This window comes from Ambystoma mexicanum, chromosome 11 (assembly GCF_040938575.1).
Source record: "Ambystoma mexicanum isolate Mex_15411 chromosome 11, UKY_AmexF1_1, whole genome shotgun sequence".
Classification (NCBI taxonomy): Eukaryota; Metazoa; Chordata; class Amphibia; order Caudata; family Ambystomatidae; genus Ambystoma; species Ambystoma mexicanum.
In genome coordinates, this window is record NC_090934.1 from 657,586,809 (window position 1) to 657,658,897 (window position 72,089).

Consider the following 72,089-nt stretch of genomic DNA (forward strand, 5'->3'; position numbering starts at 1 on the left):
GTGAAGGACTACACTAAAGGACTATGATGAAGAACCAATAAAAATGCAAATGACTATTAATAAAGATTATATTGAATGAGAAGGACTAAGAGGAGTCAGTACAGGGAAAGACAAGAACTGAGATGAAGAACTATGGTGACATAAAAGGACTATGATAAAGGACAAGGACTATGATAGAGGAGAATGAGGATGAAGGATTATGATGCAGGTCTATAATGAAAGAAAATAGCTATGATAGAGGAATCTGATTAAAGAGAAGGACCATGATAAAGGATTATGATGAAGGAGAAGTACCAGGAAGAAACACTATGAAGGAGAAGGAGTGTGATTGAGGTCTATGATGAAAGAGAAGCACTAGGATGAAGTACTATTTTGAAGCACAAATACTCAGGCAAAGGGACGATAAAGAAGTACTAAAGAGGGGGAGCGGGATTTTGATCAAGCAAAAGGATGGAAGAAGGAGGAGGACTACAATGAAGGAACTTGACAAAGGGGAGAAGGAGTTGGATCAAGGAGAATACCTACAACAAAGAACTATGATAAACTATGATAAAAGAGAAGGACCAGAGCAAATCACTATGCTGAATGAGAAGTACTTAGATAAAGGACTATGATGAAAGAATAATTCAAACATGAAGAACTATTACTAAACACTGTGACGAAGGGGAAAGACTATGATGGATAATGGCAAATGGAAAGGACCAGGCATAAGCATTATGATGAAGAAGGACTATGACGAAGGTCTATGATGAAAGCGAAGGACTAGAACAAAGGACCTGGATGAAAGAGAAGGATTATGACAAATGTCTATGATAAAAGAGAATATGACAAAGTACTATGATAAAAGACTATGAGAAAGGGGGTGTGCTAGGACAAAGGACTAGTATGAATGAGGAAGACTAAAAGTATGATTGAGAAGGAGTGCAATGAAGGAGAAGCACTATGGTATTGATCATGAGAATATAAGCGACTATGACAAAGCAGAAAGAATGGGATGAATTGCTACGATGAAGGAAAAAAAATATGAGGTAGGACTATGATGAAAGAGAAGGACTATGATGGACTATATACGTTTTTAATAATAATTCATTTTTTATATAGTGCTTCAATCTAAAGAGCTTTACATTGGACATTTATACATTACTATTATTACCCAATAGAAACTAGTACTCATTTATCGACCTCAGAAGGATGAAAGGCTGAGTTGGCTTTGCCGGGATTTGAACTTGCAACCTGCAGATCAAACACAGATCAGAACAACAAGCGTTTAACCTGCTGAGCCATCTCACGGGCTAAGGAATAGCCATTTTACTGGCAAATGAATAGCTATAACAAACAGAACGGATTATGCTGGACTAAGATAAAGGAGGAGGACTATGATGAAGGGCTATGCTGAAGGACATGACTAAGATGAATGGCTAAGAAATGAAAATGACTAGGGCGAAGAACTATGTTGAAGGAGAAGGGCTATGATGAAGTACTATAAATAAGGAGATGGACCAGGATAAAGGAGGACTATGAAAATTTACTAGTATAAGGGACTATGACAAAGGACATGGGTGGAGGACTATGATGAAGGAGAAGGACTATGACAAAGGATTATGATGAAAGAGAAAGATAAAGGAAAAGAACTAAAGCGAAGGACAAGGAATATGATGAAGGACTAGGATGGCAGAGAACTACTATGTAGAAGGGCTAGGATGAGAACTAGGATAACAGTGAAAAGAGAAAAACAAAGCATAAAGACAAATGTCTAGGATGAAGGAAAAGGATCAAGCCAAAGAGAAGGACTACAATGAAAGACTACATTGAAGGACTATGATGAATGACTTTAATGAAGAAGAAGGACTATGGCAAAGGACTATAATGAAAATGACTTTGACAAAGGAGAATGACCAGGACAAAGTCGAAGGTCTATAATGAAGGACTATCATTGTAAAGGGGGAGTATCACAAAGGACAATGATGAAGGAGAAGGGCTATGAGGAAGGGCAAAGGAGAAGGACAATGGAGAAGGACTGGGGTGAAGGTCTAGAAGAATGATTCTTGAGTGGAAGGACACAAAACTAATTTCTCATGAAGCCAAAACATACCAATAGCATTCACAATTGCCATGCCAACCAAGTATTATTGCTTTCAATACTGTTTCTCTTCTCTCTCCTCTCTGTAGTAATGTTTTAGGTAAATGATTGTGCCAAATAGCCGACATATCTGCTGAAAACAATACATGGAGCAGCTCATGAAACCCCCCCCCCCCCCCCGTGTCTAAGGACCATTGTGTTATTATTACCCAAATGCGTGTTGTACAAACTATTAAACTCAGGAAGGATGAAGGGTTAAGTCAGCTCTGCAGGGATTTTAATGTGTAACTGTAGGGTGAACACAGATCTTTGAACCAAATGCTTAACTTACTCAGTTGACATGGTGGCTGGTGACAGTGCCAATGCCTTTAATTATAAAATACATAATGTCATCATTGATGCATGTCTGTGGTCATGAAGATGCAATGAGTTAGAAGTAAGGTTCTGTAACCTAGTGTCTGACTAATGATGAAATGGGTTTCATTATAATGGGCCTCTAAGCAAAGTGTTCCAATGAATGTATTCAAGTTGCTACTATGTGCAAGCAGAGGTTTGAGGTTAAAAATAAAAAAACACATATTTTCATACCTTTCATACGATTGTGCCTGGTAAAAGAAACCTGCAGTGTTTAAGAAAAATGTATTACTGTGAGTCAGTCAATAAAACTGTATTCATAACACTTTATCCATAACACTGTGTGCACAGTCGTCATAGAACACATTACACAGTTTATGATGTTCTTCTATATATTGTATTGTTAAGTTTGTGAAGTCTTCCATTAAGCATTCATTATTCTGAAGAATCAAAAGCTTAAGATACCGATTTTAAAATGAATGGTCCTTGGAGGCAAGCAAAATGTTGCCATCACTTTTTTAACTTTGATTCATACTAATCAGCAGTTCAAGTGCATGATGCAATACAAACCTAAGTCATCATTATAAAATACTTTAGGTGTTGTCATAGGTAAAAATGAGATATCATCAACTAGTTCAATAATTGTTAGAAGAGTGCACTTCAGAGAGCAGTATTTTGGGTGGATATAGCTCTAACTGCAAGAGATTGCACCAATGGTAAAGAACCAGTATAAATGACCACACGATTACAAACCATATAAATACATGCAATACACACTTTCCATATTTATTTATTTATTTATTTTATTTATTTAGTCATTTATAAAGCGCACTAAACCGGAGGTCATCAAGGCGCTGGCTAATATGCATGGCGTGTTAATACTCCCACTATAAATTCAGCCATCTCTCCACAATGCTGAGCTTTTCTGCACTCGAATGTTGTGGTGGGAGATTAATCATCTTTTACAGAAAGCAGCGCGAGCTGAATACACATATCACAGTGTGAGGGAACATTCTAAACTGCAACGTGCAATCTGGAATCATTATATATAATTAAAGTCTTATACAGTTTACCAAATGATTACTGAATCATTGAACTGAGCAATCCACATGCCCAAATTCCAATGAGCCACCTCATCAACGTAATGACACCCACAGGCTAAAAAAGATCGTGCAGATCAAGAAAACGGAATTTATATATATATATATAGCTCACTAAACGAACACAAAAAACAGGAATGAATAGTACAAATGCTTTCATACAACCTCCCACCCCCTACAGATAAGGGATGTATTGGCCACTTCTAGTCCCTAAAGATAGGTACATTCTCCCAAAAAATAAAAATAGGGAGTAAACATACTGTCCCCAAAACATAGGAAACAGACACGTAGAGCACTGTGCCCCTGTTTTCACCCACACAGCTAAATTATTATATTTGTACCAGTGGTGCGCATAGTACCACAGGAAGAAAGTATATTATTATTGCCTGATCAGAAGAAGTAAACATGTATCTATTTCATGTGCATCAATAACAAGGTGCAAATAAAACTATATCAAAAACATTTCTGTTTTCCAGTTAAAACACATATATAGTTTACTCGCTTTTAATATACTCCCATTTGGAATTGGACATACATTTTTACTCCCTACAAAATCATTTTACTTCGTACTTTAGAAAATAGTGAGTAATATACTGCCACTTCCAAAACCTATCTGGAGCACTGCATACACAAGTAAAACACATGTAAGTACCAATGTACATGTCAATTACATTAACAGCTCTTCTACGTATTATTTACATCTCTATGAAAATTCACAGATTCTTGATGAATCGAACCACGGTCTTATAGCCGGGAGCGATAATTGGTCCAACATTGATCACTGTTGTGCCTTTTGAATGGGCTGTACAAAAAAGGTTCTATCAAATTGTCGACTCCAGGTACTGCAAAATAAAATTGCAAGGATTGTGTTTAATGCCCCACCTTTTACTCAGACAACACCCACCCTTTGACCCTTTAAAAACGTCACAGGCTTTCAATCCAAAAGTGCATCATATTCAAGGTTGCTAGTCTAACCCACAAACATCACTACCAAATGTAAATCTGCATCTTTCTAATCCAGCTACTCAAAGCCAATATACCCGATGTCGGAGATTGTCATACATTGCTCATGCGATCTTGATTAAGGAACTGGGGCTAGAAATTCATCTGATAGAAGGAACAGGGGTGGGTGATGCTGGGGCTGAAGACACACACCCTCCTACAGTGATGGAGAGAATAACAGGAGATTTGTGAAGAAAAGGAGTGAAAAGTTGTTCTCCGAACAGATTATATGATTGCACCATAGACTTGGAACCAGCCATGCAGTTGCGTATGTTTTCTTATCAGAGACAGATAATCGTTTTTGGTGGAAACACATTGACCAGATGCTTTATGCACCGTTTAAAGTCGCCTGTTGCCTCTGCTCTCTATTGTGTTATGTTAGGTTATTTTGCATGTATATAGCGCTCTATATATCATTGGTATGACCTCAAAGCACTGGTAGGTTGAATGCCCTCAGGGACCATAGTCTGGGTTAGTAGAAGGAGTAAGGTGTCAATGGGTGCTTGGGTGCACCAGTTAAGTGTGCAGCTGATGTAGTTGCTAGATGGTAGCTGCATTCTTGCATTAGGTGTGGTAGTAGTGGTATTGGTTCTATGTATGCAGTCTGGCGGGTGGACACCAAAACTGAGACTGGGTTCTGGCTGCGTTAGGCCTCTGGGACGCTTGTGTGTGCAGCTAGGCCGTTTTTTTCGTGGGATATAGCTGCATTTTAATAGAGTGAAGAGGTGTTTGTGGGATAGTATTCGTATGTAAGCAGCTAGGCCAAAATGATCAAGGGGGGTAGCTGTACTCTAATGTGTGATGGTGTAGAGTAGAGAGTAAGTATGGTGATATGATATGCGATGGTTCATCCACACAGCGCCCACACACGAAGCGCTTCAAAGTGCTCAACGACAGTGAAGGCACAAGGGAGTATGCAAAGACACTCTTACAGGCCACGAACAGCCAAAATGAGAAGTAGAGACACTGCACTTGACACCCAGACAGTGCATGTGCTAACACATAGGTAGCGGAGAACGGTATACCAGGACCAGAGGGGTGGGGCACATAGTGACATTGCGGGGACCCGGGGGGTTAGGGCATAAACCAAAGCAACAAGGGGCTATGAAGGTGCTGGTGGCACAGAGAGTCATCAAGGGACCAGGGGGCAGGGTACACAGCAACATCAAATTGATATGGGGGCAGGCCGCACACAACGACAGATGGGATATGAGAGGGAAAGGGGAACAGTGATGAGACGGGAACTAGAGGGTCTGGGTACAGGTGAAACATGGGTACCTGAGGGGCTGTGGGTACTCAGCGACAGTAAGGGGTAAACGAGGTGCTGGCAGCAAAGCGACATTACGAGGGACCAGCAGGGCCGGGTATGCAGCGACCACGTGGGGAACTGGACGGGTAGGGTCATCCAGGGCTAGGCATATAGTGACAGTACAGGGGACTAGAGGGCAGGGGTATACAGAAACATCACAGGGGACCAGAAGGGCCTACAGCAACAGCACAGGAAACCGGCGGGGTACACAGAGATGACACAGGGAGCCAGAGGGTAGGTGGGTACAGAGCGACAACATGGGGGACTGGCTAGAAGTGGAAGGGGGTATGCAGGTTACGCAGTGAAAACAAGGGAACTGGTGGGACTGGGCATGCAGTGACAGCACAGGGGACCAGAGGGGACACAGTGGCATCATGGGGGGGGGTCGGAGGGGAGCTAGTAGACAGTGACAATACGGGGGGCCAAAGGGCTGATGGACACAGCAGCATCATGGGACCCAGCGAGGGCATGGATGCACATATTGATAACACAGGGACAGACTGACATCACAGGGACTAGGGGGGCTGGGCATAAAGTGACAGTACAGGAATTGGATGGCAGGGGTATAGAGCGAGAATACAGGGTACCAAGAGGGTCCACAGTGACATCATGTGTAAGAGTCAGCACTGGGTCTACAGCGACAGCACGGGGGATCAGAGGGGTACACAGCGACAGAACAGATGACCGAGAGGGCATGAGTGCACACATTGGTAACACAGGGACAGACTGAGGGGGATAGGGACCCAAAACAGGTGACAGAGAGGGCATGGGTGCACACATTGGTAATGCAGGGACAGACTGAGAGGGCTAGGGACCAGGGACCATTGTGCTCCAAAATAAGAGAGTGCATTAAGGGAAGGCCTTGTGTACTACAAAATGAGCAAAGTAATTATCAAAAACGGGTTTCCTTTACCCCCAATATCAGTATTGCTTTACCAAGTAAGATCAGCAGTAATTCATAACAAATTAGATCTTCAAGTTGCAAAAAACCTGCTTAGTTTAAAAGAAATGGCATGAGTGGTAAACAGAATCCCACACAATGATTGGTCTCTGGGAATATCAGGCCCTAACTTTCCGGTCCTATTAATGGTGCTGCAGCTTTCCAACACTTTATCAAGTGGGTCAAGTGTGGCTATATTGACAGCTTCATAATCGCATGAATTGATGCATCTTGATTTATTTGAATTCTGGTGAAACACGTTCTGTATCAACAATCTACACAGTGGTTGATGTCATCAAACTACCATCTCCTTAATTCTACTTCAATTTACAAACTGATGGAGCCCGAACTTTTGCTACTTAAACCCGTTTATCTGAAAGGTATTCCTTTCACCATAATATCACATATAAGTATGGCTCTCTTTAAAAATAAAAAATTAAGGGGGGCATGGTTTGCATTCTAGCAAGATGGACGCGTGATCTTTAGGCTCTGCCGACGGAACTAAATTTACTGCCTTAAATTTGTTCATGATGTTATAAATCTGTTTTGGTCACCTCTGTTTATTTCCATTGTAAAGCGGACATCCTATGGTATATGTACATCTTACAGCTGTTAACTTTCTGAGGTGCTCTCTGTTCATTACTTCCCAGCGTTGGTGCAGTGGTTGTGGGGGCAGGGGTACAATGCAGAGGCAAGTATGGAGACAGCAGCCTCCATATCCTGGGTTGAATACTGCTAAGATCTCTGTTTTCTGAAGGATGGTGTGCTGATCCACTGGTGAGCCACTTTTGATATACTCAGCTCCTTCTCTAAACAACCCGCATTGTCACAGATTTCCCCCTTTCTCACCTGTTTTCGTTGCCTGATAATAATAATAAAATAATAATTTGGCACTTATATAGCGCTTTGAACCCTCAGGTATCTGAGCCCTTCTTATTATTACCCACGGTGTGTGGTGCTCATTTGTCGATCTCGGAAGGATGAAAGGCTGAGTTTGGCCCCACCGGGATTCGAACCTGCGTTAGCAGGCTCTGCACGGATGTCAAAGCGAGCGTTCTACTCGCTGTGCCACTTGACCGGCTGATGACTTCTTTAGGAGGAGTCTTCTTTCGTATGGTTCGGGTCTTATACAAGCCCGCTCGGCCGTCCTCGGCTTCCAGTGTTCGTTCAGCTTCGATGTCCGGGATCAAGGGGAAACTCCAGGAAACTCAGAGAAAGGGATAAGAAGCACGCGGAGGCGGTGCAAGGATTCCGGGAAGGCTGGACAAGAAGGAGGAAAGGTAGATTGGAAGAAGGGTTTCCTGGAACCAGGAAACAACAGAATAGTACAAGGAAGAGTACGGAGCACACGTCCGGTCACAGCTAGCAGCAGCGTTGAGACGCGTGGGGTGGCGGGGGTGTGGCCTCTTTATAGAGCACGCTGTGTAGAACACGAAGACTGGTGAGTGGCATTCTGGGCTTGCAGCCATGTTGGTAGTATTATGGAGTGTAGTCCCCGACGTGTCAGGGACCAGGAGTTCGATGGTTCATGACATACATAATCTGCTGCCCACTTCAACATTAGTCGTATTGCTGTGTCAAATGCAGTAATTCACGGTGCGACGTACAATGCAAAAGCGTGGTTGTTTCTTTGCAATGTGGCCTGCTCGGGCAGACATCCTTTGTCCTTTCTGGTACTCCCTATACAATTATACTTTATTTCAAGCTTTTCTCATACACTTAGACCCATTTAAAGAGTTATATCTGTGTGAGCTTTTCATCTTTGATTATGGCTAATCAATGCTCACTTAACTCATCCGGTGAACTCTCTTCTATCAATGAAGGCATGGACATTGTTTTAATTCAGCTCTCCACCATTCAGTCTTCAATATCAATACTTGATTCAAGAACTTTATTGCTTCAGGATGATTTTAACACATTTAAAAATTAAATTAAAACAATTAACTCAAGGCCTGATGAGGTGGGTGAATTGATTTTATTTTCTGAAGACAGATTAGAAGGACTAGAACAAATGCAGCATAAACTTCTCCATTTATAAACAGATATCTCCAACCTAGAGGACAGAAACAGGAGAGACAACATCAGAATATATGAGGTTCCCAAAAACTGATGCCATCAAATTCTTAACAGATTGGCTTCCCAAGTTCTAAATATTTCCTTCTCTTCTCCTCTGGAGTTTCAAAGGGCACATAGAATTAGACCCTGCTTTTCCACCAACAATACATCACCAAGACCTCTAATTGCCTGTGCAGTGTGTCATCAACAAGCACAGCAAATATTATTGGCTGCAAAGCAACAAATCATCTTTAAACTTTCAAGGCAATAAAATATCTCTATCTCTGAGGCCACACGGGACAAAAGGACAATATTGTTGGACATGTGGCCTGCCTTGAAGAGTTTGGATATTAAATATGGCTTATTAGAACCAGTTTATGGCAACATCAAAGAATACTTGGATCCTGATGAGTAGTATGCTCTCATTAAATCTCTTCACTCCTCGGAGATGGATACTTCACCCAACGCTGCATCCCCATCGTCATCATGTCCTATTGTGCAACAGCCACTTCATGTGTATAATTCATTCAGTCGCATTAAATTCAAATCTCTCAAACCACATCATTCTGGTAAATCACAATCTCCCTTCAAACTCCTCCGAAGGTCCTGACAAGCATTGAGACAAATCCAGATCCCCTATAAAATAAATGTTTCCAGATGAGGGGAACCCAAATTAACATATATGTTTTGTTTCATCACTGATGGTTTGCAAAGTTCATTATTTTTCCTTTATGGACTAGTTGTTTAACTTTGTATCCTTGCTTCCCTTTGAGCTCATTGATCTATTGTGGTTTGACATGTTTTCACCTATGACAGTTCCTAATAGTCATTTGTCTTTTACTGTGTTCATATTATGCTATACATATTCATATTTTAAATCTCTGTGTATTAATGACTTTTATTGTTATTATCTTTCTCATTATGTTCCCTTTCCTTTTGTGTGTTCCATTCCCTCAATATATTTAGTCGTACTCTGAATCTGCTCACTGATTATTATTTATCCAATCAAACAGTATTCACTTTACAATTTTACATACCACTAAACAGATTACTTGTCTTTATTCATGGTCTTATATGCTTCTTTGATTATTATTCCTCCAAACTTATATTCTAATGAGCATTAAAGTTATGTTGTGAAATGTTAGAGGTTTGAATAACCCTATAAAGAGACAAAGGGCATCATTACAGGGACGGCAGTAAAAACTGCCGGTAGGCAGCAGGCTACCACTGATCCCGTAACACTGTTTCCATCGCTTGAAATCCTGGGATATCATAGGCGGCAGCTGAATATTTTTTTCCAAATCCTATGGAGTCCAAAAGGATTCCATGGGAATGGGAAACATGAAGCACCAGCACTATTATTAACGGTGCTGGTGCTTCAGTCAAAAGCCTGATGGTAGGGGCATGAACTCCTGGTAGGTTAGGCCTGCCGGGAATTCTGTGCCCCTACCAGCAGACTCTTAGTTTGTTGGTCCAGAAAAGGGGCTGGTACGTTGTTACTGGCACCCTTATTTCCAGACTGGCAAACTTGTAATGAAGCCCAAAGAGTTGCAAGTCATATTGGGAAAAGTAAGGTTGATATTGCCTACAAACAAGAGACTTATTTTGAATCTATTGAAGAAAATAATAAGATGATTAGATTATGGGCTAAACATGCATTTTTGCACCAACAGGTGGCAAAAAAGGTGGAGTTTGTATTCTCATCCATAAAAGAACTTCTTTCCAATTAATTAATGGACAACATGACCCTTCTGGTTGCTGGTCAATTATCAAAGCTAATATTAAAAAAGTATCGGTCACAATTCTTAATATTCATGATCCCAATGCCCCTGAACCTTAATTTTTGATTCATTTGCAACAAATCCTTTTTTTAAAAAAAGTATTTTTATTGATTTTACAACAAAGAACTTGTAAACTTCCCCCTTTCTCGATGCCCCTCCCCACTCCCCCACCGGGTTAATCGCGTAACTGCTCTGTGTTCCGAAGTGTCTCTACTTCTGTTTAACTGAACATGTCCAGTATCTTTATTTTGTGTGGACACCACTGTTCCATATAGTCACTTTGTAAATATTCCAAAGTCACGGCCCAATCGTCTCTGAATTTTTGATGGTTCCCTTGAAGATTGTAGGTTATGTGCTCCATCATTATATGGGACCATAGCCTTCTTAACCAGTACAATGCCATCGGCGGGTGTTTCTGCTTCCATTCTTGGGCTATTTCTAACCACACTCCGATCAGCAGGCCCATAAAGTTTCTTTTCTGGGTTTTAGTGAGGGTTCTGCCTCTCCGGTCCCATATCCCACATAGCCAAACTTCTTCCCCCAGGTCACCCATGTCTGGGAACATTGACTTCATGTGCCCCTTAACCTCCCTCCAGTATTGTTGTAGGTTTGGGCAGTCCCACCATATGTGTCGCCAATTTCCTTCCCCCCCACATACCCTCCAGCATTCATTGGGTACTCCCCGGAACATTGTATGTAGTCTTTCTGGTGTGTAATGCCATTGCAGGAGAATTTTCATCCACATTTCATTTGAGTGTATCGCTTTCATGAGTTTGGGTATTAACTCCCAGGTATGTTCCCACCGTTCTCTGGGGATCGTTTTTTTAAGGTCTTTTCCCATCTCTTCATGTATAGCCATATTACTTCCTCCTCAAGTGTATTTATGAATTTGTATGTGTTTGAAACAAACTTTTTTGTTCCGTCGTTTGTCATAAAGTATTTTTCGAATGGGGTTAGTTCTCCCGAGGCCACTTCCCTTATTCTGGGCGAGTCTAGCCAATGGTATAGTTGGTTGTATTTGTATTAATCGTTGGCATTGAGTTTCATTAGAGAGGTACACTCTTTGAATGTTCTTATGTGTCCTCCCTGGTACATGTCCCCCACCATTTTGCAACCTGCATCCTCCCACTTTTGGAATGCCTTTTTCTCGAGTCCTGGTGGGAATTCAGGGTTTTTGAATAGGGGCATAAAAGGTGCTGGATTTTTTGTTAATGTGCCCTTCTGTGTAGCTCTGTCCCATATTTCCAGTACCGTCTGCATAATTTTGCTTATTTGTGAATTGGGATATCTGTGTTTTTTCCCCACCCATAGCATGTGTCTCGTGGGTGTGGTTGCTACTGCTCCGTCTTGAGCTGCCCACAGCTTCTGGGAGTTTTCCGGTATCCATTCTTTCAGGATCCACAATTGGGCCGCCTCGTAGTATTTTTTAAAGTGCGGTAGTGCACAGCCCCCGTCTTTTCTGGAGGCAGTGAGGACTGTGTTAGATACTCTCAGGGTTTTTACTTGCCATATGTATTCTGTGACCGCTTTCGTTAGGGATTTTAAAAATTGCGGAGGGGGTCTTATTGGCATAGCTTGGAATAGGTACATGAGTCTAGGAAGGATGGTCATCTTGATCACCGTTATTCGCCCCCACCAAGTTATTGCTAATGGGTTCCACTTCTCCAGGTCCCTTTTTATTTGCCTTAGTAGCTGAGGGTAGTTTTGAGAGTATAGTTCTTGTATATTATGTGTCAGGGTGATTCCCAGGTATTTGACTCCCTGGTGTGCCACTTTTAGTTGGAGGTCTTCTGCGACTGATTGTATTTGGTCGGTGTCTCCCACCAGTATCATTATTTCGGATTTCTGTCTGTTAATCTTAAACCCTGATAGGGAACCCATGTTTCTATTTCTTGAATGAGGAATGGGAGAGAATTTTCTGGGTCCCCCAGCAGCACTAGCAGATCGTCTGCATATGCTGCTATTTTATGATTGGTGCCACCCATATCTATGCCCTTTATTTCCTTCGTTCTTCTTATCTGCGAGAGTAGGGGCTCCAGGAAAATTGCATATAATAAGGGGGACAAGGGGCATCCCTGTTTCGTTCCTCTCCCGATTTGGATCTTCTCGGATAGGGCCCCATTCACTGCTACTCTGATGTTGGGTGAGATGTAGTTGGCTTTTATAATTTTCATGAAGGGCTCCCCCACCCCCATTCTCCTCAGCGTGAGGAACAGGAGCGACCATTCAAATCGGTCAAACACCTTTTCCGCATCCAGGGCACATATTATCGCTGGGGTTTGCTTTATTCCTATTTTTTACACGATGTGGAGGACCCTCCTGATGTTATTGTGCATTTGTCTACTGGGAACAAAACACGACTGGTCCTGGTGGACTAAGTTCGGGAGTATTTGTGTGAGTCTAGTAGCTAGGATTTTGGTGTACAGCTTAGCGTCCAGGTTTATCAGCGCTATTGGGCAATATGATGCAGGGAACTCTGGGACTTTTCCCTGTTTCTGTATTACTAGCATTTCTGCCTCATTCATAGATGGGGTGATATTGGCTTTGTCCTTGAATGTGTTAAATAAATACGTGAGGGTCAGTGCTAATATATCGCTGTACGTTTTATAAAATTGGACAGTGTAGCCGTCCGGCGTTGTAGCCTTAATACTGGGTAAATCTTTAATCACTTTAATGACCTCTTGTTGGGTTATGTCCTTATCTAGCGTGTGCCTCTCTACATCCGTTATTACCGGTAGTGTTACCGCCTCTATATATGTCTTTTGGAGCTCTCATCTGGGTGGTCTGACGAGTATAATCGCCGATAAAATTGCTCAAATATGGCCCCAATTTCTGTCGTTTGAGTCTTTCTGTTAACTTTCTCATCCTGCAGCGCCATTACTGTCCTATCTTGATCTCTCCCCTTCAGCTGTCTTGCCAGTAGCTTTTCCGCTCTATTAGCCTTTATGTAGTACCAATGGTTCAGCCTAAGTAAGTGCCTTTCTGCCTTTTTCGTGCAGATGGATTCTAATTGGCCATGTTCATGTCTCAGGGCTCTTTGTAGCTTCCTTGTTGGTTACTGAATTATTTCTGCGTGGATTTTGCTGATATTTGCCTCCAGCTCCCTCTCCCATTGGAGGTTAAGTTCCTCCCTCTGGGCTTTTACTCCGATTATGTGACTCCTCGTGACCACCTTTAGGGCTTCCCATTGAGTTTCGATTGATATGTCTGGGAGGTTATTATTTGTACGGTATTCGATGATTTGTTCTCAAATAGTGTTCCCCAGCACCGGATCTCGGACTATCTCTTCTGGGAATCGCCATTGATGTCGATTCTGCCTTCCGAGTTTTCCCCGGGATGCCTGGCGTGGCCCAGAAGTAGTCTATCCTTGACATTGTTTGGTGGACATGTGAATAGTAAGGGAAGCCTTGTCGGTTAAAGTTAATGTGTCTCCAAATATCCACCAGTGCCAGGTTGGTAATTTTCTGTTTCAGGGCATTTGATGGGGTGCACTGCCCCTGTTGTCTGGGGGCAGATCTGTCGAGCTTGGGGTCCCACTCTATGCTCAGTTCTCCTCCCATTACTATCTCTCCTGTAGCGAATCTTTCTAGTTTTCCCAGTGTGTCTTTAATAAATCCCTCTTGCCCGTATTCAGTGCGTATAGTACCGCAAGTATTAGGGGGCACCCTTTCATTTTCGTGTTTAATAATAAATATCTCCCCTGTTTGTCTGCCTCTGTTTGAAGAATCTGAACTTTTAGGGAGTCCTTGAATGCAATTAAGACCCCAGCCTTTTTGTCTTGCGTGTTTGCTTGTATTATCTGATTGTACCCTTTCAAGCGGACTTTTGCCCTGTCCTGTGTTCTTATATGTGTTTCTTGAAGCATGATAATGTCATATCTTCCTTGTTTTAGAAAATTGCCACTTTTTTCTGTTGAGCCCTCGGACGTTGTATATTCATATTTTAGTCCCCATCATGTTTCTGGACAGTGAGTTCCTGAATGTGTGCCCTGGAGCTTCCTTGAGTATTATAGTGGTTCCCGGTGTTCACCCCCCACCCCTGTAAGGCAACCCTCAACTTGCCCCATCCCTCCCTCCCCCCGAAACTGCCCTGAGATGGGCTCTGGTTCCTATGATCTCTCAGGCATTGCGCCGTACGCGCCATGCCCGACATTCTCAGGGATAACTTGTAGGATATTCTAAAGCCCTTAGATTCCAAGAGGTGTTCTGAATGCCCTCCTCCCCCTCTCCGCACCTTTGTAACTGGGATATTCTCCTCCACTGTATTTAGCCATTTCGGATTGATGTGGTTGGTCGTTCCGGAGTACTTTTGGAAATTTCTGCTGGGGCCTCGCCAGTATTTGTCTCCCTTCCTCACAGGTCGTTACCCTCCTTTGCTTTTCCTCCCATGTGAACAGCAGCCCGAAGGGGAATGTCCATTTGTATCTTACCTGCTTTGTCATTAGGAAGCTTACTACCGGGCCCATGTCCCTGCGCTTCTGTAGCGTGATCTGCGCCAGGTCCTGACACAGCTGCACCTCCACCCTGTTCATTCTGATGTGGTCCATTGTCCGGGCTTTCCTCAGGATCAGCTCTTTTTGGGGATATGATGAGAGGGCCACTAGAACGTCTCTTGGTCTTACGCCCGGTTCTCCTGCTCGCTTTGGGCCCACTCGGTGAACCCTGTCTATGGAAACTTCTTTCTCTTCCTTTGCGTCTAGGATCTCCTTGAATACCTGTTGGACTGCCTCTTTCAGGTCCCGGTCCTCTACTGATTCTGCCATGTTTTTTATCCTTATGTTCGATCTTCATGATCGATTTTCGAGATCCTCGCATTGTATTTTAAGGTTATGGGTCCGTCTCAGCAATTGTTCCTGGACCTCGGAGTATTGTTGAGTCTCTTCGTCTAAATTTTGGGTGATTTTCTCCAAGGTGTCCGTCCTCTCCTACAGACGTGTGATATCCGCTCTTAATTCTTGTACCGCCTTCCTCATGTCATTTTTCATGGACTCGAATTGGGTCTTCATTGTAGCCATTAACTGTGTTTGGAATTCCCCAAACCACTTTTTCATGTACTCCTTAGTCGCCATTTCGGGGTCGGGAGTTTCCGTGGACATTTTCAGGTGTTGACCTTCCTGGGTTCTTTTCCTTGTAGAGGTTGAGGGCATAGATTGTTCTGAACCCCAAATTTGTGGCAGGCTCTGGTCCTGATTCTTCTGGGAGTTTTGATGAATAGATTGTGCTGTCCTACCCCTGGATTTTGACAGAGGTGCTGTTGAGTGTCTTTGTTTTCTTGGCACCACGTTCACTCCCTGCCCCCTTGGGGGCTTCTCCTACCGTGGTGGACCCTCTTAATTCTGGGGAGGGTGTACCTCCTCTGGTTTCCCCCTTCCTGTGTCCTGGTTCCCTGGTTCCTGTGTCCCTGTGGGGGGTCACCCCACCGTTTTTAACTGTATTCAGGTTTTTCCCGTGTTGTTCTTTCATTCACTGAGTGGGGGGGCCATATGCGGCCAAGAGGTCACGTATCTTTAGTGGGCTTGCCCCGTGTTAGTGGGAGGGGGGGATTGCCCTCACTTGCAGTGCCCCCTGTTGTGGGGGGGGTTGTCTGGATCTTGGCTGAAGTTTGTTGTTTTCCCCTCTGGGGGGGTTGGCGCTGGGAGAGCCCCGTTGGTCCGGAGGCTCCCCTTTCCCTGTAGTCTTAACTTTTCCCCTTTTACTGATAGGGGTATGGGTGCCTCCTTCCCCCGTGCCTCTGTGCGAACTCTGTGACTATCTTCAACAGTGCCGGGGGGGGCCCTCCATGTGGTTCAGGCCTTCAGGGCTTGCTGCGGAAGATGACAGCTTGTGAGGCCTTAGACTCCGCTCCCCCCCGGGCCACGTACCTGAAGATCTGTGTTGGGTAGTCCCGCTCCGATCCGCTGTCCCGCTGCCCTTCTCTGGGCCTGGGATCTCGTGTGTCCGCCCCCGCCTTGGCAAACGCGGACCACAGCGTCCTCACTCCATCTTCTCTTCCCCGGTCCGATTCTCTTCAGCTGCAGGGCGGGGCTACTCTGATGCTCTGGGCGTCCCGAGGGGGCCGCTCCCGCTTCTGATTCTGGCTTCACTGTGTGGGGGAGCCGGGCTCCTCCTCCGCTCCAGCAGCTCCGGATCCCGCCTGGTCCCCATTCTCACTGGTGGCCGCTGCCTCCTCCCGGGGGGATCCCGCTCCGGCCTCCTAGAACCCCAGGGCTCTCCCTGTGTCTAGGGAGCTTGTCTACCTGGTGCGCGACCCGGAACCTGGAACTGCTCGTCATGGGCGGATTTCTCTTCTTCACTCCAGCTCCCGTTCCCCTCCAATTCCGAGTGCTCCGGTGAGAGTTTCTTGCTTTTTAAGGTGCTTAAATTGTGCGGCCTGGATGGGGGGACGGAGCAACGTTCAGGCACGTCCTCTCCCCATTGCCGCCATCTTGGAATCCTCAACAAATCCTTTTTAATAAACACTATGATCATCCTATTGTGTGCGTTGACTGTAACCAAATTTGTGACTTCACTATTGACCGGAAATCTGACACTAAATACTTTGGGCCTCATTAAGACCCTGGCGGTACGGAGTGAACAGTGCCGTAAAAGGTGCCAGCGCCGTTCACTCCGTACCGGCGCATTACGAGTTCCCCTTGCGGGACACGGTAAGCACGCCTAGGAAAACCAGGCGTGCTTACCGGGTCCTGCGAGGGGAAGAGGGAGCAAACAATGGGCCATCTCCTAATGGCCCGTTGTTTGCTCCCTCTCCCATTCCCATTCAGTCCTATTGGGGGCTGAAATGGGAATGGGGAAGGACCGTGTCTGGGTCCTTGGAGGGAGGAATTACCGGGCCTTCCGAACTCGGAATGGCCCGGTAAGTCCTCATTCCGAGGACTCGGAGCCCGACGCGATTTCGGCAGCAGCCATGCCGCCAATAGCAGCATGGTTACCACCAAACTCGTAATGAGGGCCATTGACTCCAAATTGCAGAAGCAGTTTATTAATGTTATAGAAGACCTTGCCCTTGTCAATACTTGGTGTTTTTGCCATTCCGATGTTAAGGAATTTACTTTGCTCTGTTTCCCCATATAAATCCTTTTGCAGACTTGATCATGTCTTTATCAACCCATCACTTGCTTCTAAAATTACTCACTGGGAAATAGGCCCCTATAATTATAACTGATCATTCCCCAATCTTTACAGTCCTTGAATGGGAATTACAACTTAATCCCACTTACCAATGGAGATTCAACTCCTTTTTATTGAATTACCCTACTCTGTACCAAATTCTTCCATCCATAATAATTGGAATCATTTTAAGGCGACCTTACTGGTTTCATTATACAACATTTAAAAAGAAACCAAATAAAAAATGATCGCACAATTTACTTCAGTCAATTAAGAAACTTGAATCGTCATATTACAGCCACCTTTAGGATGCTAGTTTTAAATCCCTTTTTTCTAAATACATTGCATTCAATAAATATAATATGAATAAAGCTTGCCAGTCTGGGTTAAGATCTAAAGCCAAATTTTATGGTGGATCTAATTAAATCAAGTAAGCTGTAAAATAGGTAAGTTCTGCTTCCTCTAATACTAAACTTATTTTTAATGTTCCCTCCCATGCACAAAACGCATTAAATCTGGATTTAGAACTACATTCACACATTTAATTACACTCTTCGTCCTCTACTAGACCTTTTATTAATAACTATTTTTATAAATCCTTCTCTATCTCACAGGGAAGTAGGCAAGGCTGTCCTCTTTGTCCTCTACTTTTCATTCTGGAGCTGGAACCCCATCTTCAAAGTATTTTGAAAATGATATCATCAAAAGCATTGTCATAAATTACATCTCCATCAAGTTTTTTGGTTATGCTGATGATGTCTTGCTTTATCTTCCAGATACCTCCACATCTATTCCCGCTTAAAGGTCCACTACAATTTTCTCCGGTTACAAATTAAATTTGAACACATCAGAAATTCTCCCTAATTCACGCATAATGTCTAATATTCCCTTGTTCGGCATCAAATGGTGCTCGTCTTCTATTACATATTTGGGTGTACATATGTCTAAAGGTGTCCCCTCTAGTTTAACTCTAAACAAAAATACAATTAATGACAAAATACATTTCTCTATTAATCAATGGTACCTGCCTGCTGTTTCTGTCATGGTGGGGCTGCTTGGAATCTATCAAAATGACGCTTGGACCTATTATTCTTTATTATCTTTCTATGATCCCAGTTTTACTACCTACTGCCTACTTTAAGAAAATTGACAAACTTTTATATACATTTTTATGGAATAATATAACTCCCAAAATTGTGTTTAACAAGCTTAAGACTAACAAAATCTATGGTGGAGTTAACGTCCCAATTTTTTTTAATTTCAGAAATCATTTATATTATGACAAATCATTCTATTCCAAGTTAATGAATCCAAATTAGTTAATGATTCCTCTTGGATCTAATTGGAATCAAAGCTTATACCCCCCTTCTCTTTACTTCATTTCCTCCAAACATCTTCTGAGCCTGATATTAAAAAGCACCCACTTCTACATTCTTGGAAAAATGCATGGAGAAGATTAAATTTGTGCTCGCCAGCCATCCAAGATTCTGCTGACACCATAATATAGTTTACTAAATTCTTCCTGTTCAAACCCAAACATGAAGTGTTGCTAAAATGGTATTCTGCTGGTATCTTTAGAGTTAAACATTTATTTCATTACACTTCACCTATACCTTTCCCCGAACTATGTGCTCGATGCAATCTCAACAATGTGGAATTTAAAACCTATACAAGCCTTACTAACCTTGAGCTACCTCCTTTTACCACCAAACTGTTTCCTCAAAATATGTTTAATTAAAATAAGTTCCCTTTACACTAAAGCATCTAAACTATATTCCATCCTTAACCAATTCTAAGAAATTAGTGATCTCATCTCCAAAATGACTATGCAATGGGAACTGACCTGGAATCTGCAAATGTCCTCATACATTTGGGTTAAAATTTGGGATCAGTGTTATTTCACTTCAGTGGCTGTCAACGTAACACAATCACACTATTATATATTACAGAGAGCATACCTAACACCTCTCAGGATTGCAAACATTCCCAATTCTACTCTAAGTGCTTGCTTCTTTTGCCAATCCCCATCTGCTGATTTTACTCATTCTATATTTAAGTGTAAGTATGTCTTTTCTTTTTTGGGACAAATTTGAAAAAGCTTACACAATAATTTTTTGTTTCAAGAACTTTCACTGAGTAACTTAATGATTGGCAATTTAGTGAATCCCTTTATCTCATCAATCGCTTCACCTGATTTGTTTAACTTCTTCATGTATGTTGCCTTTCATCTATTGTGACTAATTGGTAAAATGTGCAGAAATGATCATACAATCTTTGGTGGAATTCCATTTGTTCCTTCCTAGAAACAAAAACAATTCTAGCACTGTCATATAGGAATTTTACCTAAGTGTTATAACAAATGGAATATCTTTATCACTTAAATGTAAATTATCTGTTACTCCTCGGAGTCTGATTCTCCCACCCCAGCTCTCTCCTTATTTGTTTCTCAGATCTTCTCATCGTTCTCCCCCTGTATGCTCACCCCATGTAAAAGGTATTTTCCAATTCTTGACACTGTTTCATAGAGAATAATTTATTTTCAAGTTGCAACTTGTGTTCTGATATGTTATCCCTACTAATGTAACAATATGACATGTCATTTCTCTTGACATTCAACTTATGGACTCTCTAATGTATTGTATTGTTAACAATAATGTATTGTATTGTTAACAATAATGCCAATAAAATAATTTAACAGAAAAAGACAAAAATGAAAACAAATTGAAAATAGCAGTTTGCAGTTCCTTTATTTAATTAATCGGTGGGCTCACCTACATAACCAACGGTTGAATGCCTGTTAGAAAAGTGCACTTTTCATACATATACACAACATTTTTGTAGTTATTGAATGCAGTGTTTGATTGCCCCACACCAAAGTCTACAAAATATGTGAAATCATTTTTTTGGGCATTGCAAAGGTCTATCGCAGGTTTATTCAGACTTTCTTATAAAAGGTTACCCCTAAAATCTGACTTCAATGACATGGAACACATTTTGCTTTGAATCGGGAGGTCGTAAATGTCTTTCACACCCTACAAAATTAACATCAGAACTGATTCTCCAGCATCCAATCATAAATAGACTGTTTCAGATGCAGACTAATGCTTCCAATAATGTGTTGGGGAAATACTATTGTAAAGTCATACGAAAGGTGTGTTGCATACATAGCCTTCCACTACTGTTAATGAGGGGTTGGCAACCTGTCTCTCTCCAGATGTTTTGGACTATGGCTTCCATGATCTCTCAGCATTGCCTATGCTGCGTAAGACAGATGGTAGTTGTAAAACAGCTTCAGAGGAAAAGGTTGCAGACCACTCACGCGATTAATCAGAATATTAAATTGAAAATAAGCAACTATAACTATCAAGGCAGCATTTAACGGGTGACACTGCTTGATGGTTTCTAAACTCAGCATGATGGTAATCACAAGTCATAACAATCTACAGTATTTAAGGATTACAAAGAGTTTCAGTGACAGGCATAATCAATATTCCCAGTATTTTGCAGAGTACGATTTTGTGATCACTTTGCATTCTAGATGGAAAAGCATTGAAGCAGACACTTTAGCCAGTGCCACTCAAATACTTCCAATGAATGATAGTTTAACCCCAATACACCAGTACTGTAGTTCCATTGCGATAGGTTATTTATGCCGCGCTTAATACCCAGAGGTTTCTAAGCGCGGACCATGGGATCGAACCTGTGTTGCTCTGTGTCGTCTTGCTTCTAAGGCGAACACGTTGCCCCTAAGCTATCCTCCTGAGACTTTTATACCGCAGCACCTGTAACTGGGTTGTAGAAAGTGCACATTATTTTGTAACTCCGAGTTAAAGTATATTTCATGAACAATCATACTGAGAATTACAGCAGTATTCAGCAAGTTACCCTATGTCCATTTTCAGTATATGTTATTCATGTTTATCATTACATATTGGTTCACTAGTGTTTTCTGTGGCAGTCTCTGTAGCTTCTTTATCTGAGGCAAGTTACTGTCAGAAATGATACCACGTATCCTAAAAGAAAACAATGCTTGTGTGCACTGACACATAGGTGATGGGGACCAATAGACCGGCCAGCCAAGAATTCAGATGCTCAAAATAATTATTTATTAGAGATGTGGTACAGTGTTGACAAAAACAATAAAATAGGTATGGGTTTAATTACACTTAAGTTGTCAAAATGAATGTCCTTCAGGGTGTGAGCCGTGCTTTGGGACAACTTAAAAGAAGGCAGTTATAGTGTCCGCCAGGGAAATACACAAAGTGTACAAACAAAGGTTCTCTAATTATAGCCTTGCTTATATTCTCCACCAGTATTATCAGTTGCTGCATTCAGAGGGTTTTGTTTCCTTCTTCCTTTTTGTCTCGGTGTGACTTTAGGGTTGTCCACACCCTTCTTCAGTCTTTGACTGACGGGAGCATCCTCTCAGTTCTTGAGTTTTTGGGTGGGCTCAGTAGTTGTGGTCATGATGGAACTTCAAACAAGCAATGGAACCACAGGAAGAAAGAAAGCTGCCCTATAGTCTGAATATACTTCTCACTAGGCTTCTCACCACCTCCTTGTACACAAGGGTCCTGCTTCTCCAGCCACCTACTCCAGTTTCTCTTGCCTGTGGTGTCTTGTCTCAAGTCGTACCTGGGAGGGTCCTTCCCATGCGCTACTTTCCCTTCTCTCCTAGGGTCCATCATGTCATCACTCCTAATCTCCCAGCTCCCCTCCAGCATCTTCCATCTCTAAAACCACAAACACCTCTTTCCTGTGTTGTATATTCAGGGCTTTAACTAAACCTCCTCCTTCCGCTAGGCACTTCCTACCTTGTGTCGCAACCCGAATCCCAAACAAGTGAGAATAACAGATCTCCTACTTTAGGGAGACTTACCTCCTGAGAGCACAGCCTATTTTTTATTTATTTTTTTACATTTATAAAGTGTGCAAAGCAGCCCTGGGGCATGGTGGCGCTGTAACAGCAGTGCTTACTTGGTTACAAGGAAAAAGACATGACCACCTGTCTGTGGTTCTTGGTTACATTGAACCTGATGCCGGACAAGTGAAAGTTGCATTAACAAAGAAATAGCAAAAGTGTGCAAAGATACAAGCAAAATGGTTCCGGTAACAACAGAAAGACAAATAAGGCAGGGGACCTTCTCAAGGATGAAAGGGGTGTGTGGACGGAAAGTATTAGGTGAACTAATTGAAAAGCGCAGTTTTGAGAGATTTGCGGAATGCTAGGTGAGATGTCTTGTTTCGAAGGTTTGTTGGGAGGGCGTTCCAGTGTATGGGCACAAGGAAAGTGAAGCTGGCCCCTCCTGCTTTGGCCCTTTTGAAGGTAGGGATTTTAAGCTGGTTGGAGTGATCCGACCTCTTGGATCTGGAGGATGCAGCTCTGGTAATTTTTTTTTCAAGATAGGGGGAGCTGTAAGTGAGAGGCATTTGTGGGTTATAGCTAGTGTCTTGAAGAGTATCTGTTCTTTGACCGGAAGCCAATGAGCATTTTTTCTAGGCTGGCGATGTGCTCCCTTTTGGGAATGCTGAGGGCAGCCCCAAGCGCATTGTACTGAATAACTTGGAGTCTGTTCAATTTTTGGATGAGGTGCCGGAATATAAGACATTACAGTAGTCTAATTTTGCTCCAATGGTGGCTCTAGCTATGGAGAGGCAATTTGGCGGAGATAGGTACGGTATGACCGAATTGATTAGTTTGGTCGTGAAGGCAGCTGCGGACACAACGGCGCTAACTTGGGGTGTCATTGAGAGAGTGGAGTCAATGTACACCGCAAGGGTTTTGACTGCTCCTGAGACTGGGATTTGAGAGTTGTCTATAAGGAAAGAGTTGTACTGTTTGTCAAGCTTGTTCAGTGTTTCCTTGGGGCCTACTATGAGGAGCTCAGTGTTATCATTGTTGAGGCATAAACCATTAGCTTCCATCCAGGCTTGGATGGTGGCATAGGTTTTGCATAGTGTTTCTGCGTCTCTTTCATATGAGCCAGTGAGAGGAAGGAGGACTTGGGTATCGTCAGCATATTTTGTGTATGCTATGCCGAGGTTGTCCAGTTTGTTGAAGAGCGGTAGGGTAAAGAGATTATACAAAGTGGGGGTTGTGCATGAGCCCTGTGGGACTCTGCAGTGAATGGTGGTGTGAGCTGCGCAGGACTGCTCTGGGAATACCTTCATTACTCTCCCTTTAAGGAAGGAGGTGACCTAGACAGTAGCTTCTGCAGATAATTGGGCTAAGTTGATGAGTTGTCTGCAGAGTGTGGTGTGGTCTACAATATCAAATGCTGCAGACAAGTCGAGAAGGAGGAGAAGCGCTGGCTTGCCTTCATCCATTATTTCACCTAGTTGGTTCTTTAGGTCCAGTAGGGCAGTTTCGGTCCCGTGACCAGGGCAGAAACCTGATTGACTCTTCTCAAGGATGCTGTTGGTTTCTAGGAAATATTGGATTTGATTGTAGGCAGCTTTGTCTAGCATATTTAGCAAGAAGGGCACGGTGGGCATAGGTCTGTAGTTGTTTGGCGAAGCAGGGTCTAAGGATGGGTTCTTAATGAGTGGGTAAACCCATGCCTCCTTCAGGCATGGTGGGACAATGCTAGAGGCGAAAGAGGCATTTATGAATGCTGTCAGGAAGGGTGTCTTTAATGAGGTTGGCCGGGCAGACATCACCCTTACAGTTGGAGGGTTTTATGTTTTTCAAAATGGCTAGTACCTCAGATTCAGACACCTCTCTGAAGGTGAAAAACATCTTTTCTTCCGAGGAGTGGGGGTTTACAATTAGTGAGGTGGGCAGATCGAATTTGGGCAGGGCAGCGAAGTGGGATTGATTTTGCTCTGTAGGAGTTCAACTTTATTGAGCAACTCAGACTGGATGCTCGAGTACCAGGGTTCATCTTTTACGAGATCTTGGGTGCTTGTGGCTGGGGTGGCTAGTTCCTTAAATATGGCAAACAATTCTTTCAATTCAGATTTGGCATTTTCAATTCTAGTGTTGTAGGAGGCGGATTTAGCTGCTGTGATGTCTTTTTTGTACTGGGCAGCAAGTTTCTTGTAGGCAAGTAGGGTGCTGTCCTGTGGGTTAGATTGCCAATTGGTGAGTGCTATGCGCTTAAGGGAGCGTAATTCATTGAGTTCCGCCGTGAACCAGGAATTGGTGTGTATTTTTCTTTTAGCTTTCTTTTTTTTGAGAAAGGCAATAGCATGAATTGCCTCTTTGTCAAATTGTAGAGTTCTACCAGGGCCATGGGGTCCCTGGAGAACAGAGGCTTGAGGGCAGAGATGTCTAGGAAAGGTATGATAATGTTTTTTGTTAGTTTACGCCCGCTTCTAGCTAAGGCAGGTGGTGATGGAGTGTTAGGTGTAGAGGTTTTAAAGGTGGCTGGGATGGAGAAATGAATGAGGTATTGGTCCGTTCAGGGACAGGGAGTGTTGGAGCTGATGTCAGCGTTGCAGTTATGGTCCGCTACCAAGTCTAGAGTGTGTCCTTTGGAGTGAGTGGGCTTGGAGATTCGTTGAATGAATCCCAAGTCCTAAAGCGGTCTGACAAGACATTTAAGCTTGTTTGTCTTTTGGGTCATTGAGGCCAAGGTTTAGTTCAGCCAGAAGTAGGGATTTAGTAGTGTTTTTCAGGTTGTTGCCTAGTAGATATAGAAGGTTGTCCTGAAAGTCAAGTAGAGGGCCGGTAGATGATGCGGATGTCAATTGTATAGTTTGGCGAGAGGGAGAGTTTCACGGTCAGGGCATCCGTGTTGTTCCCTAATGCAGAGTTGATTTGTCTGATCGACAGACAAGCCTACAGCTTTTTAGATATACCACTGGGCTAGGGGCTCAGGTGAAAAGGCAGGAGGTTGCACGATCAAACTGCAAAAGAAAACACAAACTTCATAAGTAGGTGTGCTTGTAAAACAAACAGCATCAGCAACCCACCCTTTCCCAAATATCCCCAGCCTACCTGGATTAAGTGCGTGGTGAGGAATAAACCTATATTTGTAGATACCTTCTATCTCTGTACAATTCCATGTATCAGGCTACAAAAATTCACAATACACAAGTCCATAAATCTGGACGCACAAAGTCCCAGCTACGGCATTAGGATGCACTTTGGTGCCTTTGTCCGAACGGAAGGATGACGCAACTAAAATGTTCACCACTGTCCATTGGGAATCCGGGAAAGCAGTTGAAGTTCCAAGGCTGTTCTTGAAGCATAGTGATTAGGATACAGTTCCAAAGTCTAAAGGGAAAACCATATAAGCAATCCTTATCCAATAACCAGGTGATTAGTCCAACAGTGCAACCAAACCAGTATAAGGAGAAACAAAGGCCAAGTCATAAAGGAAACAACACAGGTCTGGTAACCAGGCAGACATCGGGCAGGTGCCCGTCAGTGGTGTGTTGGTGGGTGGGTGGGGAACATGAGTCAGGGCCTGCTGGCAGGTGCCCGTCAATGATGGATGGGTGGGGGACATGAGTAGGGGCCTGCTGGCGGGTGCCCGTCAATGGTATGGGGGACATGAGTCGGGGTTCACAAGTGCATGGTGCCATGTGGGCTGCCTACAGGACATGGTCAGGGGTGTAGGGTAGTCCCCTGTGGTGTGGGCTGCCTACAGGGCATGGTCACGGGTGAAGGGTAGTCCCCTGCAGTGTGGGCTGCCTACATGGCATGGTCAGGGGTGTAGGGTAGTCCCCTGTGGTGTGGGCTGCCTGCAGGGCATGGGGAGGGGGGGAAAGGGCACACCCAGGAGGGCCCACAATGGCAAATTGCGTGTAAAACTCCCTGCACTCCCGAAATACACGTACCCCGCTCACGCCAGGCCTATCGCGTGTTGATCTCCACGCGCACCCCCGCAATACACGTACACCGCTCGCGCCAGGCCGATCGCGTGTTAAACTACATGTGCACCCCTGAAATACACGTACCCCACTCGCGCCAGGCCTATCACTTGTTCAACTCCATGCACACCCCCGAAATACATGTACCCGCTCGCGCCAGGCTGATCGCGTGTTAAACTCCACGCGCACCCCTGAAATACATGTACCCCGCTCGCGCCAGGCCTATAGCGTGTTGATCTCCACACGCACCCCCAAATTACACGTACCCCGCTCGCGCCTACCGATCGCGTGTTAAACTCCACGCGCACACCCGAAATACATGTACCCCGCTCGTGCCAGGCCGATCGTGTGTTAAACTACCCGTGCACCCCGGTATACGCACAGGCAGCCCATTCACCCTCCCCAGGCCCTGCAGGTAGCCCATCCACCCTGGGCATGCCCCACAGTCAGCCCACACCACAGGGGGGACTTTTTCCACGCAATTTACCTGGAGCGAGCAGTGTACGTGTATTCTGAGGGGTGTGCAGGGAGTTTTACATGCGATTTGGCTGGCGCGAGAGGGGTACGTGTATTCTGGGGGTGCACAGGGACTTTTTCACGTGTTTTCGTGTTTGGGGGCTGTATGCTGGTCCACTGGCCTTTGCGCCATGTACTGGATTTGTGCAATGTTTTTGGCGCACAGGGCGGGGTTGGGGGTGTAACTGGCGTTGCTACAGGGTCGCTACGCCACTCTGCGCCACGGCTGCTTATGGATGTATAAAGCCATGAATACGCTGTGCGCCTAAATGGGTTTTGACACACGCGGCTGGCACAGACTGCTGCACGCGCACTCTGTGCGCCAGCCGCGTGCGCCACTTTCAAGCTTGTGTATTCCCCTATGTATATGTTTCATATGATATGACTGGACACTAAGGGAATTACTCTAAGAACATACTTGAAGGATAAGTCTACAAATATAGTACGTTTACAATTTTTTGTTCCTAACTGTTACTGGCCTAGATATGTCAGTAAAGGAAAAAAGAGGGAGACAGACATGTGATGTCATCAGTGATGTCATCAATGGCATTTGTGATGTCATCTTTGATGTCCTGGGTGTTAGTCTTAGCAGTGCACGGTGGTGGCGCGAGTTATGGTTGCTTAGCTTACCATAACTGTGAATTTCAAGGGTTTTTCGGTTTTACTTGGAACCACAACGTCGCTTTAACAAAGTTTTTTTACTGAATTTCAGAGGTTTTTAGTAGCGCAACTTAACCATAACCTCCCTTTAACAATGTTTTTTTACTGAATTTCATAGGTTTTTAGTAGCACAACTTAACCATAACGTCCCTTTAGCAAAGTTTTTTTACTGAATTTCATAGGTTTTTAGTAGCACAACTTAACAATAATATCTCTGACTTTATGTACAAGTAACATAGAACATACTGAACCCCCTCTACTGAATTTGATGTCCGCGAACTCTTCTAATGTCCGCGGACATATGCGGACAACAGCACCATTACCCGAAAAGTCTGGGGGGTATGTTTAATTGTTATATCATAACATATGAACATTTTACAAATTCACAAACCAGCACACATACACATTATATGTAGTGATAAATAAGAAGTGTAACCCATATATTTAACACATTAACCATTCATTTAAATACAATATGTTCTAAAATGGAATATACCAAAAGAAGAAAGATAGTCTTCCAACATGATAACCTCACTGAAACTCCACAACTAAGAGCAACAGCAGATCTACAGACCAGTAACAACACACCTTACCAAAAGCTAGTAAGTGTACTGCATGTTACTCATATTTATAAACTTTCTGTATTAGATACAAAAAAAGTGATATTATGTTTTTTTCTCACAGAAATGTCTAGTACTCGAGGAGCATTTCTCACGTGAGGAAATGTCTGAAGATAGTGAACCCAATGGTAGACACTTTACTATATAAACCAATTAATAAATATTATTTTATATACATTTAACATATACATTTTTTTTGGTACCGACCATACAAAAATTGAAAAGACTAAAGAAAAAGAAGTATTGGATAAGACTCTTCAGCACATAGAAGAATAAATGGACCTACTCATGGCAAATTTTAACAATTTAAAAAACTTTGTGGAGGATCACTTGAAACAAATAACTACATACAATTGTCCCACATATACCAGTACCCCCTCACCATATCCCAGTCAATTATCCCCAAACCCTCTCCATGAACCAAAACATTTTGATGAGACTTCCATCCCTTCTTCACCTCATATAAATCCTATTCGAACCCCCAATTCTCCTGTTTTTGTTTCAGTTTACTCCTCACCTTCTCTGTCATAAATTTAACATCCATATAAAATAAAGTAAAATTATTATATTGTGTCCTAATTCATTTCTTGTCTTTTTTTAAAAATCAGTTCAGGTGTCCGCGGACAGCGCGGGTGTCCGGAATGTCCGTAAAGAAATGAAAATGGGAGCATCCTAAGGACACTATATCTGTCCGTAATGTTCGCATGCAAGTTGAAACTGTTCTAAGAACAGAGCTGATGTTCGGAATGTCCGCAAACAAACTACCACATGCGGTGTCCTGAAATGTTCGTCAATAAACTAAATGGGTGTGTCCTGAAGACGCTATGCCTGTCCGTATTGTTCAGAGGCAAACTGAAACTGTCCTAAGAACAAACGCTGTGTCCTGAAATGTTCATAAATAAACAAAATGGGGGTGTCCTGAGGATGTTAGAGCTGTCTGTATTCTTCGCAGGCGAGTTGAAACTGTTCTAAGAACACAGGCAGCATCCTAAGGATGCTATACCTGTCCGTATTGTTTAGAGGCAAGCTGAAACTGTCCTAAGAATACACACGGTGTCATAATATATTCGTAAATAAACAAAATCGGGGTGTCCTGAGGACGCTAGACCTGTTTGTGCTGTTCGTAAGCAGGTTCAAACTGTTCTAAGAACACATCAAGTATCCCGGGATGTTCGCAAATAAATAAAATGGGGTGTCCTGAGGATTCTATGCCTGTCCGCATTGTTCGCAATCGAGTTAAAACTGTTCTAAGAACAAACGCCTGTCCGTAATTGTTCGTTTCACTTGTGACGCACTTTTAATTAGTTTCAGGACCCAACCAGTGTCCGTAGAACACCAACACGCATGTGCAAAACGGTTCCAATGCATTTGATGTCCTGCGGACACCCCCTCCCTTCGCGGACATGTTCGCGAAGCTATCATATGAACGCACCCACGCTGAGCGTGTATTCTGACTGCGAACACTGTTCGTGTCCCCGAACAATTTAAAACTACCTTTTCAAGCAATCCATAATATTTTTCAATAATAACTCACCATAGCACAAGTCAGACATAGTAATCCTGAGTTTCTACATACTTTTTGGGACTTTTTAAACCTTTTTTTGGTGTTCGATCTGTCCGCAGACAGCACGCATGCCCGCAAACAAGCACCCCTATAAAAGGCCACACCCTAGAGCTCATTCTCATTGGGTTTTTGGCTATCTTACAGAACAGAGTGCATTTTCCAGCCAACTTTCCAGATTTTAATCTGAAACCTGATGGCATCCATGGCTGCAGTACTGGCACCTGGTGCTACATCTGCCTCAGCACCACCCCCACCTCCTCCACCACCACCACCTCCCCAAGGGCCTGAAGAGGGGAACAGGAGTGAGGATGCAGAGGAGGATGAAGAGGATGACGAGAATGAGGTAGAGGAACTCCCTACTACCAGCACTCACCGTGAGTCTTGGGTGTGGTGGTTATTTACCATTCATGGTAATGTTCCTAAGGCGCGTGCAAACCGAGTCACCTGCAATGAGTGAAAAATGGTACTCAGTCGCGGGAGGCCCGGTTCACACAGCTTTGGGACAACTACCATGAAGCGACACCTAAAGTCATTCCACACTGGGGCCATTCGCAAGGTTGTACCTTGCGAGGAGCGTAGTAGGTTGACTTCCTCTACTTCATCCTCCATTTCTGATCCTGTCACCACAAGGAACACTCCTGTGGGACAGCGTATTCCTCAAACTGTCTCACAGGCCATACGCAATACTCATGACGCTTACCTTTCGAGGGTCACAGTTGTGTGTATGTACTGCGATGCAGTACTCTGCAGGGGGGAGAGACTTCGAAGTGCTTTTGAGGCTCTGGGTTCAGAGCACGAAAAGATCTGCTCACTACCCAGGTAAAACCCACTCTAGATCTTCCTCTCTCCACCCGCCCTTTCTTATCCCCGTGGTTGGTGTCCCCCCTTACCCTCCTTTTCCCTCCTCTCCTAGAGTGTCGTGTATAAAAAAAAAAAATATATATAAAACAACAAAAATAAAAAAGGCTCTTTTCAGAGCCGCCTTTCACAGTTTAAAAATAGAAGTGAAAATAAATGAAGCAGGGCCCTGTGTATTATTTAGAAGTCCGCGGACAGTCCACGAACATCTAAAAGCTGCCCTATCATAACTATTGCAGTTTTGTCTGAGAGAAAGTGGTGGCTCTGAAAAGAGCCTTTTGGTGGTGTTTGTTTGTGTTTGAAAAATTTGAAATGCTCAACACCTACTACAAAATGAATGCTGTAATTCCAAAAAGGTTGCAATGCATTTTGTACATTTCTCAGAAAAATCTGATTGCCAGCATAAGTAAGATGGACTCCATCTCTGCGAAAAATGTATGTGTTACCAAACATAATATTTTCATTGTGAAAAGAGGACATGCCAAAATCTCTTAGAAAGGCACAAACAGCCTTATTGACATTGCGCCTTGCTTTCTCCATTTGTGGACCAAATAAAGAAGAACAAAGCCACATTTGTCTCTGCGCAATCCGTGAAAAAATTACTTGAGAATTTGGAAACATGTCCATGACCTTCCCAAGTCCTTCTTATATTGCAAATTGCAAAGAGATTCCAGACACATGTCCTAAACTGTTCTCTCCACAATGAATTACAATTATTTATGTCTGGATGCTGCTCTGTCTCCAAAGTAGGACACAGAGGTAGCAAGTCCAACCACTTCATTCCACGTACTCCATGCCAGTGCACTTCCACATGTGGGAATCCAAGATCTACAGCTACTCCACAGCTTTCTGCATGCACCTTCAACCAATGTATCCATGAGGCTCCCAAAATCCAAACAATCTGTTTTCTGAAACACACAGCCATAGCTAACTGTTCTTCTCTCAGCAAAAAGAGTATCTGAGAAACTCTCTCCTGGCACAAAACACCCACTAAACTTTACTGACCAATCCCTTGGTCTGCTCATTCTCATTTGCATGCCTCCCCACCCCAAAATCCCTGGATGTAACACGCGATGTCCGCGGACTAACGCCATGTCCGCGGACATATCGTAACATGGACAGTCCTACCATTTTCATTTCACTTTCTGGGCTATTCCCTCATTGGATATAGCTAAGAAGTCACACGGCCATCCACCACTCACATCCAAGACCTATACATCTAACTGCATCATCATAGATCAGCACTTCAAATGTACTGTTAATCTCTCTGAGTAGAAGTGTCATATCATTGGAAAGCACCTTCTACAAGAAATACTGTACAAGTCTCCAAGATTTCTACTTGGAGCTGCATGCATATCCATATGCATGAACACAAACTACAGGTATGCATATTTTCTTTATAGTACATGGACAATTCTTATAGATTCATATAAACAGATTAACTGACTTTTAGCTTGTATAATCTATAAAATGAATTTACTGTCATGTTTTCCATCTCCTATAATCAACTGTCACTTCCAAACCTATCTGCTATTTAATTTCTTTTTACACACACATTTGCAAAGCATGTTGAACTAACATATTTAAAGTACAATAGAAAGAGTTAACATACTCTAACAAAACTGCATGCACACAGTATGTTCAAATATCAAACAACAATAATTGCACAAAAACATGAAAATGTATTTATTTATATTTATATAGTGCGCAAGCAGCCCATGGGCATTGAGGCGCTGTTACTTGCTAGAGCTTAGTTACAGGAATAGTGGCATTCAGTGGTACATTATGAATTCCACAAAGCATAGAACTGATATTTTGGTTGGTACAGTTAGTCATTACAATACAGCGTATGCATTAAGAACATATGATATGTATTCAACTGGTGTGACACATCTTATGTGAATAAGATAGTTTTCTTGGTTTTGAGGAAAGCGCTGAGGGTCAATGTCAATTAAAAAAATCAATGCTAAATTAAAAACAGTGCTATATACAAACACAATTACTAATTTGTTTCCTTTACAATTGCAGTGAAGACCATTCTCTTGAAAAGAAGCAGCCGAATTTGAAGTACAAAGAACAACTAAGAAGAAACCTGCTCATTCCAGAAAAAAAGTAAGTTGAATACCACCATAATATTTGTACTATTACTCAAGTACACTGTAAGGTTAATTCATGCTATTTCTGCCCCTAATAATAGAGATTGTGCACCATTCTGTCCACAAATCCCCATTTCCTAAACAGAGATTTACAAGCAGAATGGCGCACAAATTCCTATTTTTTGGCACACAAATTACCCAACTCAGCCCCTAGAATTTTGATATTATAGAACAAACAACTGTTCTAATTGTATATCATTAGATTGACTATTTGTACTTCTTCACACCACTAGCTTACTTTCTACTGTCATCTGAACCCCATTTTAGTAGCACATACATTCAAGAATACACATCCCAATGAGTTGTAGTTGCCCAATGCATAATCACACACCATCACATATATCTTTATCATCTTACTCAGACACTCATGCACACAGCACACATACATTGCAGAACACCCCAACCCATACCTTCTTTATTTTTTTCAACAAACCCTAAAGAATGCCTACCAAAAATCAAGTCCATAGAAAGCAATGCAGAAGCAGAGCAAATGAAAATAGAAGTGTCCAAAATAAGCATCCATCTCTAGCAGAATTTGTAAAAAAAAGTTCAAAGAAAACAGCTAATACAGTCATTTAGCAAAACAAAACAAGCTTCAAGTACAGAAACTTTGCCTCCTCTATCAAAATGTAAAACGAACCAGAAAACAATTAACAAAAATTCAGCTACCACTACAGATAACACTGCTCCTATAAATCTTGATATAGTGCAAAGTAAGCATACCAAAGAACTCAGGCACAACCCTTAAAACCTATCGTAGGAAATTAATCTTAGAAACATTGATAGACAGTGCAATTCTTCTCAAAAGAAAATATTTATTTTAGTGTTAGACAAAATGAAACCACTAACAAAACTAATGACTAAATTACAAAAAAGACTTCTCAATAAACGAAATGTCAACAGAAATAACCTGTTAAGTATCTGTGGAGGTGAGTGGAGTCACACTACAAGCACAGAACCATATTTTAATGAAGAAGCATACAAACAAAAGCAAACAAATACAATTGCCATACATAGCAGTGGACGAGGTTATGGAAAAGTTAATAATACCATAGTGGAACAAGAAATACTGCTTACTAAAATATCCCCCGAAAACATAGAATTACCTCTCCATTCAACTGAATCAGAACTTCTAGTTTACAAATGGCCATGCACGTCAATGTGTAACATTCCCAAAAAATATTTCAAGTCTTTACGCCAATTCCTCAATCAATATATGAAAGGCAAAGACAAAATCAAAATTAAACTACTGCAAAATATGGCTACCTGTCCAGTGCGCAAGTACACAGGACTACAAGGACATTCATTTGCCTGGATTTCAGGACCGACTTGCAAAACCACCTTCCATTATATCAAAATGATATCAACACATCATTCAACTATAAGAAATCTAGTCTATAAACTGTATAAACTGTATTATGCTAAAAGTCCTGCTTTAGCACTAGCCAATTTAAATAACATTCTTCTACATGGTACAGCAAAAGACCTACTTGAAGAAATCGACTATATCCAGAAAAAATATTTTGGAAGTGAAAGCCACTTACAGAATGAAATAGCCTTAAAGCAAATTAGCAACAATTATATGCATGGAAACCTTCTACTACACACATACAAAGTTTAAAAGTACATCTGCTGAAGTACCAAACCATGTGTGTGTATGTTGCCATAGAACTTTTTATAAAAGTAACACAAAAACTGTACACCTAACATACAAAATAGAAGACAATGAAGATTCTAAATGGTTTGAATTAGCTCTCTACCTTATAGCAGAAAACAAATATGAAATAACTGACCCCTTAATACTTTACAGTTACTGCACTACAAAACTTGACAACAACCAAACTCCTTCAGGTGCTATCAAAAATAATTTGGAATTATTTCCACTACCAAAACCCCTACAACAACTCAATGTATATGAAAGCATCATAATTAAAACAGTGCACCCCTTTCAAGCAATAATACGCCTTCAACCAAAAACAGCAAAATGACCTCCCTCTGAATTAGTGAAAGGTATTCGTGGAAAGGTAGTGTATTTACCATTAGATCTAAAGAAAATGTGCACACTCTAGGAGTGCAACGTCCCATGGAGCAATCTTTAATTATCTTAGTAAAAGGTTTACCTACAAAAGACATATATTGAAGAAAACTTGACGGATACCACTGAAATAATTCAAGAGACACAAGAAGCCGGTCAAGTTGAGCTCCTAGATCCTGCTACAATATCCAATACTTTAGACCATTATAGAATTCATCCATTGCACTCTAATGACACCGTAGAAGATGCACTAGAAACGTACCAAATGCGTCAAACAAAAGGATCACCAATCAGCATATGGGAAAAAAGTATAGAAGCACATGCTTTTCCTCTACTCTTCCCTACTGGCAAAGGCGAAAGGTACGATGATAGACCTATTCAAATAACAGCATCAGAATACCGCTCGTTACGGATGTATTCTGAAGATCCCAGATTTAGACAAAATGTGGAATACATATTCCACCTACTCTTTGAAAGTGAATTAGCAACTTTATGTTACAGAGTTGCACACGCATTAAAATCAGGATCCCACTTTCAAAATATGTCAGCTACACAATTATTACAAAAAGTGCAACAAAAAGATGAGGTTTTACAATCAAATATTACAACTCTATTAGCAAACATGCGTGGTACAAGAGTACTGGTTTCGACATCATGGAGATGTATGTTGTATGATAAGAAACCTTGGCCCAACCACTTGGTTTGTTACATTAAGTTGTGCAGAATATGCATGGGAGGATTTACATGATTAACTACGCACATCAAACAAAAACAAAACAAACATAGATATACGAACACCTGGAGAACATTGTTCTCTAGATCCTGTTAATGTTGCAAGATATTTTCACCATTGCTTCATTGCTATGCTACACTTTATTTGTAATAAAACTGCTCCTCCCCTCGGAGAAGTGCAACACTTCTTTTGGAGAAAAGAATACCAAGCCAAAGGAGCACCACATATCCATATGCGTTTATGGATTAAAGATGCTCCTAAATTTGGTCAAGAAAATGACGCCACCCTGTTACAGTTTATTGAAAAATATGTCACTTGTGAAATTCAATCAGAAGCAACAAATAGTGATCTTCATGCACACAGTTTACAATTTCAAAGACACAAATGTGGCAAATAGTGTCGACGCAAATAAAAAAACAAAAGAAAATACTACAGCAAATGCCGCTTTGGTTTCCCTAGATCGGTTACAAAAAAAGGTCAAGTGAACAACTTCATGTCTTCAGTTAGACATAGTGTTAAAGGTAAATCACCTAAAAATACACATTACATAAAAAGAACAGAAGAAGAAAAATATATCAATGATTACAATATAATCATTGCCCACTTATGGAATGCAAACATAGATGTGCAGTACATTGCAGACAATTCCACTGCAGTTGCACGATATGTTACAGCATACTTAACCAAAGCAGAAAAAACAGAGCTCCAAGACCTCTGGAATGACCTGTCATCAGACAAAACACTGTCTCAGAAATTATACAGCTTGGCATAAAAATGCTCTCCGATAGAGGATGTGGCTCCTATGAAGCAGCAGATCGTTTAACTGGTACTGCTTTGTATGGAAAATCTGAAAATATAGTATGGCTAAGTCTTGGTCCTGCTAAATCTAGAAAAAGAGTTCTAAAATCATACGAATAGATAGAAACAATAGCCAAACATGATCCCAACAGCCAAGACATTTTAAAAAACAATTTACTGGACACATACTACCCAAGCATAAGTACCACTTTGGAAACCATGTGTCTATACCACATAGCCCAAAACTTCACATACAAAATTAATATAAAACCCGATGAAAAAAAAGGCAAATACAGAGTGACAAATTATGAAGGCAGCTTAGTAAAACTCACCAAACCAAATTTAATTAATCATATCAAATTATCATTAAAGACTCCTCATCATAAAGAACTATATTACATGTCCCTGCTACAACTCTTTAAACCATGGAGAAAAGAAGAAGAAATACTAGATAACTATGACTTCTATGAAGATGCTTTCAAAGCAAATGAAAGCACTATAACTGATGTAAACTTTACACAGTAGAAAACAATGCTGCACAATGAACAGCAACATGAAGAAGAACTCCAGGCCCAACTAGATAAGGACACTCCTGACAGTAGTCCAACTTCTGTAACAGGAAGCCAAAAACCACTGTGAGAGCCACTAATAACAAATGAGGCAGAATTAGTTATGAGAGAAGTAGAAAACACCATGTGTCAGTATGAAGATAAAGAAGACTTAACTATACTACAATTAAAAAAATAAACAATGAGCAACGTAGCATTTTTGAAGAAGTAACAAAAGAAATTGCACATGGTGTACAACATGAGAACAAAGAATGCACCTGCCAAAATTACAAACCTATACTACTGTACGTCAGTGGTGAAGCTGGTTCTGGCAAAAGCTTCTTAATCAAAATCATCAGTAAATTCCTTCAACAATTGACAAACAACAAACTGTCAGCTGTTGTCACTGCCCCCACAGGTTTAGCTGCCTACAACATAGGCAGTGTCACTTTACACCGATTACTATTCCTGCCAGTAGAACACCAAAACAAATTAGACTATTACAAACTTTCTACAGAAGCTGCAATGGAACTACGCAGAGTATTAAAAAAAATGAAAATGCTACTAATAGATGAAGTGAGCATGGTCTCCAACCTAATGTTGGCTTTGATTCACCTCAGATTACAAGAAGTACTCAAAACAAACTACGAACAGCTCTTTGGAGGAAAATACATTATTGTTTTCGGAGATCTTCTTCAATTGACACCAGTGAAAGGTGAGCCTATTTTTAAAACCTTAGGACACAACCTCTGCCGTAAAACTGTTGGCAGCATTGGAAATGTCAACCTTTGGCAACATTTCCAATACAGAGAATCAACAGAAAACATGCGGCAATCTGCAGATCTCACTTATGCCAACATCTTAAAAAGTATTAGAGTTGGTATATTATCTCAAGAAGCACAAGCAATATTGAAAACCCGGCAAATTCATGCACCTTATGGTGATAATGCATGTGCTACGGATGTTATGGAACAATTAGCCCAGAAATGCAACCAATAATTGAAATTAGCGCCACAGACAAACTAGACATACATGGTATGACGCTACCCATGTGTGAACAAGCCACATCGAGACTAAACAGTTTAGAAAATTCAATCTCCAACACAGCTGGATTGGAAAAAATATAAAAATTATCCTTAAATTGCAGAGTAATGCTTAAATGTAACCTTGACGTGGATCAAGGATTAGTTAATAGAGCACTGGGTACAGCTGTTGGCTTTCAAACATACCCAGGTGACAACAACATATAGTTTGTCAATATTATTTTTGACAAACTTTCAGAAGTGTAAAGGATAGGACTCTCAACAGCTCGATTCCTTCTCTTCAAAGACATGTATGTACGCAGAGAACAATTTTCTCTAACTCTTGCATACGCAGTCACCATTTATAAATCACAAGGTCTTACCCTAGACAAAGCATTGATAGACATTGGTAACACAATCTTTAAAGAAGGCATGAGCTACGTAGCACTATCACGCTTACGTACACTTGACGGTCTATTTCTAATCAACTTTGATGCAAGTAAAGTAAATGCTGATATTCCTTGCATTTCAGAATACGATAGACTTCGTCCACTATACACCGCCCATCTAAAAACATATCCTATTCCACAAAAAGTAAAATGTTCTAAAAGAAAACTAAATCAAACAGAAATGCAACAGGATGTCACTGCAAATCCTCCAAAGAGATTAAAAGAAACTCATTCTTCATCAAGTACCACAATCAAAAAAGAACCTATTAGGGAAAGTAAACCAGGTACTTCTTCAAAGAAGGAAGACAAACTCCAAAAAAAGCACTCAGATACAGAACTTCCTGGTCCATTTAAACTTTCCAATGTAATTGGTGTAAGTTGATACGCAAATGTAGCAATGAATATTCTGTTTCAATTGCCACCAATGGTTGACAACATTTACTTACACAGTACAGACCAATTGTGTTTTCAAATGTTAGTGCTTCATAGAAACGCAACAAACAATCCTGACAACACGTATAGTGTTTATGGAATAAGACAACAATCGGACTACTGTGCTGGAATGGTGAAATTCACTATAAACTCACAGGAAGATCCACAAGAATTTCTAACGTACTTACCACAGGTACTGGAAAACAAAAACATACCTATAAATGAAATCTTCCATATTTCATACATGTGGAAACATACATGCAACAATGTGACACAAGAACAAATCCCCAATGAGCGCTTTGTGTATGTATCAATACCTAATTGTGAATCCGTTTCATTTCAGCAACTTGTACAAAATGCAAACCATGGTAGATTATGTACTACCTGCAATTCGGATAATCGCTCCACCTTACTAATACAAACACATAGTAAAGACGTAATACCAATGCTTCTACGTTACAATGCAGATGGTACCAAAAACAACTGCAAGCTGACTGGATTCACACATGGTCAAGTATCACTTGGTAATAAAACCTTCACAACAATAGGTATAATCTACCACACAGGAACCCTAACCAATGCAGGTCACTATACTGCATATATAAAAAAAAATGTGGATGGTTTGAATGTAATGATAGTACCATTACTCTAAAGCAGAGATTACCTGCAAATCTTACAAACGCTTATTTAATGTTCTTAAAACCAAAATTTATTAACTAATCTGTACTGAAACATTAACTAAACTTCTATTAAAAAACTATAAACTGTTACAATATGCCAACAGCTATATAACTGCCCCAAGATTCTCCAACAACTAAACAGATAAATGAGTACTACTAAATTATATCTAAAAATAGATAATTAGAATACGCCAACTGGTATCTAACTACCCCAAGATTTTCAATAACCAAACAGATAAATCAATACCACTACATTATAACAAATAATAGACTGTTAGAATGTATCTCACTGCTCCAAAAATCTACAACAAGCCAATATATAGAGCATTAACCAGAAACGACACGTGAACACTGAAAACAAACAAACAAATAGACTGTAGCATAACAAAAAAAGGTTTTTTTAATACAACATGGATTTTTTTTTCTCCCACAGACCCAATGATTTTAGCAACAAACACAGAAACTGAGCAAATTGCGCAGTACACTGGTTTGTAATCTACTAAATATGAGGGTAAAAAAAAAATGTTGATTATTCAATGTTATAAATCGTTGCAAAATACCAATACTCACATGATCTTTTCTTTTATCACAGAAATAAACAAGAAATACATGTACTCCAGTTACTAAACCAAACAGTAAGTATATTATAATAAGTACAACCATCACAGCAAATCACACCCATAGTGACTTATAACTTTGGTGCTTATAAATTTGGTCTTGTCCATGCACCCATGACTATAGGCTCTGCCCACAACCACCACCACAGCATATCGCACCCATAGTGCCTTATAACTTTGTTGCTTATAAATTTGTTCTTGGATCCCAAAGTTATAAGCCACTATGGGTGTGATATGCTGCGGTGGTTGTAGCCAGGGCATAGAGTCTTGGGTGCATGCTCCCAAGACTCTATGCCCTGGCCACAACCACCGCAGCACATCACACCCATGGAGTCAAACATTTTAACTATGCCATATTGGCACTTTTAATGTCCGCGGACATGATGAGTGTTCTTAGAACAGTTTCAACTTGCCTACGAACAGTACGGACAGGCATAGCATCCTCAGGACACCCCCATATGGCCATGCTCCCAAGACTCTATGCCCTGGCCACACCCACCGCAGCATATCACACCCGTAGAGTCAAGCATTTTAACTATGCCATATTGGCACTTTTAATGTCCGTGGACATGATGAGTGTTCTTAGAACAGTTTCATCTTGCCAGCGAACAATACGGAGAGCGTCCTCAAGACACCCCGATTTAGTCCATTGTCGAACATTTCAGGACACTGCATGTGTTATTAGAACAGTTTCAACTTGCCTGCAAACAAAACGGACAGGCATACCGTCCTCTGGACACACCCATTTTGTTTATTTTTGAACATGTCAGGACACCGCGAGTGTTCTTAAAACAGTTTCAACCTGCTTGCGAACAATACGTACAGGCGTAGTGTCCTCAGAACACACCCATTTTGTTTATTGACGAACATCCCAGGACACATGATGTGTTCTTAGAACAGTACAACTTGCCAGCAAACAAAACGGACAGGCTTACCGTCCTCAGAACACACCCATTTCGTTTATTTTCGAACATTTCAGGACACTGCGAGTGTTCTTAGAACACTTTCAGCTTGCTTGCGAACAATACGTACAGGCGTAGTGTCCTCAGAACACCCCCATTTCGTTTATTTACAAACATCCCAGGACACTTTATATGTTCTTAGAACAATTTGAACTTGCTTGCGAACAGTACGGACAGGCATACCGTCCTCAGGACACCCCCATTTTGTTTATTGACGAACATCCCAGGACACATGATGTGTTCTTAGAACAGATTCAACTTGCCTGCGAACAAAACGAACAGGCTTACCGTCCTCAGAACACACACATTTCGTTTATTTTCGAACATTTCTGGACACCGCGAGTGTTCTTAGAACACTTTCAGCTTGCTTGCGAACAATATGTACAGGCGTAGGGTCCTCAGAACACCCCCATTTTCTTTTATTTAGAACATTTCAGAACATCCGCGTTGTCCGCGGACAAAGCGAACATAACAGGGGGGTCTACCTCCTAAATAAATACAACATTTAACCCATCTCTTACTCCCCCACCCTCCCCAAACACTTTTACACACCAACACACTCTACTAAATAGTATTTTTTCCACCAAGTTTCACCACGCTGTCTGTGGACGTCCGCGAATCCAAGATGGCGGTCGTTCCCGAAAATCTGACGCGCTTCATGCTCTTCACCGTCCAATCAGCGAACACGTTGCATGTCCGCAGACATGACGCAAGCCGGTTTGGCCAATCAGGACACTGTCCGCGGAGCGAACAGGGAGTGTTGTCGTGGACCGAACATAGATATCACACATTTTTTGTGACCTACTTTTTGGTCATTTTTTTAAAAAAACTACTGGACGTATTTTCACCAAATTTGAAAAAGCACGCTTTCGGGACCAAGCCGCTGCTCCTGGTCAGAATTTGGTGAAAATCAGTCCAGCGGTTTGGCCTGTATGCGTGATCAAAGTTTTTTCCCCATTCAGTCTATGGGAAAAAAAGAAGTCTTGGGACCCCCCTATAACTTTGCCCCACCCTGGATCAAACCTCACCAAACTTTGCAAAATTCAGAGTGACCCATATACTTTTTTTGCAATGATTGGTGAAGATTCGTCCAGGGAGAGTGAAGTTATAAGCCACCCAAAAAGGGCTCTTCCTATGAAAACAGTAACTTAACCATAACTACACAGCCACTACCATGGCTGTGTAATATATATATATATATATATTCATTAAAAAAACGTTGTTAAATGGACGTTGTGGTTAAGTTGCGCTACTAAAAACCTATGAAATTCAGTAAAAAAACTTTGTCAGAAGGACGTTATGGTTCTAAGTAAAACCGAAAAACTCCTGAAATTCATAAATTTTGGTAAGCTAACCAACCATAACTCGCGCCACCACCGTGCACTGCTAAGACTAACACCCAGGACATCAAAGATGACATCACAAATGTAATTGATGACATCAGTGATGACAAAAACAATAGAGTCCACACTGCTATAAGATTGATTTGAGAGTAGTTTTGATGCTAATTTAAATTAATAAGTGTATCAACCAGATATCACTAAAACGACAAATTGATGGCTGTAGCAAACTCTGAAAGCAATGAAGATAATCTCATGACAAGAAAAAAGAAGACATTTATTGCTTATATTTCAAAGAATATGATGGTGAATGTATAAAACAGTCTTGTAGATAATTAAACAAGTCTGAAGTAAAACAATAAAACAAAAAATCCACCAAAAAATCAGAAAACAGTAAGTTTGAGCAGTCACTTTGCTCATCACAATGAAGTAAGAAACAGAGAAATGGACAGTAACTAAATAAATGTCATCTCCAGGTATTGACTTAAATTCAGTCAATACTCTAATTATTGGGTTAATTAATTTTCAAATTTTTCAGTTTACAAAGTTTTCCTAGTTCGTTTAATTGACAGGTCTGCCTACGTGTGAGCGTCATATCATAACTCAATTGAAAAACAAAAAATAAAACAAAACTGACCAGACATCTACAACGCGTTTTGGCAAAAGAGCCACCTGTCTGGCAAATAATTCCAGATAAATATAGTTGCCTTCCTCAGGGTGAAAAGAACACACAACAACTGGACCCTGAGGGGAAGCAGACATAGACATAATTAATAATGGCAAGAAAATAAAAACTTTTTAAAAAATGCGATAATCTTATTATTAAATTCTGGCAAGATTGCTTTCAGAGTGAGCTTAAAGCCAAAAAGAAGGAAAATAGCCAATAAAATGATGACTGTAACTAATTGGGAATGACCAGATGCAGTGCTTACCAGCAGCAGGCGCAGGGCGTCTGAGCAATAGGGCCAGGCATGGCCTCACCAGAGCGGCATCATCACAGGGAAGTGCGAAGGAGAAACAGCCTCTGAAAGAAGTAGTGGAATCCCATTTCATCATGCGTCTAGAGAACCGATTGTACTAAAAGTACTATGCACATTCAAAGCACTACTTAATTACTCTTGCATACTGGCAAAAAGAAGGAAACATTTCTATAGGAGCCCAAAGCTACCTGGCAGTTTAAGTTACTTTTCATTGGAAGAGTGGTCCATTTATTGCCGGTGCAAATGTCATTGCTCAGCGTGCTGCAAGATGGATCCGTAGCCTTATAGTTTCATCTTCTAAAATCCCAATTTGTCAAACCTAAGGGTAAAATGAATAAATGTTTGACTAACTACTAATCGGTACTCTGACTGGCTAATGGCAGACTAAATTAGAGTGCTGAAGCCAAAATGCATGGATATATGGGAAAAGTTTTAATGTGTTTGAAAAAGTTTTAATGTGTTTGAAAAAGCGGCTGATATGTCAGAATGCTACATTTGTACACAGGGAAAGCAAGGTTGACTGTGAAGTCTTGAGTCCGCCTACCTTGAACGTTAGATAGTTGCTTTCAATTTCAACAGTGCCTGAAATAGCGGGCAGCAAGCCTCATGTTTTCTCAAAGGCAGAACGAACCATGTCTGTAAAAAATGTCAAACAAACGCGTACAGAAAACGCCTCGAATTAGAAAGAATTTCAGGTTGCGTGGTTTAGAGAGAATGCAGGTCAGTGCTTGGGAAGAGAAATGAAAATCCCTTAGAGAATCGTACTTACCAAAAGATTGCAAAAAGCGCTGAGAATCGGCCGAATCAATCCAGCTGCAAAGAAGCTCCGATGCGTTGCGGCGTGCTGGAAGAATGGAGCCTAGGGGACAGGGAGGGAAGGTTAGGGTTGCAGGAACGGCTGTCATTGGACAGCGGGATCCGCCTGCTATGATTGGCTGGCAACCAGCATGCCTCTCTGTGCTAGTGCTGTAATTGGCTGGAAGTGCCAAGCCTCTCGCGTGCGTGTTGGTCTAACGAGATGGCTTTTTCCAGTGAAGGAGGCTGGAAATCATGGCGCTGAAGTGCAAACCTTACTGCGGGTTTAGCGTCCTGAAAGAAGGGACTCGAAGGTGCTCCAAAGGGATGCAGATTTAAGAAAAGAAACACATTAGTTAATTTATTGAATAAAGCAGACATGTCAAGGTGAAATGCCCGCCAAGGGCTCATCATAGTAATTATGATTTAAAACGGGCCAAAAAGTAAATGAGAAGGAGGTGGTCAGAAAATGACACGATTGTCAAACAGTGGCAAAAAATTGGCAAAATATGGCAAGAAACGGAAATGAATGCATATAATTTGAATTTGAGAAGAGGTTAGTTTCCTATTGCAAAATAGGGGGGGAACATGTCAAAATGAAATGTCCGCCAAAGGCCCATCGTAATGATTATGATTTGAAAGGGGGCCAGACAGTAAATAAGAAGGAGGTGGCCAAAAAGTGACAAGGGTTGTCAGATAGTGACACAAAATTGCAAAAAATTGTCAGGAGACAGAAATGAATGCATATGTTGACAAATGGAAAGCAAAGGGACCAGACAACCACAATGAGGTTGTTCAATTGGAAAGGCACAAGTCATGAGGGCAGCAAGCATCAATAGTGCGGGAAACAGTGACACACACAGCTACAGAGAGCATAGCATCAGCTAGATGCAGGTGGAAATAAATCCAAGAGTCTTCATGTGAGGGTAGTTACAACCGCCAAGAGGCCTAGATGCCGAGAGCAACAAGCAGAAAAGAAAAGGAGTTGTGGATAGTGGAAGCCTAGGATATGGGGAAGAATTCCTCCTTTAACCCATTAGTATGGGTGGATAAACGATAAATCCATCTTGCTTCCTTTTGTAAAAGACAATGAGACACATTTGTTGGGTTTCTTACCACATCTAGGATCCACCAAAAAATATAATTGGCGGAATGATGTAGTTCAATGTAGTGGTTTACAAGCGGTGCAGATTCCGTTCTGCACCTAATTCTAGAGCGGTGTTCAGAGATCCTAATGTGGAAGTTTGTCCAACATATCGAAGTCCGCATGGGCACTCGATACAGTACACCACATGTTTAGTTTTACAATTTGTCAAGGAGGAGTGTCCAAATATTTGCCCCAATCTTGAAATCTTTCATTTTTTTTGTAAATTGACAGACAAATGTCATTGATGACATCACTGATGACATCACATTTCTGGCTCCCTCTTTTTTCCTTTACTGATATATCTAGGGCTGTAACAGTCAGTAACTAAAAATCCACTATACTATAGTACAAAGTACTATATTTGTAGACTTATACTTCAAATATGTTCTTACAGTAATTCACTTAGGATCCACTCAAAGCATATGAAACATATACAAAGGAGAAAACACAGACTTGGAAGACAACAATGCTTTCTATGTATGAAGATGTTTAGTACGGTTATCAACACTGTCTTATAGTTCTGTTGTTTTTTATTACTGTACTTTCCCTGGATATGCTCATATTTGTACACATTGCACGTACACTACTTTCATTAGGGTCTAGTCACAGGGACTCATCACGAGTTTGGTGGTAACCCTTAAGTCCGGCGGTCGCGGTATTACCGCCGGATTTGAGGGTCCGCCAAATCAGGGCTTCGGTGGATTTCTCCCCAGCTCTGAGCTGGGAGAAATCTGCCGAAAATTTGCGCTATTACCGCCGGCGGGAAATCCGCCGGCGGTAAGAGCATGAAAATTCCCCATTGAGCCCAATGGGGAATGGGGCATTCCCGAATGGGCTCAGTGGGGAATCAGGAATTACCGGCAAACCCGTGATCCGGTGCTAATAGCGCCGGGGAGTTTGGTGGTAGGGCTAATACCACCGGTGGTAATACCACCGGCATTACCGCCCAACTCGTGATGAGGCCCACAATATGTGATAGTTATACATAGGGAAGTAGTAGCTTTGAAGCAGAGCAATCATTTCTGTACATGAAGATAATCAATTACGTTATGAAAATTGTCGGGTAATTATGCTGTTTTTTTTAAACTTCACTTTCCCTGTACATGCTCTATTTGTATGTGGTGTTGTCTGTTTGTGTTTTGTGTGCAGAAATGCAATAATGTAGTAAGTGGGTTTTATTAGCTACCTATTACATGTTTCACAGTATGAAAAACTCTAATAAGAAAGCAGTTATCATTTCACTATTCAACATGGCAAGATTATGAATATTGCACCTTCATCACTGCCTATGTTTCTGCATGAGTAGCTTAGTATACTGGATAGAACTTCATAATAGAATGCTATTTATATCAATGCATTGCTTACTGCACTAATTACCTCATTATATTTATTCCAATGATCCTTGACACTTTTTTGTCAACATTACAATAAGAATCCCTTCTACAGAGTTTTCATGAAAAGTAAATGCACATGTGATATCATCTTTGATGTCATCAATGACATTTGTGATTTCATCTTTGATGTCCTGGGTGTTTTTTTACTGAATTTCATAGGTTTTTAGTAGCACAACTTAACGATAACGTCCATTTAACAAAGTTGTTTTACTGAATTTCACAGGTTTTTAGTAGCACAACTTAACCATAATATCCCTGACTTTATATACATGTAACATAGAACATATTAAACCCCCAGCTAGTGATTTTGATGTCCGCGGACTGTGCCTTATGTCTGCGGATGGATGCGGACAACAGCAACACTACCCAAAAACTGAGGGGTTATCTTGAATTGTTATATTGTGCGATACGAACAGGACACAAGTTGAAAAACCAGCAAACAAAAGCATTATATGTAGTAATAAATAAGAAATACAACCTATATATCTAACACATCAACCATCCATTTAAATACCATATGTACTAAATGGAATATACCAAAATTAAAAAAAGATAGCCTTCAACATAATTACCTCACATAAGCTGCACAATTAGGAGCAACAGCAGATCTACAGACCAGTAAGAACACAATTTAGCAGAAGCTAGTAAGTGTACTTTATTGTTCTTATATATTTCTAAAATTTCTGTATTAGATACAATAAAAGTAATATTTTTTTTCTCACAGAAATGTCCAGTACTTTGGAGTGGCTTGAGGAGAATTTCCCACGTGAGGAAATGTCTGAAGATAGTGATACTAATGGTAGACACTTCTCTATATAACCAAATTAATAAGCATTACTTTATGTACACTTAACATATATATATATTTTTTTAACAGACCATACAAACATTGAAAATAGTACACCAAAAGATACAATGGATAAGACTCTCCAGCGCATGGAAGAAAAAATGGACATGCTCATGGCAAATTTCAACCATTTGAAGAACTTTGTAGAGGACCACATAAAAGGAAAAATTAAATATCATTGTCCCACATGTACCTGTCCCCCCTCTCCATATCCCAGTCAATTATCCCCAAACCCTTGCCACGAACAAAAAAACGTTTTGATGAGACTTCCATCCCTTCATCTCCTCCTATCCATCCTCTTGAACCCCCCCAATTCCCCTGTGTTTGTATCCGTTTCTGCTTCCCCTTCTCTTTCATAAATTGTACATCTATATATAATAAAACAAAAATATTATGGCCCTCATTACAACCCCGGCGCTAAACCATGGCGCTATTAGCACCATGGTTGGTGCCGGTGTTGTAACGAGTCCGCCATGGTGGAATGGGGAAATACCGCCCCATTCCAAGGTTGGCAGGGCGGTATTTCCCCATTTCACCATGGCCCTTCCCCATTCCCATTTTTGCCCCATAGGGCTCAATGGGACTGGGAAAGGCGCTAAGTACGGTACCGCAAATTGCGGTACCGTAATTAGCACCGAGGTCCCTTTGCGGCACCCTACTTTAACGGCTGGTAAAACCAGCGGCAAGGGACCTCGTAATCAGACGTTAAGGGTTTAACGGCGCCAACACCTTCTACGGCGCCGTTAAACCCTTAACGCCAGGGTCGTAATGACCCCTCATCATGTCTTAATTCAGTTCTTTTTTTGTGTGTTTTTTTTTAAAGGCAATTAGGATGTCCACGGAGAGTGCGGGTGTCCGGAATGTCCGCAATTAACCAAAATGGGGGTGTCCTAAGGACACTATACTTGTCCGTACTGTTCGCAGGCAACTTACAAATGTTCTAAGAACACACCCTGTGTCTGGGATGTCCGTAAAACCCAAAATGGAGGTGTCCTAAGGACACTATACCTGTTAGTACTGTTCGCAGGCAAGTTGAAACTGTTCTAAGAACACACTCGGTGTCCAGGATGTCCGTAAAACCGAAAATGGAGGTGTCCTAAGGACACTATACCTGTCTGTACTGTTCGCAGGCAAGTTGAAACTGTTCTAAGAACACACTCGGTGTCCGGGATGTCCGTAAAACCCAAAATGCAAATGTCCTAAGGACACTATACCTGTCCGTACTGTTCGCAGGCAAGTTGAAACTGTTCTAAGAACACACTCGGTGTCCGGGATGTCCGTAAAACCCAAAATGGAGGTGTCCTAAGGACACTATACCTGTCTGTACTGTTCGCAGGCAAGTTGAAACTGTTCTAAGAACACATTCTGTTTCCAGGATGTCGGTAAAACCCAAAATGGAGGTGTCCTAAGGACACTATACCTTTCCGTACTGTTCGCAGGCAAGTTGAAACTGTTGTAAGAACACACTCAGTGACCGGGATGTCCGTAAAACCCAAAATTGAGGTGTCCTAAGGACACTATACCTGTCTGTACTGTTCACAGGCAATTGAAACTGTTCTAAGAACACATTCTGTGTCCGGGATGTCTGTAAAACTCAAAATGGAGGTGTCCTAAGGACACTATACCTGTCCGTACTATTGCAAGCAAGTTGAAACTGTTCTAAGAACACAGTCGGTGTCCGGGATGTGCGTAAAAACCAAAATGGAAGTGTCCTAAGGACACTATACCTGTCCGTACTGTTCACAAGCAAAATGGAACCGTTCTTAGAACACACGCAGTGTCCGGGATGTCCGTAATTAATCAAAATGGAGGTGTCCTTAGGACACTATACCTGTCCGCACTGTTCGCAAGTAACATAGAACCGTTCTTAGAACACACTCGGTGTCAGGGATGTTCGCAATTAACCAAAATGGAGGTGTCTTAAGGACACTATACCTGTCCGTATTGTTCATAGGCAAATGGGAACTGTACTAAGAACACAATCGGTGTCCGGGTTGTCTGCATATATGTAAAATAGGGGTGTTCTAAGGACACTTTACCTGTCTGTACTGCCTAAAGAACATCTACGTGCATGCACACCACACCCGTAACTTTTCCGTTCATCGCGCCTGTCCGTAACTGTTTGCGTCACTTGTGTCACACTTTTAATTAATTTCAGGACCCGAACACTGTCCGTAGAACATCCGCGCACATGCGCACAACCATTCCCGTGCATTTGATGTCCTGAGGACACCAATTCCCTTCGCGGACATGTTCGCAATGCCATCATGTGACCGCACCCACGCTGAGCATGTGTTCTGAATTGCGGACACTGTCTGGGTCCCTGAACATAATTACAGGCCAATTCAGGGAATTAATGTGCACTGAAAATTTCCACGCGAGCGTGCGAAAGCGTGCAAATCGCAGTGCAAGTGCGAAAATCGCAGCAAAACCCACGCACATCGATTCATGGAAGTCTGTGCGCGTGTAAATCCATGGATGTGCGCTGAAATCCTGCGTGGCACACGCGGGCGAACACTTCACCAAATAGCGTGTGCTACGCACACACAGCAAAATCACACATAGTGCGGCACACACAACAAAAGTAGGCAGAACACGGGGCGTAACACGCGGAATGGGGAACAACGCGTGAAAATGTAGGCGTTATGGGGGAAGTACAGGAGGCAAATGCGTGGAACACCCACATGCGCACCTACAACACGTATTCATGGAATCGAACAGGGCTAACACGTGCGTCAAAAAAGACGCGCTAATCCGGAAACACGTACGCCAGCAGGAAGCAGGCGTACGCGGACCCACGCAGCATAAAACTGCGCGCAAACAACAAACAAGCACAGACGCTATGATGAATATACCGTTCCGCGCAGCAGTGGTTGTGGATTACCGCAGGAGGAGGAGGATAGTCAGGGCCAGAATTTTTACACCCAGGACCAGCCTTTTTGGGATGCCTGATGACCAGGTGTATGGGAGGTACAGGTTTCCACCTCACATAATACTTGACCTGGTGAGTGAGTGGGAGGATGACCTCACATCACCCACCCCGTGCTCCCAAGCAATGAGCCCCTTGAAAAAGGTGCTCAATCTACTGCACTTCTTGGCTACTGGGTCATTTCAGCGGACAAGTGCCATAGTGGGGGGGTCACAGGCCACGCAGTCACGCTGCCTACACCAGGTCTTGGCCACCATGACTGCACGCCCCTCAGTCCCCAGGCACATATACCTGCCCAGAACACCTGCAGAAAGGCAGGCTGTTGTCCAGGATTTTTATGGGGTGGTACACTTCCCCCAAGTGTTAGGTGCCATTGATTGCACCCATGTGGCTCTACGTCCTCCCAGGGCATCAGAGCACGTCTATAGAAACCGCAAGCACTGGCATTCCATCAACGTGCAGGTAGTATGTGATGCCAACGGAATCATCACCTCAGTATATGCCAACTATCCAGGGTCCACCCATGACAGTTTCATATATAGAATATCAACCCTAAACCGGGACCTAGAAGCTGGGCGGCATGGCGATACATGGCTGCTTGGTGAGTATAAATGCCACTGCACATGCATGCATGTCAGGTACTGAGTAATGTCACAACCCCACTAATGATACCGATCACCAGCTCCCCAGGGGACATTTCCAACCCTCTGAGCACCCACATGATGACGCCAATTCGGAACCCCACCACACCACCTGAGGTAAGATACAACATAGCCCATATTGCAACCCGGGGCATAGTGGAGCGCACATTCGGAGTGCTCAAGTCACGCTTTCGCTCCCTTGACCGTTCTGGTGGGCAGCTGCTATACGCTCCCCCAGTAGTGTGCAGGATCATAGTGGCAGCATGTGTCCTGCACAACGGTGCAACAAGCCGGTGCCTGCCGGTGGACATGGTGGTGCCCCCACATCCCCAACCACATGCACGGCTGCTGCGCATGGGAGGGGAAAGGGCATGTGGTGAGGCAGCCCGCACGCAGCTGGTGGCTAATTACTTCACCTAAAATCACACCCCTGTGGAGTGCACATAGCCCTGGCACATACCAGCTGACAATCAATGATGATGACATAAGGGACAGTCAACAGTCACAACCATACCAGCCTGAGATTGGTCACCTGGAAGTGTTACATTGTGTGCATCCCTACCTACCGAAAGACAACCAATGCTGTGTCATTAAAAGACATACATTCTTGCTGCATGAATGACTACCCCCTAGCAAAATACAACATGAAAATAGCGCCATGTCACCCAACCCCTCCCTATCTTCGCCACCCAATACAACATGGCATGTCATGCAATGTGAAAGCAAACAAAGCAATGCACAAGACCTGACACAAGTGTCACAAAGTGCACTGTCCCAAATGGAAACAGCCCACAGACAATATGCTCCCAGTAATCAATAACAAACAGCACACATGACCAAATACTTGCCACCAACACAATACAGCAACACAGCATGAAACATTGCAAAAACATGACAGTACAAAGTCAAAGTAGTGGTAGTCTTACAACCTGAATAAGCCAGCACATCCACCCCTTCCAACTGTAGAGTGTTGCTGCCATGCAAATGTGTCAGTGTAGTGCATACAACATGAACTCCATCTGCAAAGGAGACAGCCTTGTGAAGACATGAAGAAGGTACCTGCAAATTTTGAGGAAGACATGGATGCACAAGCACATATCAATACACCATGCAGTGTTCAATACAACAATACCCACTAGGGATGTCCACATAGTATTGACTACAGACTGCCCAGACAGCTCGTGGGAGCCCAATGTCACTGTGTAAGTCACTGTCACTTGGTCACACCCTTTGCAAGCCCATGGAAACGGGAAGCAGGAGGGGTGTGTGTGTCCAGAACCCAAGCATCTAACCCAAACTCAGGACAAGCCTGCATGTGCCCAGCCGGAATACACACTGGATGCTCACGGGAGCCACACATGGCAACACACTGTAAAAAAAAAAAATACATAAATATAAAAAATGGCCATGTGGGGGCCAGAGGGGGAGGCCACCCAGGAGGTTCGAGGACAGGTTGCACACCAACACCCACCTACGTGGATGTTGCGAGAAAAAGAAATACCTCCATGGGCTCATGGCCTGCACGGCTATGCCATTGTGGGAGAACTGCTGTCAGTCTCTTCACCCTCTGCTGCTGCATCAGGAGGTGGTGGTGCTATGGGAGGCAGCCCACGCAAAGCCCTGGTATGGTCATCCATGGCAGCAAGCATGCAGGTCTGGAAGGTCTGATTCTGGAGGATGATAGTGCGGAGATCCCCATGCAGCACCTCACGGGTTGCCTGCATTTCTGCATGCATGGCCTTGTGTGATGCCCGGATCTCCTCACGGGTTGCCTGCAGCTCAGCTGAGAGCGAACGTGTGAGCTGCTCCAGCTGCTGTTCTGCCCTAAAATTTTGGGAAGCCTCAAGTCCAAGCAGAGTCTCCCTGACGTTATGCAGTTCTACCCTCAGGGCTTCCCTGTGGCCCTGTGACTCTATTGATATGGCTTTGCGCAGAGTCTACAGTGCCGCCCGTCGGTCCCTGTTGGACGCCAACGTGTCTTCCCTGTGTGATTGGCAAATGGAGTCTGTTGCCTGCTGTTGTTGCTCCATCTGCCTTTCAGGGGGGATAATTGAAGTGGCCACCCTCTCCATTGCCTGAGCCATCATTTCAACTGATGCTGCCTGTTGGGTTGCCATACCGTACATGGAGTTTTCCCATACAGTATTGCCTGGTGGCACACGGCCACCGCGTCGGCGGGCACCACACCTGTTTGGGGCAAGGCGATCTGCACCTTGCTCTGCTGGCACTGCCTGAGGCTGCAGGACTACATTCCCCCTCTGATCTGCTGGCCCAGGAACAGGATCAGATGTTGTGGAGTGTGACCCTGCATCCGTAACCGCCAAAGGCGGACCTACCAACACTGACATCCCCATAGAGGATTCTACCCCTGGTGCAGGTGGGTTGGACAGAACAGAATCCCTGCCAGAAGCACTCACCTGCTGCAGCACATAAGTCTCATCATCCGACTCAGCACCTGAACAGAGGTCTGGGGAGGTGCACCCAGAGACACCCCTGGACAGTATGGTCTGCAGTAACAAAGGGTTTTCACCCACCACCACACCACGTCCTCCACTGGTGCCCGGTCACGGCTGAGATCCCTCCTGGGTCTGCACCATCTCCACAACCTCACCAGCATCAAGTGCGTCATCACCTGCAAAAACATGAAATACAACAAATGGAAACAAGCATGAGCACCATAGCACACACATAGGCCTGACAAGACATAGATCCTGTACATGATTTACACATGTCCCACATGACTATAACCCTGACATGCATGCACTGTCAATGAGTTGGAAGGGGAGGCAAAAAGCAGACACTGAGGACACCAAGATGGAATAGCAACACACTTGCTGCATGGTGGGTAGAACTGGCATCACACATTAGCCTGTGAGTGGTATGTCCAATACACATACGTGACACATGCCAGCACACAGATGGCATGAAGCATAGCCATGGTACATTAGACAACTACAGCGATATGTCAGTGAATGAGTACTGTCACCCATCCATGTGAGATGGACATGATGAGATGAAAAATGCTAGTGTGGCAAAATATGCATGTGCCACACACTGCAACACATCCAGTGTACAATAATACAGTGATTGTAGGCAGATGTACACATCAATGGTTGGTCACTTTAACATGACAGGAAACAACTATCATGTTCCACATGCAAACAGGCCCTAAAAATAAATGTGAGCAGGCCAATACTCTATTGGCCTGAATGGTCTAATCATTCACATAACCAGGTAACAAATGTGGCCCAATTTGTGGTGTAATCAATGACAGAAGCATGTCACATATGTGGCATTAGGGCTGAAAATGTGTAGCAAAAATGGGAGAATTGAAACAATCAGCCAGAATGAACACTGAAAAAATCTGAACAATGTTGTTGCAAGAGGACAGGTCAAGGGCAACTGCAGTAATGTGGCGCTAATTGGCGACTGTGGGCAGAAGGGATACTGTCATACCCAAACCCAAGGCACCTGAATGTATTGGAGGAAGCACATGGGTGACCCATACCACTCTGGAGTACACACCCTCACCTGGCACTCAATCAGAACCCGTCACCCAAACAACATACACATGGATTACACACACATGCATGGGCACTCACCGGACAATGCGTCGTAATCAGGTAGGTCTCCCACGCCTTGGATCTGTTCCTCTGTGATGAAGGTTCCAGCACCAGACTTATGTTCAGTGAGTTGGTTGTCCTCTGGTGGAGACCCACTGCCAGTCACCAGGGTAGAGGCATGATTTGAGGCCAGCTTGTTCTTTGCTCTGAGTTTCAGGTCATTCCACCGCTTGTAGCAATCATCAGCTGTGTGCCTCACAAATCCAAGGGCACTAATGTGGTCCACGATAGTCTGCCAGTGTGCCCTACATTGACCAGGTGTGGTCTTGCACCCTGTAGTCACCACCATTTTGCGTCTATGTGCCGACACATAGGCCACAAGTGCATCAAGTTTGGCGTCATTAAAGCTAGGCTTCCTTGACGTGCCGGAGTGTGTAGCCGTGTCTGGGGTCTCAGCCTGTAGTGCCAGATCACCCTTCTTCTTCTTTTTCAAAGGTGGTGCGGATCCTGAGTGGCTTACGCCACTCTGGTCAGTAGGGGCAGAAGCGCCGGTGGACTGTGAACTAGGAGTGTGCAAAGGCACAATGACCATAGGTCTTGGTGCAGGCATTGGCTGCAGGGTGATGTTGGCAGGGGCAACGTCGGTTTGATAGACCTGGACCGATACTGTCCCGGCTGGGAGACTCATAGCTGGGGTGGAAAGAGCTGCAGCTGCCCCTGCAGCCTCCCCACCCTGCCTACTTGGGGCAGCAGATGACATTGCTGCCCCAGATCCACGTGGCCTGATGACAACAACTTGCACCGCCACATGTGGCTTAGACTTGCTGACCTGGAAGTCAGCCTAGGAGTCTTCCTGTGCTGGTTCAGGTGCCACAATGGGCTGGTCCAAGAAGGGCTGAGCTGGGATGGTGTCAGCTACATTTCCCACAACCATGGGGGGGTGGGGCATGGGTGTCCCTGATTGGTGCTCCACACATGGGGGTCTAGGGGCACCTTGCAAATCCTGGCCACGTCCCCTACCGTGCCCACCACGCCCACCTTTTGAAGGCTGGCCACCTTTGCCTCCCTTACCGCTTGGTCGCCTCCCAACCATGGCACTGATGTTGTTGTGCGTATGGGAGTAGCAGTAAACTATTGTCCTGGGCAATTGGGGGTGAAAAGGATATGATACTAGATGGAATTTGTACCCTAGTGCTCTAGCAAGGCTGTCTGTGACCCCTGGGGGAAGATGACGGGTCACACAATGCACAGGCACCCAGAAAACAAAAATGAACATGCACGCAACCCCTCGTAGACCATGTGCGTGGAAAAATGAACCCGCACTACGCTGTGGCACCCAGAAACACACAAATAAGCGTACGCATAATACACGCAGCCTACAATGACCTCTGAAGGGGTACGCGACACACGGGGCAAGCACAGTTGGTAAATACGTGTGCGACTCACTGTATGCCTGGAAAAAGAACGTCAAAAAGACGCGCGTGTGCGCATTGGCAACACCCCCGCCAAAAGAAGAATTGTACGCTGTCTGAGGAAACAGGATAAAAGAAGAAGTGAACGATGTTTGAGGAAACAGGCCCAACAAAAAAAATGTAACACTGTCAGAGGTAACAGGGAGTACCAACTTGAAACGCTGTGAAGTAATCGCGTGTGAACTGACAAGAAGTACAAAATTCACCCACTCACTCTCCACGAAAAGCACGTACAAGTAAATGGCATCCTACACGTACCTTTTAAACCGGCCCACACGTACAAAGTCACTTACGTGTGTACGCGCTAAGGCCCTTTCCTCCAATTACACGAGCTGACACTCGGATGTGCAGTTTTTGCAGGTGTACAATGAACATGCACCCGTGTTGAGGTAAACGCCCTTGCACGTCATGTCACAGACGCGCTTACATGCTGAAGGGTCTTTGGTCCAATGAATTTGCGTACGTGCGGTGTATTCACGTGCTGATTCACTATGCACCCGTCACGAGGGAAACACCTGCGTGCGTAACGTCACAGACGCGCTTATGCACTAAGGCCCTTTCCCCGAAATACACGCTGACGTGCAATTTTTTCACGTGCCAAATCACTCCATATCAAGCTGGCCACGCGACAACACATGGAAGACCACGCTCCTGCCCAGAAGGCCGAATTACTGCCTCCAAGAGCCCCGAGCACGCTCCCACCTGCCATCTGCTGCTGCCTGCCTGCCTGCTGCCCACGTGCCCTGCTATTTGCTGCCTGCACGTCAGCCAGGGGTGAAGTTGCTGTGACCACTCCTGCTGGAACTGAGACTCCCGACTGGGATACCATTGCTCCACAGCCCAGCCCCAGGACTCAGTTGCCCACCCACACCTGCCTCTGGGGTTGCCATGTCAGGCACAACACCATCTGGCACCACTGGCAACCCCCAGCCAGAGAGGCAGAGGGCCACCAGCTTCAGTGCCAGGGAAGATGGTGTCCTGCTGGAGCAAGTCTTTAGGCAATATGATGCCCTCTTTGGAAGTTCGCGCACCGACTATGAAGGACAGACCAGAATCTGGATGGACATCGTGACTGCCATCAACAAGGAGGGGGTGGCAGTCCGTGACATCAAACATGTCAAGAAGCGCTGTGAGGACTTCAGGTCCAGGACCCTCGACAAGGCCCGCCGCCTCTTGAAGGCAGCGGATGCCAAGGGGCGCCGGGGCCACCTGGCCAACCACCAAATGAGGGTCCTGGAACGCATAAAGCCAGCGCTCCACGTCCAGGTACTTGAGTGGCAGACCCGTCTAGTGTCGAGTGGTAAGTGTACATGCATACTGGTTGGACGCTGTGCGTGTCGTGGTGTGCCAGTAGTGTGCAGGTTGCACATGTGTTTCTGTAGGGCCATGTATGGATGTGTATGTACAGGGGCATGAGGCTGACACATGCGAGTCCTCTCATGTGTGAGGCACATGGATGGTCTATGTGTGGATAAGCATGCAGGCCAAATGCAGATGTGGGAGCACACATGTTTGAATTACTGTGTATGTACGTTGGAATGGTTGTGGTGTCACACATGGATGTTGGTTCCAGCTGCATGTATCTGCACTGTGTACATGTGCATGTGTGTGTATTTGACAAGTGTGCAACTGTGATGCAACATGGATGCATGTGGCACTGACATGTAGAAGGCTGAATGCCAGATGTGACATGGATGGCAACATCATCACTCTGACAGTTGGTGGACATGTACACATGCATGTAAGTGTGTTGGTCTGTGTGCATGTGTTGTGTGCTCCCCGTGTTTCATGTGACGTCAGGCTTACCTTCGGATGCTGATGCTGTTGTATGTGTATGGATGCTGCTGCCTGGTGCAATATTGCTGTGGAATTGCTCATGTGTGTGAGTAGAAATGACATGTGTGTTAGGGAGTGTGATGACACGTCTGAAGTTTGACACTGCCACTCATGTACAACTGTCATGTGTGTATCAGTCCATTGTACAGTGCCCTGATGCCTGTGTTCTAACTCTCCCTGTCTGCAGCATCAACTGATGAAGAGGGTGGAGAGGGTGCTGTGGAGCAAAGCGTCAGGGATCGCACCAAAAGCCGGAGACGCAAGGCCCGGCTCCCCTCCCAGATTGTCATGTCTTCGAGGAGTGAGGAGTTTGGTGCTGCGTCCCAGGCCGCAGCTGCTGAAGGTAGGTCCAAGAGGCAGAGGTTGGAGATGGACTCCTCGGCATCAGAAGGGGCAGCTGAGACCCTCAGGGTCCGACGGAGGAAGATGGCATGGAGTCATCCAGGTTGGTGCGGGGTTTGGAGGAGGAGGAGGGCGTGGAAGGGACACACACAGGGTCTGGAGGTGGGGATTCCACTGGTGCCAGTGGTGCAGTGCAGGGGCAGGGACAGGAGGCAGCACAAGCCGCCGCGGAGGTGCCTGTGTGTAATCCTGTCCCTGATCCTGTGACTGCATCATCCAGCACCAGCAGGGTTGCCTACGTCCAGACCTGTTTTCAGGGAGGGGATGGGCGCACAACAACTGGCCTTCCTCTCCCTGTGGACGTGGCTATCAGGACCGGGTTGAGCCTGTCCTGGCTGGGATAGCGTTGCGTCAACGGGGCATGCGAGGTGACCTGCGGTGTTTTCGTGAAGACACTGCACGTCATCTCGGATGCCTCTTTGACCGTGTTGACCTACTGGGACGGGTCACCAGTGCTGGATTCCTCCGTGTGCTGGACCTTCTTGCGACCCCCTCCTCACCTGAACCCCCTACACGCCAGTCATCCTCCATGCCATCTTCCCACCCATGTATCACCTGGGTACCCTGTGGAGCTGCCTCTGACCCAGCAGCCAGGGTGGTGGAGGACACATCCGTGCCACAGTCGGGAGTCGGACGTCCAGCAGGGGTGGCCACCACGACAACTGCAGCCCAGCCGGAGGAGGACGTGCAGGCAGCAATAGCCAGGGCGCAGGCACAGGGACAGTAGCAGCAGCAACATGGTGGGAGCAATGATGGCTCAGGGCCTTCAACATCAGAGGGGCAGGCATCAGCCAGAGGGCAGGAGGACACAGGGTTGCAAGTGTCTTCCATGTGGCAGCAGTTGGGCCACGCCATAGATGCAGAGCAGCAGCGGAAAGAAGAGGCACGGCTCACAATGGTCAGGGCGGAGAACTCCATGCAGAGGGCACTGAGGTGGGCTGAGTGCCTTGAGGCAATTCGCAGGGAGTTGGAGGTCAACATGTCATCGTCCCTGCGAACCCTTGGGGCCATGGAAGAGGACCGCCTCCAGGACATTGAGCGGGAGTTCGATAATACCGTGGTCCGGGACATCAAAAAGTGAGCCATCGGACTAGCCCGCTGCCATTGTAAATAGTTGGTTAGTTAGTTAGTTAGTTAGTGTTAGGTTTCATTTTGGTTTTCATTTTTTTTTGGGGCGCTTGGCCAATACCCCACATTTTTGTATATAGTTCTTCATTAGTTAGTGTATTTTTGTAGGTTTCATTTGGACAGTTGGGCTCATGGACCCAGGATTTCATCCTTGTAAATAGTTGGAGTGTGGATTTGTCGGCATTTTCTTTTTTGACTTTTCCATGGAGCAATGGATTTTACTTTTTCATTTCTGTTTGGATTTGCTTTGTTGGAAGGAGACTTTGGAGACATTTTTGATTTCATATATTTTGGATTCTGATTTCCTTTTTTTATCATTATGTGACATTCTGCATTGTTTTCCTTATGTCCATTGTTTGGTCTTTGAATTTCTTTCACCACATTTTTTGTTCAATACATTTTTTCTCGTACTTCAATGTGTGGTATTCTCTCATTGGTTTCATGCATGTCACGATGTGGGTTTTCACATTCACTGGCACCCATTGGGTGTGTGTGACAGACATGTATTGATGTACATACATGCCATTTCGGTTGTTTCATGTAATGGGCATTTTTGAATGTGGGGTTTATGTAATGCTTGGTTGGTTATTTGGGCAGGGGTGGCATGCCGTGGGATTTTGGTGGCCATGAGGGCCATGATTGTGGGTCATGTTGACATGTTGGGGGGGACATGAGTGGGGGCCTGCTGGCAGGTGCCCCTCACTGCTGGGGGTGGGGGTGTAGGGGGACATGAGTGGGGGCCTGCTGGCAGGTGCCCCTCACTGCTGGGGTGTGGGAGTGCAGGGGGACATGAGTGGGGGCCTGCTGGCAGGTGCCCCTCACTGCTGGGGAGTGGGGGCTCAGGGAGACATGAGTGGGACATGAGTGGGGGCCTGCTGGCAGGTGCCCCTCACTGCTGGGGATGGGGGTGCTGGGGGACATGAGTGGGACATGAGTGGGGCCTGCTGGCAGGTGCCCCTCACTACTGGGTGGTGGGGGTGCTGGGGGACATGAGTTGGTGATCATATTGCAAGGTGACTAGTGGCTTGGCTGGGGGGCATGCCCATGGTGGATGGGCTGCCTGAGGGACATGACCAGGGGTGCAGGATAGTCCCCTGTGGTGTGGGCTGCCTGCAGGGGCCGTGGAGGCGGAAGAGGGGACACCTGGGAGGACCCACACTGCCAATTCACATGTGGGACTCCCCGCGCACCCCACTGGATACACGTACCCCACTCTGATAGCGAAATCGCGTGTGAAACTTCACGCGCACCACCGAAATACACGTACCCCGCTCTGACAGCAAAATCGCGTGTTAAACTTCCTGCGAACCCCAGTAATACATGTACACCGCTCGCACAGGGCCAATCGCGTGTGAAACTCCCCATGCATCCCAGTAATACACGTACCCCGCTCGCATAGGGCCAATCGCGTGTGAAACTTCCCGCAAACCCCCAAAATACACATACCCCGCTCGCACATGGCCAATTACGTGTGAAACTTCCCGCGCACCCCCGAAATACACGTACCACGCTCGCACAGGGCCAATCGCATGTGAAACTTCCCACGCACCCCCGAAATACATGTACCACGCTCGCACAGGGCCAATCGCATGTGAAACTCCCCACGAATCCCAGTAATACACATACCCCGCTCGCACAGGGCCAATCGCGTGTGAAACTCCCCACGCACCCCGGAAATACACATAACCTGCTCGCACAGGGCCAATCGCGTGTGAAACTCCCCACGCCGGGGTGTACATGTATTTGGAGTGGTAAGCGGGGAGTTTTACAGGTGTTTTTGTGGGTTGGGGGCATAACTGGCGCTGCTGTAGGGTTGCTGAGCCACTCAGTTCCACGGCTGGTTTTGGATGTTGAAATCCATGAATATGCTGTGCGCGGAAATGGATTTTAGCACACGTGGCTGGCGCAGGCTGTCGCACGCGCAAACTGTGCACCAGCCGCGTGTGCCACTTGTGCGCTGGATTCTATGAATTACCCCGTAAAAGTGCATTTTCAGGCTATCCACAGTATTTTATAGTAAACATTCACCATAGCACATGTCCCAGACAATCACCCTGTTTCTCTACATACGTTTTTGGGACTTTTTGAGCCTTTTTGGGATGTTCAATTTGTCCGCGGACAGCGCGGGTGTCCGTGGAGCGCGAACACGCAACCCTATAAAAGGCCACACACAGAGCCCATCCTCATTGTGCTTTTGGCTATTTCACAAAGCATTGTCTACTTTGTCTGGTATTTTGCTGCCAATTTTCAGATTTTTCTGAAACCTGATGTCATCGATGGCTCCTCTACTGCCGCCTGGTGCTACATCTGCCTCAGCACCACCCCACCCCCTCTTTTAAGAGCCAACCTCAAAGGGGAAATGGGGTACACTATTTAAATCTACATTCACCACGCTGAGATTTTTGATATGTCCGCGGACATGTCGGTAGTCCGCGGCTAGTGCGTATTACATATGGGGATTCTGGGGTGGAGAGGCATGCAAATGAGAATTGAGCGGAGCTAGGGATTGGTCAGTAAAGTTTACTGGGTGTGTTGTGTAAGGAGAGATTTTGTCAGAACGTCTTTTTCCTAAGAGTAGAACAGATAGCTATGGCTGTGTGTTTCCGAAAACAGATTTTCTGGATTTTGGGAGACTCATGGATACATTGGTTGGAGGTGCATGCAGAACGTTGTGGAGTAGCTGCAGATCTTGGATTCCTTCATGTGGAAGTGCACTGGCATGCAGTGCGTGGAATGAAGTGGCTGGACTTGGTACCTCTCTGGGCTACTTTAGAGACAGAGCATCATCCATACATAATTATAATTCATTGTGGAGGGAACAGTTTAGGACATGTGTCTGGAATTTCTTTGCGATTTGCAATGAAAGAAGGACTTGGGGAGGTCATGGACATGTTTCCAAATTCCCAAGTAATTTTTTCTCGTATTGCGCAAATACAAATGTGGCTGTGTTCTTCTTCATTTGGTCCACAAATGGAGAAAGCGAGGCGCAATGTCAATAAGACTGTTTGTGCCTTTCTAAGAGATGTTGTCATGTCCTCTTTTCACAATGAAAATATTATGTTTCGTAGCACATACATTTTTCGCAGAGATGGAGTCCATCTTACCTACGCTGGAATTACAGTCATCTATTTTGCTGTAGATGTTGACGATTTCAAGTTTTTCAAACACACAAAAACACCACCAAAAGTCTCTTTTCAGAGCCACCACTTCCTCCCAGAGAAAAGTGCATTGGTTTTGCTAGGGCAGCACCCTAAAACTTTATATGTCCTAGGACTGTCTGCGTACTTCCAAAAATGCACAGGGCTCTGCACTGTTTATTTGCCACTTTTATTTTTAAACTGTGAAAGGCGGCTCTGAAAAGAGCCTTTTCTTTTGGATGTTTGTTATTTTATACTAGGAGAGGAGGGGAAAGGAGGGTAAGGAAGGGACACCAACCACGGGGATAAGAAAGGGCAGGTGGAGAGAGGAAGATGTAGGGTGGGCCTTACTTAGGTAGGTAGCAGGTCTTCTGGTGCTCTGTGATCGTAGTCTCGAAAACACTTGGAAGACTCTCCCCCCTGCAGAGTACTGTGTCCCAGTACATACACAATATTGTGACCTTCGAAAGGTAAGGGTCAACAGCATCGCAAATGGCCTGTGAAGCAGCTGGATGGATGCTCTCTCCCAGAGGAGTGTCTCTTGTGGTGAGAGGAGCGGAAACGGAGGATGTTGTAGAGGAACTCAACCTACTACGTTTATCACAAGGTACAACCTTGCGAATGTCCCCACTGTGGAACGACGTTAGGTGTCGCTTCATGGATGTCGTACCAAAGCTGTACGAACCACGTCTGCCATGACTCAGCACCATTTTGCACTGTTTGCAGGTGACCTTGTTCGCACATGCTTTTGATATGTTACCATGAATGGTAAACAACCGCCACACCTAAGACTCCCGGCGAGTGCTGGTAGTAGGGAGTTCCTCAACCTCATTCTCTTCATCCTCGTTCTCTACATCCTCATGCCTGTTACCCTCTGCAGGCCCTTGTGGAGGTGGTGGTGGTGGAGGGTTTTGGGGTGGTGCTGAGGCAGATGTAGCTACAGCAGCCATGGATGCCATCAGAGTTGATGAGATAATCTCAGCAAGAGCAGCAAAGGCAGCAAAAGTCAATTTGCAATAGCCGGAAGTACAATGAAGATCAGCTCTGGGGTGTGGCCTTTAATAGGGATGGAGGGGTGCACTTTGAAAACAGATCAAACACCCAAAAAGGTTAAAAAAAGTCCCAAAAAGTATGTGGAAAGCCAGGGTCATTGTCTGGGACATGTGCAATGGTGAATTTTTACTGTAAAATAATTTGGATTGTCTGAAAAAGTTATTTTAAAATGTTTGAGAACCGGACAGTGTCCGCAAATTAGGACACACGCTCAGTGTGGGTGCGGTCTCATGATGACATCAGGAACACGTCCGCGAAGGGAACGGGTGTCTGCCGGACACTAAATGCACGGCAACGGTCGTGTGCATGTGCGTGGGTGTTCTATGGACAGTTTTCGGGTCTTCAAACAAATTAAAAGTGCGACACAAGTACGACGGACAGTTATGGACACACGCGATGTTCACAGGATTTACAGGTGTGGTGCGCATGTGCGTAGATGTTCTGCAGACTGTACAGACAGGTATAGTGCCCTTAGGACACCTCCATTTTGTTTGACTACGGACATCCAGGACACCGCGCTGGTTCTTAGGAAAGTTTCAACTTGGCTGCGGACGGTACAGACAGGTATAGTGTCATTAGGACATCCCCATTTTGTTAATTACAGACATTCCGGACAGGCATGCTGCCCGCTGACATTTTAACTGCTTTTTTAAAAAAACAAGACAGAAAGGATTTCATTAAAAGAAAAATAATATTTTTTTATTATATACATATACACAATTTATGAAAGAGAGGGGGAAGCAGAAACTGATACAAATATAGGGGAATTAGGGGTTTGGAGAGGATGGATGGGAGGGGATGAAGGGATGGAAGTCTCATCAAAATGTTTTTCTTGGCGTTGAGGGTTTGGGGATAGTTGACTGGGACATGGAGAGGGGGAACAGGTACATGTGGGACATGGTATTTAATTTTTTCTTTTAAGTGGTCCTCCACAAACTGTTTCAAAACATTGAAATTTTCCTTGAGCATGTCCATTTTCTGTCCCATGCGTTGCAGAGTCTTTTCCAATGTCTCTGTTGGTGTATTATTTTCAATATTTGTATGATCTTTTAAAAACAAATATATATATATATATATATGTTAAGTACACATAAATTAATAATTATTAATTTGCTTATATAGAGAAGTGTGCACCATTAGTATCACTGTCTTCAGACATTTCCTCACGTGGGAAATTTTCGTCAAGCCATTCCAAAGTACTGGACATTTCTGTGTAAAAAACAAAAATATATTAATTTTAGTGTACCTAATACAAAACGTTTAGAAATATATATGAAAAATAAAGTTTACATACTAATTACTGGTAAATTGTATTCTTACTGTTGTGTAGGTCTGCTGTTGCTCCTAGCTGTGCAGTTTCTGTGAGGTAATTATGTTGGAAGCATATCTTTTTTGTTTTGGTATATTCCATTTTAGTACATGTGGTATTTAAATGGATGGTTGTGCTAGATATATAGGTTCCACTTCTTATTTATTATTACATATAATGTGTTTATGTGCTGCTTTTTGAACTTGTGCAGTGTTTATATGGCATGCTAGAACAATTTAAGATACCCCCTGAGTGTTTGGGTAGTGTTTATGTTGTCCGCGTCCTTTCGCGGACATACGCACAGTCCGCAGACATCAACATCATTAGCAGGGGGTTCAGTATGTTCTTTGTTACATGTATATATAGTAAGGCAACCATAACTCGCGCCACCACCGTGCACTGCTAAGACTAACACCCAGGCCATCAAAGATGACATCACAAATGTCATTGATGAAATCACTCATAACATCACATGTCTGACTCGCTGTTTTTTCCTTTAGTGTTATATCTTAGACAGTAATAGTTAGGAATAAAAAAATCAAAAAGTAGTATATTTATAGACTTATACTTTAAATATGTTCTTACAATATTTCACTTAGGGTCCGCTCACCGCATATAAAACATATACATAGGAAAAATACACAATTAGTAAGGTTATCAACACTTTCTTATTGTTTTGCTGTTTTTTTTATTACTATACTTTCTCTGGATGTGCTCATATTTGTATTTGCATTAGTTTCTTTAGGGTGCAGTCATATAATGTGATATTTGTACATAGAGAAGTAGTAGGTTTAAAGCAGAGCAACCCTTTCTGTGCATAACGATAATCAGTTAGGTTGTGAACACTTTCTGCTTCTACTGCTGCTTTTTTGCATACTTCACTTTCTCTATATATAGTCATATTTGTTTGTGTTGTTGTATCTTTGTGTTTTGTATGTAATAATGAAATTATGTAGTAAGTGGTTTTATTAATGACTTATTACATGTTGCAAAGTACACAAAACTCTAATAAGAAAGCATTTATCATTTCACTATTGAACATGGTAAAATTATGAATATTGCACCTCCATCATGTATGCTGCACACAATGCTTATATTTATACTTGAGTAGCTTAGTATACTGTAAAGAACTTCATAATAAAATGCAATGTATATCAATGCATTGCCTAATGCACTACACAGCTCAGGATATCTATTCCAATTATCCTTGACACGTTTTCTGTCAACATTATAAAAATCCCTTGTACAGAGTTTTCATGAAAAGTAAATGCACATGTGATGTTATCAGTGATGTCATCAATGACATTTGTGATTTTATCTTTGATGTCCTTGGTGTTAGTCTTAGCAGTGCACGGTGGTGGCGCGAGTTATGGTTGCTTAGCTTACCATAACTGGCAAATTTCAGGGAGTTTTCGGTTTTACTTGGAACCATAACGTCCCTTTAACAACGTTTTTTTACTGAATTTCATAGATTTTTAGTAGCGCAACGTAACCTTAACGTCCCTTTAACAAAGTTTTTTTACTGAATATATATATTCAAGGAAATAACTTTAGTTGTAGGGACGTTAAGGTGAGTACGTAATGCAACAAACCCCTTGAAATTCAGCTAAAGCCACCTTAACTTTACGGCCCCTGTTGAGCAGCCTATGAGCACAATGATGACATTACAGATCACATCACTGATGACATCACTAATTACAAGTTGTATGACAACACGGATGACATTACAAATCACATCTTTGATGCCATCACTAGTGACAACACTAACTGCATTAAATATAATTGATTACATAAAAAATGGAATTAGACATAACATCATTGATAAGTTAGCTCATGAAAACTCTGATTAGCTTTATAACAATTTAGGCTATGGACTTGGATGGATGGGCATGAGGAGAGCGCAAAAGACCGGAACACTGCTGAAGGATCACAAACTTAAGTTGATTGCAAGAACAGGGTCTTGGAGACGGGTGTCTGAGACTTGGGAGACCATGTGAACAATGGTCCCTGTGTGGAAGATCCCTTTGAAGTGTACATGGTGTTTGCCAACTTGAGTGTTCCCACCCATCCAGTCCCCTTGCGAGCACTCGGCCTCGGATGCAAACTGCCATTGATACTGAAGGGGGGGATGAATGGGCATTAGTTGAGTGCAAAAGGCCCAGAATACTGCTGAAGGGACACAAACTTATGTTGATTGCAGGCACATGGTCTTGAAGAGGGGAGACTCGGGGATCCCTTTGAGTTGTACATGGTGTTTGGCACCTTGAGTGTTCCTGCCCACCCTCTACTGGAGAAGGGATACTGGAGGGGGGGTGGATGGGGATGAGGTGAGCACAAAAGGCCCACGATGAGGCCTGCCTGTATCTCCTCCCCACTCTTTCTTCAACTCCTAGAAAGGAGCCACACAGTGAGAGGTGCCTGAGCACTATCCCTACCAGCAAACCATCTACTGGAGCACGCTCTTTGAAAGGGGTAAGACCTTTCATATTACAACGTGCACCACACCCGTTGTGAGGGCTCTTTACTTTCTTCACTTTCCTCTGCGATTATTTCTGGAATGCACATGGGCAGCTGGGGGATATAATTAAGACCTATCCCCTGACGTGCCTTTCACCATCACCTGTGTATTTCTACAATTTGGTATTCTGCTGCACTTGGCCCTACCGATCACCAGCCACTCCAAAATGGCTGCAGCGCATAGCCGGTAGTTTCTTTTCTTGCCTGGCCTCTCGCCCCACCTCTCATTGGTTGCCCTGACCTTGATAGGCCAATCCGAGCAACCGGGAGGCAGGAGCCGGCCACAACTACAAAGGCTCATGGCGAGGCCCTGTGTGTTCCGTGTTCGCTACAGGGATGCAGGTATGCACCCCCCTGGAACCCTGTGATGCTGTTGTGTCCCCCCACCCCCCAGGTCCCCTGTGATGCTGTTATGTCCCCCCAACCCCAGGTCCCCTGTGATGCTGTTTTGTTCACCCCACCCCCCAGGTCATCCATGATGCTGTTGTGCCCCCCACCCCCTAGGTCCCCCGTGATGCTGTTGTGTCCCTCCCACCCCCCTGATCCCCTACGATGTTCTTGCGTGCTCCCTTTTGCATTTGCACGCTGCTGCCACCATGTAACATGGGGTTAGGCACTAAGTATCTGCCGCCTCATTGACTTTTGCATTTGTATGCTGCTGCCGCCCTGCAACATGGGGTTAGGCACCATGTATCTGCCGCTTTATTGACTTTTGCATTTGTATGTTGCTGCCTCCCTGCAATATGGGGTTAGGCACCATGTATCTGCCGCCTAATTGACTTTTGCATTTGTATGCTGCCGCAGCCATGCAACATAGGGTTAGGCATCATGTATCTGCCGCCTAATTTACTTTTGCATTTGTATGCTACTGCCACCCTGCATCATGGGGTTAGACACCATGTATCTGCCACATTATTGACTTTTGCATTTGTATGATGCTGCTGCCCTGCAACATGGGGTTAGGCACCATGTATCTGGCGCCTAATTGACTTTTGCATTTGTATGCTGCTGTCACCCTGCAACATGGGGTTAGGCACCATGTATCTGCCACTTTATTTACCTTTGCATTTGTATGCTGCTGCCATCCTGCTAAATAGGGTTACGCACCATGTATCTGCGCACTCTGAACTCTCTTCTGTGTGATGTATTACTTCTGTGCGTTCTTCTATGAAGTAATCACCTCCTACGCTTCCTTTCTGTAACCCGAAGCACTGTAACCAATCGCTTAAGTATAAGCGGCTAGATACTTCAGGGTGTGTATGTTATACAAGTAAATAAGTAAATAAATACATATACAAATAAAAATAATAGGGCACCAACCATTCTTTCATCACCCTCAGAGACGATTGGATGTGTTCTTCACTCACTGAAAAATTCAAACAAGTATTTGTATATGCTCATTTGTATTTTATTTAGTTTGGTGATGTTGATGGCACAAACAAAGTACAAATTGTATACTTGCGGTTGCAACACAGTGTGTGAAAATCCCCTGTACTGTTCGCTATCACTGGAGAATTTGGAGCGAATGGCTCAAACGAAACAGGCGGGTATTACTCTTCGAACGCGGAATCCAAGCCTCCCATGAAGCCACCAAGTAAACGAACAGTAGGCCACCAGCCTTTCACCACCTGTGAAAGAGAAATATAAATATTTAAATTGAATGAACCAGACAAGTGCATCACCTTACCTGAAAATGCATCCTAAATTCGATGGCATAATTGTTCTTAGAAAGTACCTTTCTGGAAACATGTACTTGGCTTTGAAGTATCGACACATTACAGAAATGAACAACCATTCAAACCAGAATGGTTTGGGCCATAGAGAAATATTGTTTTTAGTCAAAAGTGAAAGACATGTAAGCAATGAACACTCTGATTTGCAATATGTGTGAGAAATGAATTCAATTTACAAGCTAAATTCATTTGTCAGTGATCGATCAAAGTTACGACAATGTAGAAGAACAACATGAAATGTTAGTCGCCTCAGTGGTCAGATTTACATCAAATGTACAATATACTTACTCGTTACTTGGATTGCGAGGGCAAACAGTTTCGTGAAGTTTGTGCATAAGCACCATCATAATCCTCAACACAGACCTTGTGAGGCAGACAGCACTAAAGTCATGCAGCTCGGTAACGCATAGCGGTGGTGTGTCTTCTTCAGCTATGAAGAACAAGCATCCAGAGTTTTCTTGGCAGCAGCAGTTCTCCACCTCGGTTAGCATGACCTCAGAACGGTTACAGGTAGACCAGGTGAAAACGGCTTCCATGCGACTAGGCTCAGGCTCTGGTGATTTCTTCCCAACTATCGTCCAATCCCCCATTGTTTCCACTTATTTCTCTTTCAATTAGTTACTCTTTGAAATTTTCTGGCTTGTACCTGTAGGGCTGTATTGTTGCCATAGTTCCCGAAAATTAAATAAGTACAAAATCCACAGTCAGAAAAATAAAAACAGCTACACAAACATGTTTCTAATGTGCTCAAAAACATATATCAAACAAATTTCAAAATCAATTCACATTAGTCTTCAGGTGACAACATCCAAATAGAAACACATGTACAAATCTGAGCTAAAACATCCATAATATAACGTGATCACTGCACCAAAATAGAACCGGCTGTAGTTGCGGATATAGTGACGTGATATCGATAGTCGCGGCTGTACATGCCAAAAATACAAAGCATGCCATTTGCCTGGGTATACCCACGGCTATCCTGTGGTTGATACCCCGGCTATCAAAGACCCCAGCATGCGATTGGTGTGTTCATACCCACGGCTAAGGTGCGACAGTTATAGCCGTGGCTGCACCTGCCAAAAATACACAAAGTGCAATTTGCCTGCTCGTACCCACGGCTATCAAAGTCTGCAACATGCAATTGGTGCGTTCACACCCGTGGCTAGAGCGCGACAGTTATAGCCTCGGCTCCACCCGCCAAACATACACAACATGCCATTTGCCTGCTCGTACCCACGTCTGAAGCCTGTACCATGGCTGGTACCTGCGGCGGCAATACGCCTGACAGGGCACAACGTTTCATTGACTGCTACCATAGCCGCGGCTATTTTAAAAAAGGGCAACAAATGCATTTTCCTTTTCCAATATGCTTAAAATGTTCTCTGGGTATCTCTTAAAAGAGACTTTGGGTTCTTCTACCAACACATCAAGAACATTTTCAATCACAGAAATACTCTTTACCTCTATGATGATCTATAACAGTTTGAAAAACTTATCTATGCTCTTTCTTTAGATGAGTCATTAATTTTCTTTTTCCAAAGAGAAAGAAACTTGTGCTCTCTGTCAAAAATATTTCTCCACAATCGCAGCATATACATCTCATTTCAAGCACTCCACTGAATATTATAAAACCAAAAAGACCTTGTACGCCAATGCTTGGAGAACTCATCACCTATGTGCTCAACATCACAATTAACCCTATTCTCAAAAATGTCTCCACAATCTTCTCCACAAAATGATTCCTCTCTTTCTGGAATTGGCTCCATGTTTCAAATATAAAATACAACAATAAATATACACGTTTTCTAAGGGTGCACCTCACCCATCTATAATGTTATTGGCATATATAAACATCACCAAAAAAATACATTCTGCCAAAAGGCTCTATACAATTCAACAACATCTGAGGTACTTGAAATCCTATTGGACAGCCACCCACCACACAAACAATGAACAACCAATCACAAAGCAAACACAAACATTCCAGCTTCTCTCCTCATTAATCTTCCTCCATTCCAAATTTTAACCCCGAACTGACAAGAAGTACGTCTCCATACCACTAGAACAATGGAACAAAACATGGAATGGCTGGAGAAGAATTACCCTACAGAAGAAGATATTACAAAAGAAGGCACTCAAAACAATGCTCCAGAAGAAGATACACCACAATCAGGATTTTTTAAGTACATTCTATATATTCATGTATAATGTGACTAACAATCACATTTAAATTAACAAATATCAGTCATCAAACACATATACAGGCCGATTCAAGGAATTAATGTGCGCTGAAATTTTCGGCGCCAGCGTGCGAAAGCGTGCGAATCGCAGCGCAAGTGCGAAAATCGCAGCGAAACCCGCGCACAGCGATTCATGGAAGTCCGTGCACGTGTAAATCCCTGGATGTGCGCTAAAATTCAGCGTGGCGCATGCTGGCGCACACGTCTCCAAACAGTGTGCGCTAAGCGCACAGCGAAAGCGCACATAGCGCAGCGCACACAACAAAAGTAGGTGGGACAGGGGGCGTAACATGTGGAATGGGGAACAATGCGTGAAAATGTGGCCGTCACGGGGGAAGTACGGGAGGCAAATGCACGGAACGCCCACACGCGCGTCTACAACAAGTATTCATGGAATCGAACGGGGCTAATGTGTGCACCAAAAAA

At 43.6% G+C, this 72,089-nt stretch overlaps 1 long non-coding RNA gene across 2 annotated transcripts; it reads right to left on the reverse strand.

Annotated features, from left to right (window-relative positions):
* Positions 1 to 20,453: 20,453 nt before the first annotated feature.
* LOC138503643 (uncharacterized) lies at positions 20,454 to 44,362 on the reverse strand. Of its 2 annotated transcripts, none has more exons than XR_011279680.1 (5): positions 44,287 to 44,362; positions 44,062 to 44,153; positions 43,706 to 43,836; positions 43,470 to 43,561; positions 20,454 to 25,948 (listed from the first exon to the last, which is right to left on the reverse strand). It is a non-coding gene; the product is annotated as an uncharacterized lncRNA (long non-coding RNA). The 2 variants fall into 2 exon arrangements; XR_011279681.1 differs by lacking the exon at positions 20,454 to 25,948 and adding an exon at positions 42,819 to 43,281.
* Positions 44,363 to 72,089: the final 27,727 nt, after the last annotated feature.